Source organism: Cygnus olor, chromosome 2, assembly GCF_009769625.2.
Source record: "Cygnus olor isolate bCygOlo1 chromosome 2, bCygOlo1.pri.v2, whole genome shotgun sequence".
NCBI classification, from domain to species: domain Eukaryota; kingdom Metazoa; phylum Chordata; class Aves; order Anseriformes; family Anatidae; genus Cygnus; species Cygnus olor.
This window is the reverse complement of record NC_049170.1, coordinates 102,372,217-102,444,305: the sequence shown is the minus strand read 5'-3', so window position 1 is coordinate 102,444,305 and position 72,089 is coordinate 102,372,217.

The following is a 72,089-nucleotide window of genomic DNA, read 5'->3' as shown; positions in this document are numbered from 1 at the left end:
CTGATTTGAGGTAGCCCTGAACAACCTGCTCTTATTGATCTTTCTCTGAACAGGGCTGGGTGAACTAGATGGTATCCAGAGGTACATTCCAACTTGAACTGTTGTGTAATTTTGTAATTTTATTAAGTTAAGGTTGCATATCTTAACATAAATGACTGCCCTTTTGCAACGCTGTAACAAGATAATCAATTTTTAATTGTTATCTCCACTGGTGCATAATATCCAATGGATATTGTAAGGCAGTTCTTATTTTCAGATGAAAGTTGCAATTTCATGTGCAATTCAATATCATGAGATTTTTAGCAGTACAAAATGAAGTAAAAAAATTATCACAGTAAATACTTATGAAAAACTGTACAAAATGATTTCTATGCAAATCTAATACGAAGAATTTTTCTGTAATCACAAGCTATAAGAACAGGAACATAAATGTGTAATGGCAACATCTGATTTGAGACTCCATGCTGTCTTCCTCTTGCTGCCCAAGGCCTTATGACTGAATGTTTAAGATGTTTTTCATTATATGAACCTTTTGGGTATGCCTAAGGGCAATTGCAAAAGCTATGCCATTAGTGTGTGCTGTATCTAGACTTTTTTCATTGACATTACATTCTAGGACTTTATAGTGTGGAAAACAGGAAGACTTTCCACCTAAAATAAGAGAGCTGAGTTATCAACACTTCCTCTGACATTTAGAAATAGAACACGAGTTAAAGTCCTTCCTTCATATTGAAGGATTTTTACCGATTCAATTATTCCTCCAAGTATTCTCTACCTTCTTTACTTTTATAGATACCAACATTACTTGATGAAGAAAGAGAAAATTGATTTCTAATATATATATTTTTATCTTTTTCATGAATAAAAATCACTGCACCAAAAAGTTACCTGGCTAGACAAACAGTTATTTCTTCCTATTCTACAAATTAGCAGTCAAGAGAATTCGAATTTAGGTGCTACACTTTCAGTATCTGATTCAGATAATTATTGGTGTTAAATTGGCTATTAAATTTCATTTTTTCTCCTAAATATATATAGTTATATATAATACATATATAAATAATTATATATATAATATATAATTAATATATACTCACAAAAATTAACTTAAAAGTGACAAGTCTTGTACACTTTAGCAAGAACTGCAACCAACTACATACAAATGTTATAGAGTGTTATTTAACTCATGCATACATGATCAGTAATTGACACTCAGACTTCACAGTAGATGACTTCACAGCTACATAACAGAAAAGAAAATTTAAAATTTAAAATCAAAATTGAAAACAATTGAAAAGAAAAAATCTGAATGTGAATAGAAATAAACATCACTGAACACATCAATATGCAAGAAAAAAATCTTAGGTCTCCTTGAAATTAAGATTGCTATTAATTTTAGAGGTATTTCACATTTACTCCAACTTCCTTTCGGTGTGAAAAAATGCACTTTCGGTGATATAGCAAAATGAAGTAATAACATATCTTACCTAAACTCTACACAAGCCACTGGCTGGCAGCATCAAGTATTACAAGATGACAGGAAGGAATTTTAAACCTGACACAATCATATCAACAGGGGGGCATAAACCAGAGCAAAGCTTAATAACCTGGTGCTTTCTGCATTGATGACAGAAAAAATAAGTCTGTAAGCCTGGTGGTTTTAGGAAGGTTTATTTCCCAGCCTTTTTTTTTAAGAAATACAGCCTTCTCTTAAGCCACAAAGTAGCACAAGATGTGATGAAGTAAATCTGTACTATATTTTAAACCAGCTAAGTGAGTATTGCAAAAAAAGCCCTGCTCCATGATTGTTAACAAGAGCAGCCAAACAAAAATAAAAGCAAACAGCAAACAGGAAAAATAGCCTTATTTATTAGTTAAATGTACATGAAAGACACCAAGTAGAGCAATCCTCTGAGGATAATTGCCCTCTTTCTACATGGAGCATTTGGTAAGACAAGTCCAAAAAGTGGACCACCTGATAAAATTCATTGGAAATTGTCCTTCTAAATAAAAAAAGCCTAAAGCCCTGGAAGGATTTTGGGGAGAAAAATATCCAGGAAAACAGATTAGTAGTTAGTGATCCCTTTCCTGAAGGTTTTAATTGCTATAAAGGATTTTTTATTTTTTATTATTTTAATAGCACTTCAAAACAAAACATTCAAAAGCAAAAAACAACCAACCAATCAACAAACACAAAAAGGTTATGTCCCACTGTCAGGACTAGCCCTTAAAAAATCACTTGGCCAGTCACAGAGCACTAAATGGAATTCCGGGTTTTCAAATAATGCAGAATTAAGTTTGCATTGTTTTCTTTAATAAGACATAAAATTGTAAACTCTAAACCATGCTTGCTAATTGTCAGTCACATTAAAATGTCAATTAAAAACATGACAGAACTAAAAAAACACCATATCCAAATGAGAATCATAAAAATAGCTGTCCCCTGTGAAATATCACCTTCAAAACTAGTGCTATTTATAACTACTTGATTTTACTTCAAAGAATAGGGACTTGAGTCTTTGCAATCAGTGCTGCTTGCGGTATTACTGTAAAATTACATCCATACCCAATGAGAACTATCATAATCAGTTCCCATTGCGAATCACTTGGAATCTGCCTGTTCCAATTAAATAAGACCATTCTGAAAGACACATTCTCCCCAGAGCATTACAGAAATTTATAATGAACCATCTGAACTAGCCTCAGTATGTAGGTGGCCTTCTCTCTGCCTGTACAATTTTTAAGCATGTCTATGATTTGCTCAATCAACTCATTCACTTTGGGGCTGATAGCTGTAACAAATACCATTTTAATTGTAGCAGTTGTGCAGGAATCATGATTTATCATTATGAACTGGAATATTAGGGCCTGACTTCTTGCATAGGTGCAAATACCATAACTAAAAACAAAAGAAGAATGTGGAAACTACAAACAGTTTCGGATCAGTAATAATCATAACTTAATGATGACTCAATGAGATCGAAAAATATTACTCTCTTTTTTTTTTTTTTTTTTGGTCTCATATAGTTTTATAGAGTAAAGAAGAAACAAAATATATCCATTCATAGCTGTAGATCAAAGTAGCGCTGATGTTAACATCCAAATCCTATTTTCTGGTAGGAAATAGAAGCATGGAGTTTTCAGAACAAGAGCCCTAAACATTTCCATTTTACCTTCAAAAATTCATCTGACCAGACAATGCAATAGAAATTCATTCCTTCCCTATTTATGCTGTGATTGCAACCACCTCTGCAAAATGCCTTATTTTTAAAAGTTATTTGAATACACCATTTTCAGGCATTCTCTTACTTTCATTACAGAAACATTACATTGGAGCATTCCTAGGTCAGTGATAAGAATTGTAGTTCCCCATCCCACACCACCATTTTATTAGTAACCATTCAAATGGGAACAATAGATATATATTGCTACTTCAGCCTTTGTGAGCTTGTTTCTATTTTTACACAAAATTTATTCTTTAGTACTAGAATGAAAAGACATATACAAAAAGAAGCATATAACCAAGCATAATTGTTCTGGAAATTAAATGCATGAAAGTCAGGAAATTAAATTCCCAATGTTCAAGTTCAGTATTAACCCAATTCACTTGTGACCATCAATGGAAAAATGATTTCTAGAGGACATCAATTGTACTTTGCTATTTGTCAAATTATAAGCAGAACTGATAAGGTAGTTTGACACTTCCTGTTAGAAAAAGCTATTTTAGATTGCCACTAACATCAAACTTGAAATACAACAGCTTGAATCTCCACCTTAGTATTATTTATTTTTCTTTTTAATAGTGCTCAGTAGATCTAGTTTATGAAAAAGAAGAGTGAGAGGTGACTACACTGCAGCTTCTAACTGCCTTCATGAGGAGAAAATGCCAACTAGTAGAGAGTTCTTCAGCCTAGCAGATAAGCCATAGTAAGAACCAATGTCTGGAAGATAAAACTAGGTGAACTCAAATAGGAAATAACCATACATTTCTTTTAAACTGAGAGATTTATCTATAGGAAAAAAAAAAAAAAAAAAAAAACACCCACTACTAAGGAAGTATTATGAACTCCATTTTTTAAAGAGAAGTTTCTTCAAAGCAAGACTGATACCTTTCTGGAATGTGCTTTTTTTGCATGATATTGGACTAAATACCAGGGAAAATGTGTGTTACTTGATGACCTGTGTTATACAAAAATGTCGTCTACAAGTGCTGAGATGCAAAGACTGAAGAGAATTCAACAGCACCTATAAGAAGGCCTAAGTAGAATAATGCAGCACCTAAAATCCATGAGATTCAAATCTTGATTATATATCAGATTAAGAAAATTGTAACAAAAACTGTCTTACACTTCTTTGTAGAAGAAAAATGAAAAGGATATGGTCATATATGGTCATATAAAGACATTTGTAGGTTGTAACTGTTCTAGAACCTTCTATATATATCATATAAGCAGTTTGGCACATGTACAGGGAGACACTGCCATCTGTGAAGAAAACATTCAGTTCTCATGCTCCTTCTCTAAGTGCCTACTGATGATCTGTTCTTGATATTGCTAGAAGTATCTTAGTTCTGAGACCATACTCAGCCTTCCTTGCTTAGTATTAACTACTGAGAACATTGTGAAATGATGATTTCTAAGCTTTATGCATGAATTATTACTATTATATTTTGTTAATGTCTTTTTTTTTTTTTTTTTTCTCCATAATAAAATTACTGTGATTTTGCTCTCTCTGGCTGCATATTCTCAGTTATTTCCCGGAGATGTGACTGGCATCTGTAAGCCCAGTTTTTAATACTAAAACATTTGTTTCTGATATCAAGAACCAATATAAACCAACTGTTCTACCTTATAGGTGGACGTGATATTTTAATATCTCATGAAACTTATTTTTATTCTGCCTTTCATCCACTTAATGCAACCAAACAGCATAGTAATGGAAATTATTTTCAGGGGCAATGGAAGTTGCCATACATGGGTTCACTGTCCTCACTGCTCACTGTATTAACTACCTGCTGGAAGTGTCTAAATGTTTGCTTAAAAAGCTTTTCAGATGATACCCTGAATGTCGTATGTGTGATAATTATAAGTTACAGCAGACAAACCCTAAGATGGGATATACCTGGTGAGCTGCTAATAACTACAAGTCGAACTTACGTAACAGTTACTCCACAGACAGTTCAGCTGTTAGCAATACTATTACAACATTATTGCATTTGCATCATAATAGATTATCAAGCCTCTGAATACATTCTGTCAGAAATTGTTGAGGGGTTATAATGAGAAATAGAGAGAAAACAGGCATGAAAGCTCTCAGGAGTAGGGACAGAAGTAACAGCACAAGAGGTAAGAGAATGAGTAAAAATGCATTCATACCACCATCATATTTTTAGGGTCATTTCACTGTCCCTAAAAAATTTATTTCAGGATAAATCTGAGATTTTTAGTCCTCCCTTGGTATTAGAGAATGAGATAGAGCTTATTTTTCTTATTATACTGTGGTGCCTTTTTCTCTCTTGGTAGCAGGACACTTATATTTCACAGCACTTTTAAAACAGAAGGTTTTTGTGACTTTTTCCATTTTTCATTTTCTAGTTTATGTTGCTTTCTGGCAGAATTAAGATGCTTCCAGAACTCATGCTTTCCCTATAAACAGATACTTAATCCAATGAATATATATATATATTCCTTGTAATGTGAATGAAATCTTACTGCATAAAACACATTCACTGATTATTTTGATTGAGCAGTACTTTCTTTAAAAAACAGATATGATATGCACCCCCATAGATTAAAATTTGTATATCTACATATATGCTTTAACTTCACATATCTTTAAAATACACAAAGAAAAAAAAATGATTTTCCAAAGTAACTTTCACTTTTAAGTCTTTATTTCTTGCATGAATACACTGGTTGATATTCTACCATTATTTCATGATAGTTGGTGTAGTGCCTAGAGTTTAATTTTAAATCTCAGTTCATCAATAATAGTGCAATGAGCATCTTTTCCTTGTTATATAAGCATTCTTTGAAGATCAGATAAATGTTCATAAAATATATATTTACAGCAATGTTTACGTCAAGAAGTGTTCAAATTATAGATTTTTTTGTTAATGCCTGAAATTATGATTCCAAATAAGGCTTCTCTGTGCAGTATAGATATATCAGTACAACTGATGATAGATTGGAAATCTCAGGTATAGACTATGAAAAAGCATGAAACTACACAGTGATAAAATTATCAGTCTTCCCAAACCATATACTACTGGTTATAGCTCACCATGGTATATGGAGCGCGATCAAAAGAATCATTGATAATATATGGAAAGTATTCTGATGCTAGAGACATCACTTTCAAGATTAAAATTACTACAATAATTTCTTGTATCCTGATAGCAATCTTTGTTTTCTCTGTAGAGACAAACATTTTTTAACACAGACGTTGGAAAGATAGTGGGGACCTATATTTTTTTTGTAATAAAGTTGTCCTTGTTTTATAACTATGAAATAACATAATTACATTCAATAATACTGCATTTTTACTGAACTTGTTAAATGTCATGCAACGTCATATAATTAGTAATAATGCAATTAATCAACAAATAAAAGCTACATAATTTTCTGTAGAATACCTATGAACAAGTATTTATTTTTAGGGAGTTTTTTTTCTCACCAGTCCCAACTATATTATCATCCTCACTTAAACTTTCCTGCAAACAGCTTTGTTCAGATTTGGAAGTTGGAATCCAAGCTACTCACCAACTTCTTGTAGTGGTTTGCAACCATCTTCACATTTGCCTCATTCCTGGTTGACTATCTTTCAAAATTTTCTGCTGAGGAGCCAGGGACAGACTTGCCTGAGGCTATGCTGCCTGCTACCAGAATTACAGCACTGTGGAGACAATGGCCAAGGCTATTTCTGTATGTGGTCAGTGCCAAGTTTTTCTTGACAACTTTGTTCCATACTGACAATGAAAATTACTGATGCTTTTATTTCCAAACACTTTTTCTTTCTTTTTGCACCTCAAACTGATGATGCTAGAGTTTTTCACAACATGCTTCCCTTTCTTGTCTGCTGGAACCAGACTGTCAACAAGTTGACCCTCTATCTTTTAGCTGATAATCTCTATGTCAGGATAGTTTGCTTTTGGATAGTGCTGTTATGTTGGATTTGTATTTGCCTTAGAGAAACTTCCCATTTTCAGCTCTGCCATATAAGAGGTTTGGGGGCTAAATTGCCACAGAAGTGGCAGACCGTTTTAAATAGAAAAGCTAAGGTAAATAATATTTTAAAAGTTTTGAAGTGTCTTTCATTTGAAGTCCTGAGGAAGAGCAAAAGCATTAAGTAATTATATGCTTAAAGACACTCTAAAATGTATTATTGTAGAATTTCAAGTTGACCAGTGCCATTGTGTTAATTGTGTTCCTAAATGTGCCTTGGCTACTTTCATCAGATAGTATTATGATATAGATTCTACTATAAATGTTTAATAGCCATAGCAGGATCCCAAAGTCAAGATCCTTATTCTTTGACAAAGATATATGTGAGTGGGAATTCTAACACACAAGTCACAACTGGTACCACAAAGGTGACCAACAGGGGAAAACTTTTTTATGAAACCCTATATAGCTTTTGTATATAACAGTATCTTTATTATTTTACAGAAAAGAAAAAGAAATAAAATCTCTCAAAGAAACAAAAAAATATTTGACTCTAGATAAGGAAACTTCACAATTTACACAATATTGATAAAACTAATATCTAAAAATCAACTGTGTCCCCGTGTAATATTGACACTTGTCTCTTTTATCAACAATGAGGAAGAAGTTCATTATCTAATACAATATGTATTACAGCACCAGAAGACATGAAACAAGGCAAATTTCATAACACTAATGAAAGATCTGAAGAGAAAAGAAAAATGTAAATTTTGTTGTGTTTGGATGACGTAGTCCTTACTTTTTGTCTTAACTCTTCCATTACTACCATTAACAGATAAAGAGAGATGGTATGATTTATCATTTTTAAAATGTTGAGTATTTATTCTTTTCTTCATCAATAACCCAACAGGAAAAAATGATGTTTGCAAATTCTTTTCAATTTAACGTAACAAATTCAGACAAACAAAAATGTAACTAGCAGATTCTGAATATATGATCAGAAAGATATGATATGAGAAAGACTGTATTAGTTTGGCTTAAATTTAATTAATTTCTTGCTTATTTTTTCTCTAAAAAAAATCTTAAACTTTAAGTGGATGATAAAATAATAGGATAGTAGAAAGCCTTAAATAACTACATCTAGTTGCTTAGGATAAAAAACAAAGAGCTTTGCCTTTAAAAATTAGCATTATTTATATTCATCTGGCCATTCCATGTAAAACTGAAAAGCCAATTACTTTTCACACCTCAAAAATGAACTTCATTAAACAGAGAAATTCCCTCATCAGAAATGAACTTTTCACTTAGATCGTATCTGTCTGCAATACACTATTTGCTGCTTCTATACAAAATATAAGGAGAAATGATTTTGAAATCACCTGAAGAGAAAAAGGGTTGGAGCACCACATCCTAATTCTGGCTCCTGGGGTATTTTTGGTAAGTGTGTTGTATGTAGGCAACATCTAATCAGTAATACTCACAGCAGGCTATGCTTTTATTTTCCATTTGTTTCCTGTTCTATAGCTCATGTAGCCATTCAGTAGGATGTTGATCCTGAAAGTTGTTAAAACTTTCATAAAAATGCTGTGAATGGATGAAGAGTACAAACATTTGATCAGATGGCTACCAAAGTCAAAGTAAACACAAACCTACTGTTTCAGTAGAATTAGAAGTAATAACACTTTTTGGATAAATATAATCTCTCTTGCCAAGAGATAGCTAAACATTTTCATTCTGGTTGATAGAAACATATACTGGAGTCTCCTGCAATACTTTAGTTAAGATTAGGGAATCTTTTTTCTCCTTCATATTAGAAAGTTTATTCTTTCACAATTGAAAAGCAAGCAAACAAACAACAACAGCAACAACAAAGAAACAGAACAAGAAAGGCTTTCTTTCTCAGTTATGAATCACAGTGTGTACAGTTTTAAATATCCTTGACTCCTACATTTCATTAAACTTTCTACTAATGTAGAAGGGTCTACATCTTTTTTATAGATTTCTGTTGTGAATATCAAGCATGTCAAAGACATATTTCTTCAGTAAAAGATAAAGTCCGTAGTCATCATTCCCCTCAACCCCTGTACAAGGTTTCTAAATCAAGAATTTTTATTTAATCCTAGCATCATGTTGTATTTGATTTCAGCAGACATCAGCTTATAATGATTGTCAATGTCACGTTGACCTTCCCTGTCTCCTACTTTCCTGTGGCTCTACCATGGGAGAAAGAAATCCTTTATTATTAATAGATCATTTTGAAATCCTCTGCACATCTATCTTGGAATCACACAAAGTCAATATTCAATGATATATGCTGCCCTATCTGTCATTTTTAATCACAAACTGTACACTCCCTGTAAAAGTTATTGTAATAGTGAATGAATCACACCACTTTGATATTAATGCAGCTTACAATGCATGTTAAATAGGCAGGACTTTCCCCTGAATTTTAATGATTTGTGTATTTTAATAGGCTGTCATTCTGACATTTTTCTCACTTTAAGGTAGTAGATGGGAATTATTGCTGGACATATGCAGACTTTTAATTTATAGGAGATTAAAATAATCAGAAGCAGACCTATGGATAAAAAATTCAAATTGCCATTTTCATAAACTGTACAACGATGTTGCAATCTAAAAAATGATTCCTTGTAATAGAAGTTATAGTTAATGTAACATTACTAACAGGAACTTGAAGGAAAAAGCAGACTTGATGGTTTCCTTTAATAAACCATTATTTTTATTTTATTTTATTTTATTTTATTTTATTTTATTTTATTTTATTTTATTATTTAATTTATTTATTATTTATTTATTTATTTATTTATTTATCTTTTCAGTTAGAAAATAATTTCAACTTGCTTAGAGATTATAACAGACATTTATTTCTCTATCTGCATATCTTAAATAAAGGGGGCTTAAATTTTTTAATGGAAAAAGCTAAATCAATTGAATATTTTTAAAAAGTTTTCTGTTTCATCATGAAATTGTTTAATGAGAATAGGCCAGAAAGAATCTAGGAAAAAATCTCCAAGTTTTTGAAAACTAAGGATACGTCTAAAGATGAGCATGGATAGGGGAGAAGCAGCCCAATTTTCCTTTCTTAAAAATCCCATTAGTAAAAATAATACTAATGATTTTTTTTTCCAAAAGCAATTTTTTTTTTGTTATTATTATTTATTTATTTATTTATTCATCAAGGTCTTTTACAATCAGAGTTGGAGCATAATACTATGTTCCTCCCCTCCCTTCTGGATTTATGAGTTTCTGTTCTGGCCTTTATAATCATGAAAAAGATGAAATCACATAATAAGCTCATCACTCATCATAAAAGATATTTGTATTTGTATACATTTTTGAAGTATTTCTAGACGTACACTTAAGTGCTTTGAGAAGTGAGGACTAACCAAATTTGTTTTAGGATCACAAAAATGTATCCCAAGTAAATGTTCAGAAACATGGGTTTCCTGCTTCTGATGTTGAGTATGGGTCTTTCCAGTTCATGTGCTAGTTTTCTTCTGCCTTCTAATTATACTTAACAAGTGAGAGTAAAAGCTATATTGTAAGTACGCAAATAAGAGTTTTTGTATTATATATCTTACATTAAATAGATTAAACCAGAATGTTTTCAGTTGCAATTTTAGATTATTCTTGTAGGTTTGGGGTCATGAAGCTCTTTTGGTCTGTGAACGTTTATAATCTCAGTATTTTTATGTGGTTTAATTATATAAATTCTTTATAAATAAAACTAAGAGGAGGATGTTAACAATATGCCATTTCATGTTAACATTAAACCACTGTCCTTGCTAGCTGCAGGGTTAGTGAGAAAAAGCTAATAAATATTTGTGAGACAATGACAATCACTTCACAGAGTTCACTGAACAAAACAAAGTCCATAGAAGGCTGAAAGTATGAGATATTCTGAATTAGGAAAGAAAGGAGAATGCTATAAAAAAGTATATACAGAAGCATAGACAAATATGCATTTCAACAATACAAAATGCTCAAATACAAATGTGCTTTAATAAATGAAAACACACACACACACACACAAAATTACTTTATTTTGAATTAGATACACAGTTGATCTTCTGTAAGTTTGTAATTCTATTTGTTCCTTACTTAATTTGTTGAATGTCAGAAAGTATAAAATGAATTTCAGTCTGAATCACTAATAAGGGCAGAAATCCTTGTTCCATCTGAATTGCATTTTAGGTGGTTCTAAATAGTGAGCAAGTTTATCTTGCTTGTCTCCAGGACCGTAGTCCCTGAGTACATGGTCGCACTGAAAATGTACACAACTGGGGCTTACTTTTGGAGCAGTCTAGTTAGCAGTGGTGGTTTTCCTCAGGTGGGCGGCCAAACTCCACCACAACTGCTCTCTCACTCCCCCTCCTCAAAGAGGAACGGGGAGAAAATACGATGAAAAGGGCTCAAGGGTTGAGATAAGGATGAGGAGATCACGCAGTAATTATTGTGATGGGCAAAACAGACTCAGCATAGGGAGGTAGTAAGATTTATTGCCTATTACTAACAAGCTAGAGAAGTGAGAAACAAAGGAAAGAAACCAAAAGCACCTTCCCCCCCATCCACCCTCTTCCACCTCCTCCACCCGAGCAGTGCAGGGGAACGGGGGAATGGGGGTTGTGGTCAGTCTATAGCGCTTTTTCTCTGCTGCTCCTTCTTGGTCACTCTCGTCCCCTGTGCCGTGGGGTCCCTCCCACGGGATGCAGTCCTTGCTGAACTGATCTGGCGTGGGCTTCCCATAGGCAGCAGCTCTTCAAGAACTGCTCCAGATATGGGTCCGTACCACGGGGTCCATCCCTCAGGAGCAAACTGCTCCAACCTGGATCCCCCACAGGCAGCAGCTCCTGCCAGGTCACCCGCTCCTGCATGGTCTCCTCTCCATGAGCTACAGGTCCGGCCTGGAATCTACTCCAGCAGGGGTCTTCGACAGGCCGCAGTCTCCGTCAGTGCAGGTCCACCTCCTCCACTGTGGTCTCCTCCACAGGCTGCAGCATGGAAACCTGCTCCACCGTGGTACTCCATGGACTGCAGGGAGACCATGGCCCTCACCACAGGCTGCGGGGGACTTCTGCTACAGCGCCAGGAGCTCCTCTCCCCCTCCTTCTTCACTGACCTGGGTGCCTGCAAGGCTGTTCCTCACTCCTCTCACTCACACAGCTGCTGTGTGGCGCAGGGTTTTTTGTTTTTTTTTTTTTTTTTTCCCCATCTTAAATATGCTCTCACAGAGGTGCAAAACAACATCACTTATTGGCTCAGCTCTGGTCAGCAGTGGGGCCCTTACCAAACATGGGGCAGCTTCTAGATCCTTCTCACAGAAGCCACCCCTATGGCCCTCTGCTACCAAAACCTTGCCACATAAACCCACTACATTAGCTCTCTCTAATAACTGTACAGAGTACATATGATCCAGTCTCCCACTGTATGAACCCCTTCAAAAAGCCATCAGGGAGCTGCAATGCACCAAGCTTGGCTTCCTCTGAAGAGTTCTCTGACATCACCCATGTGCATGAACATGCAGGCACACCACAAGCATCACCTGACCTAATGAAACAGGAACTGGGTTCTTTAGATTTTTTACCTGAGAATGGTTCTCTACCTGCTGTTTAATTTATGTTTAGAGTGAAGACTGGAAACTGAAAACAATTGGTCTGTAACTGTTTGCTGGAAAGTCCATTGTTAAGTGGGACTTGTAACTTACTGTCCACAGTTCTGAGGATGTGATCTTCACATTGCCTAATGACAGGATTAGAGGTACAGTTTGAAATACATAAAGACTGATATGAAGAAAGCTAAAGACAGAAAATGCCAGGTTATGACTGAACAGAGCAGAACACCCCATTAAGGAGCCATTTAATTTTAACTGCAAATAATCTTCATGCTTGTTGGCTGTAAACATAGTTACCCCATTAAGAGTGAGGAGAGGATTAAAGATGAAAATTTAGATTGAGGATTACCAGGGTTTTGTTGCAAGTTCAGGGTTGTATGAGCAAGAGAGGATTGGTTCCAGATTAAGAAACCTAAATAAAACTTTCTGCAAATAAGCATTCATGCTATTTGTGCTGTCATTACATTAAAAGAAAGCTAGTCAAAGGAATGTTCAGATGTACAGCTTTCCAGGCTCTATTATTTAAATTGCCACTAACTATATTAACAACATTCTATATCTGTATTTCAAGCTGAGTCCTAGTCCTGCCAATATTTGTGTCCAATGGTTTGTATTTTTTCCCCAGTTACAGAGAAAGGGATCAATAGGGATTGAGTGTTACATGACAGTTATGGGGATGCTGGGGAATAAGAGTAGAGGGAACAAAAATGATTGTTGAAGTGTCTTTCATAATTAGTAAGGGAGATATTAGAATAGCTATTTGATTTTTTATAGTCTTTTTCATTTCATATATCATAGAATCATTAAGGTTGGAAAAGACCTCTAAGATCATCTAGTCCAACCATCCACTTACCACCAACATTGCCTACAAAACCTTATCCCTAAGTACCACATCTACCCTTTCCTTAAACACCTCCAGGGACGGTGACTCCTCCACTTCCCTGGGCAACCTGTTCCAATGAACAGGTATACATACCCTCTTCCAATGAACAGGATATATAATCATATCCTGTGATTAAGCTTAAAATTAGACATAGGAAAATGATAGGTTATTATACCAGAATATAGCTCTTATTATTTCATACTGAGATATAAAAAAACTAAAGGAAGGCAGCTAGCATTTTCTTGGATCCAATATTTTATAATCTATTTTTTAACAACAAGGAATCCTTTTGCTGCAGCTAGCTTTTGGGTGAAGAGCATTCTGTGAGCACATAGAAAGGGAGCCCTATCACATGGATAATGTGGCTGGCTGTAGCATATATTCTCCTTAGTAAAAAAGGTGACAAAGACCTTAAGGAATTCACACTTCATAAAATTTTTTGGGGGGGAATTAAAAGCCATTTAACACACTAGTTTGTATGTAGAAAATAAAAGTATTCCAATAATAATAACAATAATAATAATAATAATAATAATAATAATAATAATAATAAACCCACATAATTTCAGAATTAAATCCAATTTACAAATTGTAGTATTCGTTGAGAAATTTAGCTCAAAGTTTGAGAAAGCATTAATGGGCACAAAAAAAATGCATTATATCTGGACACTATAACCCATACAGATTATTATTCTAGGGATTTTTATTACAATATATATATTTATTTATTACTTTATTAAAAAGCCTTGTTAAAGCTCAGTTGGTTTCCTATAAAATTCATATGTAGTTCTTCAAATATATGTACTTCAATGTGTCTTAAGAGTATAAAGAAACCCTTATACCACTCAATCTGCAGGCAATGATTCATATTATACTTCAGTAATTAGTCACATTAATTACATTTTCTGGAGAGGAAAGGAGATAGGATATCAACGCTTTTCCTGTAGAATACAAACAAAACATACAAATTCTTTTAAGCTAGTAATCAACAGAACCATCAACATGTGCTTATTAGTTATATACTTATTAATATTCTCTCCCATTCGTGGTATTTTACTACTTGTTTAAGATTCATGTCAAGGTATTTTAGAACAGTAAGAAATGGCTATTACCAGGGACAAGGTGGTATCTCATAGGATTTTATTGTAATTATTCTTACTGCAATATTGCAACATATTTTTTCAATTGAATTACTGTTTATAAAGTAGGCATTTTTTAGGATCTGATATCCATCAGAAAATTTCACACTAAATTCAGTATACTTGCCTCAGTTTCAAAGCTTGTCTTTATTTTTTTTTATTTTAAATTTTTTTTTCCAGTTTACCCTTATCTAATCACCTGTATACCTAACCAGCTCTGGCTAATATTTGCCAGTTAGAATCTTATTTCTCAAAAGGATCAGCTTATTACGTTTGAAAAACAATTTTGGCAGCTTATTGTAAGTGAACTTGCAGTTTCTTGTGAGAGTCCCAATCCTCTGCTGAAAAAAAATGTCCTTAAGAAGAAGAAAATGTTTCTAATCATAGCTACACATTGAAATCACTGAAATATCCAAATTCAAAAGTGAAATGCAGGTTCTTCAATTGATAAATAAATAAATAAATAAATAAAAATAAGAAACCATTTATTTAAAGACGATTTTTACAGGAGAAGGATTTTTTTTTTTTCTTTAAAATAGCCGTCTGTTTTAAACGTTGGATTTCAATGCAATTTCTACATTTTCTCCAGTTTGTGAAAGCTTCGATAATGTCAAATCCCCAAACAGGTAACAGCTCCTTAGAACTAAAATGAAAACCTTTAGCCATGCCTTCTTCTTAGACTCAAAAGAGTCTGCACTTACATATTATCTTTTCTAAGGCATTTCTATAGAGTTTGAATTCATCCCAATTTCTGAAGCTTCCAGTCATAACAACCTACTCAATTAATTAATTAATTAATTATTTTTAAGGGGTTGGGGGGGCAAATCAAGTCTTCTTTATGAAGCTTTAGGCATTATCATAAAGAAGTCTTCCAATAGTCTTTCTCAATTTCATGTGTTTAATTGCAAACCAATCTTTTAATCCTATCTGAAAGTAATTGGGAGAAGATTCAGAATTCCTCTCTTAAAACAAAACAAAACAAAACAAAAACAAACAAAGAAAAAAAACCAAAGACATAGTATTTTTATTTTACAAATCATATACTTATGAGAACAATAATAGGAACCATCATGGTGAAAAGTTGGTAAAGAACTCTATTTTGAGACAGAAGTGTTAGAAGAAATGTCCACTCTACAAGTTTTATTTGAACTAGAAATATTACAACATCATTATTTCAGCTTCAACTGAGAAAATTTTCTTTACATCTACTAAACCAAACATTTCCTTTTATTTTTATTTTACACAAAATATGCTAGTCACGATATTGGAAATGTAAAACAACCCACAAAAACACAAAACAACATCAAAAAGCAGTTTTACTGAATTTTTTAGTGATTATATACTGTCATTCATTCATCCTTTCATTATCAGTATTTTTTCTCTTTTAAAACTAAGCAGTTCCAAGAGGCAGTGAAAAATTAACAAAAAATAATTAAAGAAAAAATTACATTCATCTGTGAAAAAATAGAGAACAAATATGATTGTTAGGTTATGAAAATTGTTTTCACCATTTTGACAAGTTATTATTTTATTCTATATTCATCTTTCTAAGAGCTTCTTAAAATATGCTATATGCCATACTCATTTGATATTTCTTGTTAGGAAGGTGGGGGAAAGGACACATCATTTTTGTCTAATTAAATGCCTCTTTTCGGTGTCTTATTTCAGTGACATTTACAAAAAAATCCAAGGGGAAATTTGGGTGAACATTTTAGAATGCAGACCTATTCTTTACTGTAGGGCATACAGAAATATACACATATGTGCAAATATTGGTAACAGAATTTTTCTCCAATCTGAATATTGTCAGTTCTGAACATCTTTGCATAGAACAATCAAAGTTAAAGTTAAAAACTTTGTAAATTTATACAAAATGGTATTTGATCAGAAGATATTTTGAAAGTGTGATTCACAGTAGATTGCTTATTTTTCAAATAGGAATTAGGAAATATACTCCAGGAGTATAATTATCTTGGAGTAATTCTGAAACTATAGGAGACAAAATAACACATTAAGCATTACAAGAATCAGAAATCATGAGTTATACTAAACTAAAATTCTAAACTAATAAACTAAAATACTAATTTTTAGTTTAATTATACTAAACTAAGATATAAAACTCTAACTAAAACTGTACTAAAATACAGAGACCTTAACTATCTTCAAATTTTGAGCATTATATTACTCAGTCTCCTTTGCCTAAATTGGAATATCTATTATGAAAACTATATGTTCTTGTAAATTCTTCATGAAGACTGTCACTTGTAGGCATGTTTTACAGTTTCTATGTGTATTTCAATATGCAAATATGCATAAAAATACAAGATATTATACATAAAATTATACATAAAATACACAAAATATTCAATATTCAATATACATATAATTATTTCAGAACATTTATTACAGGACTCTGGATATGCAGCATCTTGATTTAACAAATACACATCTAGAAGTCCAGAATAACAAATCCAAAAAGATCAGTTTCCTAAATCTTTCCAATATATTATGGTTGATTGAACTATACACAGAAGAATGTAATGGAATGTAATGCAATGCAATTGTTAAACAATAAAGCACTTCTATAACTTACAACAAACTCTAGTAAAAACAGTATGCATAGCACCAAAAAGAAAGATTTGGGATGATCTGCATTTAAAAGAAGAGCAATATATATATATTTTTGTTTGTTTGTTTGTTTGTTTGGGGGGGCAGGGCTATTAAGAAAAGGACTTATTTAATAATTCTGTTTACAGCTATAGCACTATGAAATGTAGAACATTATATTTAGGCACATTTAAAGAGAAAAATACGGACTGCAAGTGGGATTCCTAACTGGTGTGGTTGTGTGAGTAGTTTTACATGTATGTGTCATTCATTCAACAAATGTTTTTAAGGGCTTGTCATCACTGATTAAATCATTTCAACATTACAAAGACAAATTTAAATTGGTTCATGTTGTGTGTAAGAATCATCAACAATTCCAGTTAAAATCACTGATAAAAATATGTGACAAACCTACTTATACATTTAAAAAAAAAAAAAGAAAAAACTTTTTTTGGGGTGGAAGTAAGAAAATTTTAAGTTTCATTTATTGTTAGTGTGATCTAAGTCAGTTAACTACAATTGTTTTCAAGGTTCAGGACTGGAATGAATATATATACATAAAAGCAAATGGAGGCCAGATACACATTGTATTATAGAAAGAAGGAGTTTAGATTAAAATGAGGAGCTTATAACATGTTACATAACAGATTTGGAAATATCATACAAAACATTTAAAAGATTAAAATAATCAGTCAACTAGTCAGCAGTCAACTTTATTTTGGACAATTGATGGCAAGAATCTCAAGATCCAAATGACACTGCCATCATTAATACATGGAGACATTTTCATTTTCATAACTGAATAGAGGGAGACTTTGGCAATAAAGTGCTATTTTATTCTTCTCACTTTCTAAAGTTAATCAAACTTCTTAAATTCCTCAAAAATCTCCTGTTTTAACAGGAAAAAAAAAAAAAAAAAGAAAAAAGATTTGTAGTTTTAATACAAACATTTATATATTATATATATTATACATATTATATAATATTATATATTATATATACATATATATATATAATATATAATATTATATATTATATATACATTTATATTGCAGGTCTGTCTTTTTACAACAAAATTTTATTATCCATGTAACAGCAACTGAAAAGCTAGTTGGTATCACATGCCTCATTACCTTAACATATGGTAAAACAACTCCAAGGAATCTGAACAAAAGAGCCTTTACAGTGGAAATGTAGCCTCCACACCAGCAACAGGGGAGAAAGGTTAGCTTGCTGTGACAGTCTATGCTCATTGCACTGCAGAACACTTACTCTGTCTTCCACAAAATTTAAGCTAAGCTTTAGCTTAGCCTATATAGTTCTTAAGAAAATTTTGTAGATGGACATATGCACATACACAAATAAATAATTATAGATTGATATTAGGTATGTATTAGGTATGAAACTAGTATTTTCTTATTTTTCTTCAGGATGACAGAAAAAAAAAAAAGAACACTTAAGAAGGGGCAAAACAAAAGAAGAATGTAATTTTTGAATGTCAGCTAGGCAATAAAATAGGACATCAATAAAATAACATCATTTGAAACTACTCAAGTCATTTTGTCTTAGTAATTACTGGGGATAACTCAGAAAAAAACCTTAAATGAGCATTAGTGATATTATTCCTTCATTTTTGTTTTTCTATAGTTATATCTATGATGGTGACAGCAGCACTCATTGGCAGACAGCTTTCTTCTTTTATTATTGGGCAGAAAAGGAAGGTGGAAGAAAAGTAGAGAAAAGGAACACAAGTTCCAAATTCTTTAAAGCAAATTATTAAATATTTCTTGTCTCTAGTAAAATTAAAAGCAAGATATATGAAAGAGATTTTTTTTTTTCACCATTACAAATATCAATAGTTTTCAGAATTGGAACAATGAATGCCCTCCCTTGACAACATGTTTTGATTAAATGTTATATGTGACGTGTGTAAATGTTGTGGTGAGCAGGGGGTCAGCCTCTCCTCACAGATAACTAGTGATAGGATGAGGGAATGACATCAAGTTTTGCCACGGGAGGTTCAGGTGTGAAATTAGGAGAAATTTCTTCACAGAAAGAGTGGTTAGGCATTGGAACAAGTTGTCCAGGGAGGTGGTGGAGTCACTGTCCCTGGGGGTGTTTAAGGAAAGGTTGGATGTGGTACTTAGGGATATGGTTTAGTGGGTAATATTGGTTGTAGAGGGTTGGTTGAACTAGATGATCTTGAAGTTCTTTTCCAACCTTAATGATTTGATGTTTTCTGATGGTTTTAGTGCTTTTATTTTTCCCCCCGTTCTGTATCTCAGTGGAAGCCAAACATGAGCATCACAGACCAGGGTGATCTCACCACATTTATAAGCCTAATCCATGTTTCTGCAAACATGCAAACATATATCATGGCACTGTAGTCCCCTTTAGAGGAGGAGATTTTCTAGAGCAGACGTGATATTAAAATGATCAGAAAACATTTATTGGTATTTATGTGAATGTGTTCTCTGTCTTTTCAAAGACCTCATGAAAAGTTAATGCAAAGACTTTCTGAAAGTAAAATAATATTTCTTGAAGAAGAAAGATTGCTTTGAAGCCTTCCTCAGAACCTATTGTAAATCACTCATCAACATTTTACTGTATTTGAAAGTACTAACAATGTGTAATTGTTGAAATTCCTTGATATAATTCAAATAGAAGATCACCAAAGACATGTATCAGTTCGAAATACAGTTTTGAAGTCATGTTCAGTACTTTGAAGAAGAAGATTCAGCTCCACTAATTTTTCGGGGTAAATCACCGACATTGAAAATCAATGTGAATAAAGCAGGGAAGGAAGTGACATTTATCTTGTCTTTGCTAGGCTGATCTTAGCATTCTGCATAGCCTTTATCTATTCTTTATCTGAGGGTTCAAACACGTTGGTATCCTTCCTGATTTTAGCTCAAATAATTATAAACATATTAGTCATTGTTATACTTTAATTTCTATGGTTATTGATTTTTTAATTACACATAGCAAAAGTAAAACAGCCTTTTTCCCTTTTATCTCTACCATATTTGATCATCTGTTTCTGTCCTTTATGAAAAACTGTGTAATTAAACATAAAAAAAAAAAAAAATTACATATGTAAATGCATTTCTCTGGATTGCTGAGGATGAATTTAGCACACGACACTAATTAACCACATTGGTACTGAGAGGAAAGGAAAAAAGCATGCCTTTTTTTTTTTTTTTTTTTTCCAAAAGCAATACAGAAAAAGTAGAGTAACATGTTAGAGGTTCTAAGTTCTGACAGAGGTACAGAAAAATACAAAAGTAAAAGCTACTGGTTTTGACTGTTTCCTTCTTTCTCCAATACATGCTTTCCGTTCCTTAACCTATTAGTTTTGTCTAATCCATATTAATTTCTCCCTGTCTGGATTTCCAAGACTTTGAACAGATACAGCCACAGGCTATACACATCATTCCCACCAGGTTACACACAAGAAATGTAAAAACTTGGTTTCACTAGCAACATAAGATTTCGCATGCAGAATTTGAAAATAAACCCTTGCTCAACGTGCTGGGAGAAGGACAACATGGACCATTGGGGTGCCTTCCACAGAAAGACTTGCTGGACTGACAAGTTCACTCAACTCATAACCATTAAATAATCTCTGAAAATGACTATAAAAACTTGCTAAATAGTAAAACAACACAACACACAAATACAAAAATAAATCACATTCAGTAGTACTGACAACTTCTAGTATTTGTATCCAGATAAACTCAAATTCAACAGGTAATTTATTGACGTAATCTTTGAGGTACACTATCCTCTTGACTCAGTCATTTCCTCCAGCACACCCATGCTTCTAAGGACATGATGAATGCTGCAGGCAAGACTGAGCTACACATTTATCTTGGTATCTGAAAACCTTCCTATGTGTATGTAGAAAAATGTACGCTCAAAGACCATGGTATGAACTGACCTAGCATTCTAGTCCATATATTCAATAAGTAACACAGTTCCATTTCATTGCCTCTTATTAAGCACAAGGTACAGTTTTATCCTTGAAGAAGTCTGAATCCCACTCCCCACCCTCCCACCTCACCCCCCCCACCCCCCCAAAAAAAAATGGAAGAAGAAAATGGATGAAGGTTTCCTTGCTAAGGAAATATTTGACCTATTTCCATCCTCCATGCATCCTCCTTCCAAAGAAAACATTATCAATAGGAAAAGACAAAGCTATAACAAGATGAGCCCACAATTTTGGTTTTGAAAAGCATTATAATAGCTATCAATGCTAACAGAATTGCTACCCATATTTCTTAAAATAAGCTTAAAAATGTTTTAAGCTTATAATTTGTTAATAAAAGCTTAACAAATATATAAATATTCCCTTTTCCTTTGACAGCTCTGGACTGATGGTACAAGGGAATCATAATATAGAAGAGTCAACAGTCAAAAATATACAATATGTTTTCTTAAAGTAAGACAAATGCAATGATGAATTAGATCATTCCTTCACTTGCTGTCATAAGTGATGGGAGGGTACAGATAAACAGTCTCTTTAATATCAGTCCTGACTGGATTAGCTTATTCAGACCTCAAGAGAATGTACTAAGTTTCTCTGTACAGGCAACCAAATAACTGCAGAACATTGCGACTTTCACTCACTACTGAGTTGGGCTGTCTTTGAACATCATATCCCATTTATTCCTCCCTAAGTTATACATCTGCAATGTCAGCACTTTTCCCATCAACTTGTATGAAACTAAAGGCAATGAAATGCACAGTGATTTGTTAAATATGTCCTATAAGCAGAGATTATGATGCCATCATTGTGTGTGCACTCCACATTACTCATGCAGCATGTATATAAATTACATTGTCATCATGAACTTCTTTCATACACTTTGTTTGTCCTTGCTGTCTTAAAATACACACTGGCTATCACTCAAAGCTGAAGGAAATGTCCTACAAGGTCATTCAGTGCAAAACAGATGTTCATATAATTTATGGCTATAAACATAGGCTTGTGCTTTATTAGACTAAATATTAGGTAATAAATTATAGGAAATATTATCTTTCAGGAGGTTAATCAACCTGACTGTATGATGTGTCATTTACTTTACTGTTCAAGGTTTTAGATATTTTATTTAGATATTGTGGTTTTAGTAAGGTGTTCTTTTAACATACACAAAATGAGTGTGGCTACAACATTTTATATACTACAAATGTTACAGTAACTGCAATTATCCATCAGGATATTAACATGAGCAAATTATTTATAATCTTTCTTGTGTAGAACTGGAAAAAAAAAAGAAGTTTTAATTGCCTTTTCCTACCCTAAAATTTATGGAAAGAATTATTCCTGAATAAGTAGTAAAAACATAAAATTGAAAATAGGTTACCTTACCCTTAAGAGTTACCTGAGCCTTACCTCTTAATACTTTATTGCTTTTTTCCTCTTAAAGAAACCCCTCCCTCTCAAAATGGTGTATTATTTAGAAAATTATTTCCAATAATGTTACACAAATGTTTTCAACCAATTTAGAATACACAAAATCCCAACAATTACTGAAACATCATGTGTAGTGTTAACCCAAGGGTGTTACTAAGCTTCCCCATACGAGGCCAATATATGAAGTCAAGTGGAGAAAGGACAGGCTCATAGCTGATGTCCCTTCAGTCACTCTGGTTTAGTGAAAAGACGTGGCATCTGATATGAAGCGGCCACAGGAGCTACTTATGCAGCAGCTTCCAATACGACACAACCCAATGTTGCAGCACAGTTAACAAAGGCTGCGTGTGTGAAGTTCTGCCATTTTTCTCCTGCTATAAAATGACATATGCCAGGAACCTCTGGTTAATCTGTTTTCTTGTAGCACAGCAGGAAGCTGTGCACTATGGATCTAACTGAACTGGAAGAAAAGTACATATGCATACACATACGTGGTTATTTCAAATTCTAAACACTCAGTTGTTAGTACAAATATACAACGCAAAAATATGTCATGGCATAAACCATAGCAGGAAATCCTACACTCACCATTCAAGACTTAATAGGCTCTTTTAAGAGATGAGAATACTGTTTCTTAGTTTGTAAAAGTTAAGCACTTTCTAGTCATCTCTAAATTTAATTTGAATTTAATTTCTTGACTGAGGGGCATTGGCCAGCTTTATCTAGGATATAAGAGATTTTCAAAGCAAAAATCACAATGTAATAGACCTGAAGTGAATGCAGAAAACTTTGACAAACTTCCAAGAAATGCCTTCATCACATTTTTAATTCCTAGTATAACAAAATCATTATTTCAGAAGAGTTTGTTCTGCCTTAGGTTTTGACATGGTCCTATACTGTTTAAATAAGCCCCAAATTTAATTCCTTCACCTATCAGTGAAGGAATTAAAATATAGTGTATAAGAGCATATGAGATGGTTTCCTATGGGCATTTCAAATGTGGCTGTTCTGTCCTTGCAGCCCTACCAAGAAAAATGGTGATATTCAATGTATAAAAGTAGCCAAATGGTTTACTGCTTCTTACCACCTTTTTGAAAAACATGGGACTATGTTTTATAAACCCATAATTCAAAGACCTTACTCAAGGATTAATCTGTTAAGTGTAATCACTATCTGTTCTTGCAGATGTGCTTCCTCTGACAATTTTTATTTGTCAAAAAAAATTGTCAAAAAAAAAAGAAAAAAAAAAAGAGATTTTCTGTGATATTTAAGGACAGTTCTCTTCCACTCTTTTTACAGGTGTACCAATAGTAAACCAAAGCTCTCTTACTTTCTATATATGCAGAAGTGAATTCAAGTAGGGATGTGCATGGTGATGGAAGCGAAATTTTATGACTTTGGACCTGTTAGGTCAGTCCTTCAAAGTCATTCAATATGCACATAGAAACATGATGTTCTTGACAGGTCCTTCTTATAGATTACAAGGTTAAGAAAAGTAGAGATGACAATGCAAAGAGTCTGCTTCAGCTTCTGCTTGTACATTGAGAAGACAAAAGTCCAATCTCATTCACTTTCAGGCTTTTCTGTATACTGTGCATACCTGTCTTCAGTATTAGGAAGAATTTATTTTCACCTCCACCCCACATGTAATGTAACTAGGAGAATCTTCTTAAATATAAAATGTTTACATGATGGATTAAGATGGGGCATATTCAAAAAGATATGAATAAACTAGAAAGAATTAATCTGCCAAGTTTCATTCATTTTCATTGATTCTCTATTTTAATGACAATTTTAGATCATTTGAAGCAATTTAGGGTATACAAAGTGATAAAGTGATTCATAATCATTTTGCAGGCTCCCTTGAGAACTAGAATCTTTATAACATTACCTGGACTACTATCAGTCATACCATTGTAATATATGAAAGTACTGACCTTTTTACCTTTTTTTTTTTTTTTCCATATAAGTGTTATTTTAGATTTTCAATTACTTAATTTACTTTAAAAATCTGGCTTTGGGGTGAATACCCAACATTTTTGAAAGCTCAAGCCCTTTTGTCTATTAGCTTTTCCACTTTCAACTTTGTGGAGAGACAATGACTGTGTTTGAAACATGGTATGTAATGCTAGCTTCACAAAGAGTATAATAGGGACCATAAATTACTGCCTGAATTGTAAATCTTTAAGAGTAAAACCACACTTTTATTTCTTTATTTAATCTTTAAATTAATCTAATTTTTCCATAAATGATAAATTATATTTACAGAAATTTTATGGCAAAATTGGGCTATTTTCAGCTTTACTTTGTATGTGCTCATGGTGAAGAATAATAACTTGGAAAACAAAGTTTTGCTTCAATAGTGAAAACAAAGTTAAAGTGTTTGTTCAAATGTTAGCTTTTGGTCGATATGTAGTTAAGCAGAATCAAAGAATCACAGAATCATTTAGGTTGGAAGAGACTTCCAAGATCACCTAGTCCAACCTATGACCTAACACTAACAAGTCCTCCACTAAACCATAGCAGATGAGATGAGATAGAGCCTGCATATGGTTCTTTCAATAAACATTATGTCTCATCTAGAAAACAAACAAACAAACAAACAAACCAAAACAACTTTAATAGTACTGCAGCTTTCATTTCTGTGACAAATAAATTTTCCAGACTTGAACTCATAAAATCATATTGCTACAGTAAAAGACTTTTTTTAGCTAATCTGGTTCTGCACACAAGATTCCTACAGATAAGTATTTTTAGTAACAGAAACCTTGCAGTTTATAATACCTCTAAGTAGGTATTTTAAATGGGAATAGACATCACTGAGAACTGCTAGTACAGATCAAAAACTTGGTTATGATCCTTGTTTGTTTGTTTGCTTGTTAAAGCCTTTTCTCTCCACATATGAGTGTCATATAAAAACACAGACAAATACAATTCTTTTTATTGAAAAGAAGGGTAGTAAACAAGCCAGTCTCTCTAAGAATCCAGTTACATAACTACATAATTTCAGATATCAATTATTAAAATAGGAATGGATTCCACATTTATTGGTTTATCAGAACAGTGCAGAAACCATATTAAGGGTAAATTCTTACCTATTATTTTAGTAACTACTAAAAAAAGAAATATAGTAGTATGTGTCACATAATAGTAAAAAATATTAATTAATATAACTAATTTATACCAAGAATGTTACATCAGGGCTGTTTCTCTCCCATTTTCTCACTCCTCTCTCCCAGCTGCTGTTGCACAGCAGATTTTTTTTCCCTTTCTTAAATCTGTTCTCACAGAGGTGCAACCAGGGTCACTCACTGGCTTGGCTCCGGTCCTTTTGGAAGCAGCTGGAACTGGCTTTTATCTGACATGGGGCAGCTTTTGGACTCTTCTGACAGAGGCCACACATGCTATCCTTGCTACCAAAACCTTGCCATGTAAGCCCAATATATATAGATGTTATAGCCCACATATATAGATGTTGCAAGAATTAAACAGGTAACAAAAAATGGAATAAAATTTACAGTAACTGAATTAAATTCCATCGATTAATCTTAAAGAGTAGGACAAACTGTCATATTGATTAAATTACTGGTCATTGGAATAAAAAAGTAATCACATCTATTTTCTTCTAATAAGATGAGGTAAAAGTATAAATATGAAAAATATGAAACATTTTTTTTTAAATGTGTAGTATCATTTTCTTACTATGGGTGAAGAACATTTGGTATCAGAACTATAATAGTAGCTATTATCAACTCTGTATTGCTATTTTTCATTTGATTAAAAAATGGTATAACACAAGTTAATATAAAACCCAAGTTGATACAAGATGTACATATACATATATTTAATAGATTTAAGTGCATTTTGTATTCAGTTGTGACTAAGCAATATCAAATTTACCTTTCTAAACTATCATGCTTCTGGTTTGCTCTACTTCTTGGCAAGTCAAAAATTCGTTATTTTACTTTTAACGCAGAGCTACAAAATTAAATCATCAACCCAACATGTTCAAAAGCATCGAAGCTCAATATGTTAATTCCTAGATACTACTAAACATTGAAAAATAAGAGGCATTTATGTAAATTGTCTTTGATGACAATGTAAGAAATTAACATTGAGTTGAAAAATGCTTACGTAACTGATTAATTATGCCTTAGTTGAACCTATATGTGGTCAAGGACTAAGACCTGAAGGAAGGTATTATATTTTTCTCTGTCTGTTGTTCCATAGAACAGCAGTGATTAAACTATGTGAACTGACTGAAATATCTGCATTACGTATTATCTATCTAAAAGAAGCTGAACACACAGTTTCTAAAGCATTATTTCAATTTTTAATTATTGCTCCTTCTGGGCAAAGAGCATAAAACACAGTAAGTAAACACAGTAGAATATTATGTAATGTTCTGAATGTACTATAAATTCCAGCTATTGCTGGGAAAATTTCCTTTATTCTATATGAAGTGATCTAAAATACTTGTTAAAAAATGTAATCATACATCCAGGCATTTAATTTTTCTTCTTTTTGTCATAAGCAGAGTGGTCCAGTATAATTTATACACAAGAATATTGAGGGGATGAGATCTTGCATTATAATATGTTAGTAGGGCATAGTTTCTCGTTGGCATAGTTGCTGCATTGGACTGTCTGGTGATATAGATTTTAAAATTTTGAATTTATAATTAAGTTGAATGTTAATATGCAGGTCAAACAGGTCAGTTATGTTCCTGTTTTGGTTTTAAATTTTTAGCCCTACTGAGAACAGATTTTATTCACAAGGAGTTTTATGGAAAACAGAAACATCACCATTATCTATAGATCTCAAATTGAACATATATCTTTCACTCTCAAAACCTCTAAACCTTCGAATCTGTCAGTGTTCAACACAATCCAAAATGTATTTGACAGATGAGAGAAGTACGAGACAGCTTTTGTTAATTGCACAAAACACCATATTTGGGGATTATGATGATTTCTAAGGACAAAATATTGTTCTTAAATAATAATTAATCATTGCAAATTCATTGTCCTAAGATAAACAGAAAGGGTCATCAAAGATACCCAAAATTAGTCTTGGAAAAAGCAAGAGAATAATTTTACTCTTTCCATCTCCCCCAGAAATAACTCTACTTCCATCCTTTGTACATAGAATTCTTTCATGTTTTCGTCTCAGATTTAATTTTCATTTATTTTCAAAAAGGAGTTGAATAAGAGATTTGGAGCCAAAAGGCATAGTTCAAAATACTTCTTTCACAACACGGACTAACAGGATAAATAGATTAAGACTAATGTATATACTAGATATCTAGAGTAACTGTTTTAATGATCATTTTGGAGGCTTGTATTACCATTCCTAAGGAGAATTCGATAACTGCAGATGTTTACATGTAATTGATACGTATAAAGTGAAGTTTCTACTTAATAAATATAGAGAAGTCTATGAAGCACAATGCAACACAAACTATTTCTAACTAGCTTGGTAGGCCTGTTAGGCACAGAAGTAACATAGCACATTAGCTACACTCATGAAGTTCTGGGACAGAAGTTAAACTTGTTTATCACTAGTCTGGGAATTAATTCAGTGTTCATAACGCATGGATACTGTGAAAGTATTTCCTTAGATTATCAATGAAGAATGATAGATGACCCATTGTAGTTAATATATAGATATATATATAATAAAATATGGATATATTATTTATCAAACTTGAAATTAACATTCAAATAAATCAATTACTAGACACAATTCCTTCTGATCTTCTTGGCACAAAGAAAAGGTGCTGTATTTCTTAAGTAATTTAATGAATAATTTGTTGTCTACAATTGTAGATTGAATAATATGCAAATGACTGATACAAATAAATTACATTAATTATGTTTGGTTAGTGTATTATCTTTATAGAATATTGTTTTCCTTTTCACATAGAGTAGACAATATATTTTTATTGGAAGAAGAATAACTATTAAGCATGCCAAGTTTCTATCAATTCCTAGTTTGAATCTCATTAATAATCATATGATATCAAAAGTTACACTATTATTTCATCAGAAGCACTTGAAAGATGATACTGTAACAAACTCTTTTCATCTACAGACTTTAATCATTTTACATCAGACTTCCAATCAAGGCGTAGCTAACCATCAAATGATCCTTTTGTGACCAAATCCATGGCTTATCAGTACTTCTGTTTCTGCCTCTCTTCACTTTTTGGATCATTAGTGTTTTTCTTCTCCCCAGTGTAACCCAAATTTAAATTGAATTCCAAGCCCTTGGATGTCTGGAGTCTCCCTTGTCTCCAGACATAAGATCTTCCACTATTATTGCTCAATAGTTCTTGTCATTTACAAGGGAAAGGAAAGGAAAGGAAGGAAAGGAAATGGAAGGAAAGGGAAGGAAAGGGAAGGAACGGGAAGGAAAGGAAAGGGAAGGAAAGGGAAGAAAGGGAAGGAAAGGGAGCGAAAGGTAAGGAAAGGAAGGAAAGGAAAGGAAAGGAAAGGAAAGGAAAGGAAAGGAAGGAAAGGAAAGGAAAGAAAGGAAAAGGAAAGGAAAGGAAGAAGGAAAGGAAAGTGTAGGAAAGGAAAAGGAAAGGAAAAGGAAAGGAAAAGGAAAGGAAAGGAAAGGAAAGGAAAGGAAAGGAAAGGATTTTCAGTCCTTGACCTACTCTACATTCCAGTCCAGCTGTCTATGGGCAGAAAAGGTCCACATAAGCTCTCCTTTCCATTTTTTTCCTCCTTTTTATCACATCTCAGAATTTCCCAAGCTGTAGCCAAGGACTACTGTCAAGGAAGTCAATACCTTTTCTGTTTAGTCCATGTCAGACTTTCTTATTCATTTACTTATAGGAGGACCTTATTCTAACTTCCTTTTGCTGTTACAGACACAGGTCTATATAACTCACAGCATAGAACCATAAATTACTACATCAAGAATTCATGAAAATTATCTCAAGAATTTGTTTAGGATAGCAGGACATAAGCTTTGCATCAATTTTGCCACCAGAACTAGTTAATGAAATAGTCACAAAAAATGTGGGGAAGAAGTACTTCTAAAAATAGAATAATATGCTACTTTGCAGATATGGATGTAACGAACACAGTAGCTTCTACGTAAATGCTGAACTATGCAACTATATTTTACCGAGACAAACAAAAAAGATATTCTACAATAATATTACTATGTTGCATGCAGTATATAACATATTCATTTTATGTACAAAATATGAATATTCTACATAAAGTATGTATCTTAATTAATGTTGATATCTAAATATCACTGTCAAATTACTGGGAGTCTGTTATTAATAAGGCTGTTATTCATAAAAATCGGTAATGAAAATACAAGGAAAGAAAATCTAGCCTTTGTTATGGTTCCATTATTCAAAGAATATTTTAAAGTATGTTATTACAATAACATTCTTAAGCATTTGGTTCAGAATACTGCATTTCAACCTGTTACTGTGCATAATATTTATTTATTTATTTTTTGTGCACATTTTAACAAGCCATGTTGTAAACTAATCACCACTAAAGCAGATGGAAGTGGTTTTGCCCTGTGAATATTAAGATTCCAAACAATATCTTCAGCCTTGTTTAAACTCCCTTTTGGTGACATGTCTATTTCTCCCAATCTGTTTGCCCTAACCTCTTATGACAGCCTGGATGTCAGCCCTGTAAATGTACAACCTGTTCCTCACTGCTGGTGTGGGAACTGATTGGCAAGTTATATCACATGGGAGAAACCTGGCACCGATGTCCTGCTCGGGAGTAAGCCCAAAACAGCTGACCCAGGCCTGGTAGCTAAAAATTGTTGAATTGCTGGGCTAAGGAAAAATAATAATCATAGAAACAGTTACTACTAACTCTGTGAACTAGTTATTCTGATCTGTTTATTAATATCATAATGAGTATCATTATGAATTTTTACTGAGATTGTTGGGCTTAAAAGAAACTCCTAATTCTTTATAGCTGTGGCAAAGTGCTCTCTTTAAGACAATATAGTGATATTTTAATACATTAATGCTGGTAAACATGTAATACATTTTGTAATAGTTCTTTAAGATTTCTGACATCAAATAATATTTCTAGATAGCGATACTACCAAGACACAATGCCTCTAACTACCCTTCATAAAGGAGAAAATTGTTTGCATCATTTCACTGATGATATTAAATCTGATTTGTTTATCAAATATGTAGAAGACCTTCAGCATTTGGCAGCTAAATGTAAGGATTAACATTCTAGAATGGTTGCTGGAATGGCTCAAAAAACAACAAAAAACTCAGGTAATTAAACATCTAAGCAAAAAAGCTTGCTTGGCAGAAATCCAGTGCCTATATATTAATTCAAATAGCCATTATAGCAACTTCCTTTATTGCTGTTCTCATGAGATCCAACAATAAAAGTAACAAAGTTGTGCCAACTGTTCTGTACTGGGATAATGTGTTACAGACAGAAAAATAAGGCATGAAATATCATCATTCCTGCCATAGGAATATATATCCCCTATATATAAAAATAAAATTTGTTTGTGCTTTATTTTTAAACCATAACAGTATTCTGTGCCACTATTAACTTTTTCAGTCTATGATTGACAGAGCAATTCCCTAGTTATAGTAAAGCATGCCAAACAGAAAAAATCAACAAACAAAACAGAAGCATCACTAGGAATATGTACTCTTGGAGAAGGACCAAAGGGAGTGAATAAAGTTTAGTTTTGACCCTTTTTGAGACACAAAGATATGTTAAATAACTTACAATACCACCCTTCCAAATATTTACAAAGTTATTACTAAACTGAATTTTTAATAAACTTAGGAAAAAGGAAAAGAATACTAAAAAGTGTCCATCTAATTAGTTGACCCTATCCCTGTTTTGAAGGAAATGCTTGAAGATGATCTCTATTCTCAACTTTTGAAACCTTATGGCACTGCAAAAAGAAACATGACTACGCATCTAGAATATCTGTCTTCACACCTCCTCCCTTCTTTTTTGTCTCTAAGGAACTGGAATCAGGGAAAGAGTATCCATGGATTTTAAGAAATGTATGTGCTTTCACATAAGAACAATAAAAGAAAAAAAAGTCTGATTTTTTTCTTTTTCTTTCCTAAATGTTTATAAATAGTAAATGACTTAGGAGTACTAGTACTATGGCATAACTGTACTTATTAGACTTCATAAGTAAGTCCAATAAGATATATTATAAATGTATTTCTTATAAAGGTTTTTATAAAATCAGGAACTGAGCAGATCTATTTCACTGTCTTCAACTGGGTTTCTCTTTGGAAGTTTCCTGTATTACTCTTAATATAACACATATTTTAAAAGACAATAGCTTAAAGTTGATTTAGAAATTGTTAGATTTCCAAAGCTTATCAACCACAATTAGTCTCCACGTCTTTTGCATGTCTTGGCACCTGTTTAATACACAAATTCTATATTAGTTTGGGAGTATTATACAGTAACAATCCTGAAGTGCTCTGGTTGGATTTAATCAGTGTGTTTATTGCAGGAAATTTTTATTTGCTAGTGTACCTTGTTTATAAATATTTCACTATAAAAAAAAAAACAAAGAAATCTCTTGCAAAATGTTCTTTGAAAGTAAGGCAGTGTGATTTAGGAGTTAGGGAGCTGGCTAAACAACATATTGTTCATATGATACTCTAAAGCACACAAAATGTGCCCCTGTGTAGGGGAAAACGGATCCTAGCCGAGGAGCTGGCAGGGCTCATTGAGAGGGCTTTAAACTAGGAAAGAAGGGGGATGGGGCTGAAATTAGGCTTGTTGGAGCTGTACCAGGGGGAACAATGGCAAGGCCAGGGGAGAAGGCAATGGCCCAAATGAAGTGCATCTACACTAATGCACGCAGCATGGGTAACAAACAAGAGGAGCTGGAAGCCATCGTGCAGCAGGCAAGCTATGACTTGGTTGCCGTCACGGAAACGTGGTGGGACCACTCTCATGACTGGAGTGCTGCAATGTCTGGCTATAGGCTCTTCAGAAGGGACAGGCAGCACAGAAGGGGTGGTGGTGTGGCTCTCTATATTAGAGAGTGTTTTGATGTTGAGGAACTTGAGGCTGGGAATGATAAGGTTGAGTCTCTGTGGGTTAGGATCAGAGGGAAGGCCAACAAGGCAAGCATCCTGGTGGGGGTCTGTTATAGACCGCCGAACCAGGATGAGGAGATAGATGAGGAGTTCTACAGGCAGCTGGCAGAAGCCGCGAAATCATCAGCGCTTGTTCTCGTGAGGGACTTCAACTTCCCAGACATATCCTGGAAGCACAACACAGCCCAGAGAAAGCAGTCTAGGAGGTTTCTGGAGAGCGTGGAAGATAGCTTCCTGACGCAGCTGGTTAGAGAGCCTACCAGGGGAGATGCCCCGCTAGACCTTCTGTTCACAAACAGAGAAGGACTGGTGGGAGATGTGGTGGTCGAGAGCTGTCTTGGGCAGAGTGACCACGAAATGGTAGAATTCTCTATTCTTGGCGAAGTCAGGAAGGGGACCAGTAAAACCGCTGTCTTGGACTTCCGGAGGGCTGACTTTGAGCTGTTCAGGACACTGGTTGGCAGAGTCCCTTGGGAGGAGGTTCTGAAGGGCAGAGGAGTCCAGGAAGGCTGGGCACTCTTCAAGAAGGAAATCTTAATGGCTCAGGAGCGGTCTGTCCCCACGTGCCCAAAGACGAGCCGGCGCGGAACTAGACCGGCCTGTCTGAACAGAGAGTTGTGGCTCGAGCTTAGGAGAAAAAGGAGGGTTTATAATCTTTGGAAAAGAGGGCAGGCTACTCAAGAGGACTATAAGGATGTTGCGAGGCTGTGCAGGGACAAAATTAGAAAGGCCAAAGCTCATCTGGAGCTCAATCTGGCTACTGCCGTTAAAGATAACAAAAGAAGTTTTTACAAATACATCAACACAAAAAAGAGGACTAAGGAGAATCTCCATCCTTTACTGGATGTGGGGGGAAACTTAGTTACAAAAGATGAGGGAAAGGCTGAGGTACTCAATGCCTTCTTTGCCTCAGTCTTTAGCGGCAAGACCAGTTGTTCTCTGGATACCCGGTACCCTGAGCTGGTGGAAGGGGATGGGGAACAGGATGTGGCCCTCACTATCCATGAAGAAATGGCTGGCGACCTGCTACAGCACTTGGATGTACGCAAGTCGATGGGGCCGGATGGGATCCACCCGAGGGTACTGAGAGAACTGGCGGAGGAGCTGGCCAAACCGCTTTCCATCATTTATCGGCAGTCCTGGCTATCAGGGGAGGTCCCGGTCGACTGGCGGCTAGCAAATGTGACGCCCATCTACAAGAAGGGCCGGAGGGTAGACCCGGGGAACTATAGGCCTGTTAGTTTGACATCAGTGCCAGGGAAGCTCATGGAGCAGATTATCTTGAGTGTCATTACGCGGCACTTGAAGGGCAACCAGGCGATCAGGCCCAGTCAGCATGGGTTTATGAAAGGTAGGTCCTGCTTGACTAACCTGATCTCCTTCTATGACCAAGTGACGTGCTTGGTGGATGAGGGGAAGGCTGTGGAAGGGATCTACCTTGACTTCAGTACGGCTTTTGACACCGTTTCCCACAACATTCTCCTCAAAAAACTGGTTGCTCGTGGCTTGGACTGGCGTATGCTTCGTTGGGTTAAAAACTGGCTGGATGGCCAGGCCCAAAGAGTTGTGGTGAATGGAGCCAAATCCAGTTGGAGGCCAGTTACTAGTGGAGTCCCCCAGAGCTCAGTGCTGGGGCCAGTCCTCTTTAATATCTTTATCGATGATCTGGATGAAAAATAAGGAAATGCTTAGAAAGCCTATTATCTTGCTTCCCTTTTGGGAATGTATCTTAGCTATCATTTCCCCCAGAGAGAAGAACCACTGAGTGAAGAAACAAATTCTCTTAGCCTTTGTCCATTTATCTTGATACCAAAAAGAAAACAGATTACTGAAATTCTGCAACGGTGGGTTTTCATTACAAAATGGAGTCCTTAGTTTATCATCAGAGACAGCTCAGAAAACAAGAAATAGTTCAGGGCTAGGCATCTGGTGAGAACAGAAGGGCAGATGGGGCAAAGATCATCATCAGAAAATTTGGCAAAGATATTTAATTTTGTATGTATTTATTTTAAATGCCCAAACTCAGAACTGTGTAGAAGTGAGCATCTGGGAAGAGACAGATGGGGGTTGGGGAAAAGGTACAGCTGCCAAAACCTTAGGAAACAACAGAGTAACTTCTGGAGAGACTGCTTGAAAGAGAAAGTGAGGAAAAAAGAGAGATGAAAATATAAATTCAGTAAGTTATATGGAAATAGAGAATACAAATGGGAGGTTTAAGTTCTGCATTGATGAAAATGAGAACTGCATCCCTCCTGCTATTTAGACTGTGAAAGAATCACATTAAAAACTGCCCTCTGTGTGAGGTGATAAAATATTAGATTTCTACTCTCTGCTTAAATCAAAGTGAGCTCTTAACTGGCTAAGAGAGTGTCCTAACCACTAGGACAAAATTCCCTTGCACGAACACTATTAAAGTTTCCAAAAGCAAGCAGTGTCAAAAGCACAGAACGAGAGAATACAATAAACTATATATTATGATGCGGTTGTTAGAGAAATCTTCTCAAAGTGACGTATTTGCATTCAGTTAAAGGATTACAAAACTTGGTTCCCAACATCCTTTGATAATGCGTTAAATAGAACTGTTAATTGAAATGGAATATGGCCATTCTGCAAACTGGCAAATCTAAGCACGCTTATGAGGCTTCAGTTGATTTATTCCAAATTTTTATCTGTATCTTTTGTTTCAGTTTTAAGTACCAGGAATGGAGGGGAAAACAAACAAACAAACAAACAAAAACCTTAAGTTTAAAAAAAAAATAAATGAAAAGATTCACTGGTAAAAATAATAATAATAATTTTCTGAACATGATCTGACAGACAAGAAAGTCTTAAAGAAGGCATAAGGCTATAATAGTTGCAAGCTTTGTTTCTAATGTTATCAAATAAACTATGCTGGCTGTGTTTGGATACCTGGGGTCAAAGTAATCAAGAGATACTTTTGCAATATCCATAATAAAACTACCCTGGAAATCCCAGTAGAAGAGAACGGAGCTTCTGTCCAGGACAGAGCACCTCAAGGAAACAAAACAAAAATTTGACATAAATGAGCAGGAGTTTTCATGTCAATATTTCTGTGATAAGTAAGTATAGATGCAATCACTCTTCTGTGTTACACACATAATCCCTACCCTGTGTAAATTTATCAGCACCATGCTTGAATGGAAGAAGCAGCTATTAGTATCCTGTACTAGGATTGACAAGGTTTCAGTCACTACAGTTATGGGAGCCCTATGGATTGTAAAGTCAGGTTTGTGTTAAGCCAAAAACTAGTCAGTTTATGCATAGAATCATCTACCTCTGATTTGCACTCCCAAAACTGCTAGAATAACAGGAATTATGTGCCTCATCCACAATAACTTTTTTAATGGTGCACTTCAAGAAAACTTTTTCTCTTACAGGAGAAGCATAACTGCAGGCATCAGTATGAATATGAAGCTTACATAGCCACAAGAAATTATTTAGCCATTCCATGGTGCAGCACAATTGTAGACAAGCACTGAAAATGTATTTAGAAACAGAAATGGAGAAAATTAAACTGAAAACCAGTCACAAACATAAGACGTCAGAACAGATTGGGACACTTGCATTAAAAAATATTATAACTTTAGCTTTCAGATTATTTGAGAGCTAAAAATAAGCACAAACAACATAAAAACATTTAATTTTGAATGACTGATGTCAGAAACTGACATCATCCGTATCCTTACACCTCTACTCATACTTTCAGTTAATTTTTATGGAGGAATTGATTTTCCTATTGCGCTATAATTACTGAAGGTAAGCCAATTATTTACTATCTTTCAATACCATTCACCAGTTTGTTAGGATAGGTTAATAGTTTATATTACCTCCTAGTCTTTATATATATATATATATATATATATATATTAGCTAGGTGATTTAAAGGTCATCGTTTAGTGAACTAAAATAATTATCTAAAACTTGAGCTTATTAGAAAACCTTTTCTCTCTTCTTGTAATTCTATCTCAGCTGAGGCAAATGCAAACAAATCTAATTTTAAATGACTGTTTAACACATTTTTCATGGAGGAGAAATTGTGAAAAGTTTTAGTGCTGAAATATTATAAATACAATTTAAATATAATTCTGTTTTAGTCTAAGCATTTTGATGTTTTATTAATCAAATGTTTTTGTTTGTTTTTGTTTGCTTGTTTTGTTTGTTTTCCCTGAGATGAAAACACCTTTTAATGACATCCAAACTACTAAATTGCCTAACAATCTGTGTATTCTGAGAAGCATTCTGGTAATCATGTAAGATGTATGGAAGAAGTAGAATGATGAATTCAATTCTTAGAATAAATATATGTATGTACAACATAACTTAATGTAGCCCTATATTGACATGCTGGAATTAAGCATTTCAAGGCATTTCAACAGATCATTTTGCTTATGGAAACCAACTGGTTGAATGAGTAGGAAATGAATATTCCATATTGATTCTCTCAATTCAAGTTTTTTATAAAAATCAAAGATTTTCAGAATTTCTAGTGAAAATATAAAAGCATAAACATTACCTTTTGTTTTGTTTTGTTTTTCAGAACAGTTTTCAATGGAAAATTCTTCAACATTTACACTGAAAAGATTTTATATGTGCTTTTTTGGAGAATAATTTTGCAGAATCTTGCACTGGTGCTGTTTGGGTTTTGGAGTTCTAAGATTAAATTTTCTCCTCAGAGATCCAAATTGAGAATGTCCCTGTCTTTCTCTAATGTTGTTCAGATTGATTATGCATGAACAACCAACACCTTTGAAACTACAGTTAACATGCTAAAGATAGCTCAGCTAAGTCCAATTTCTGCAACTGCAAGGTAAACATTTTTAAATGTAAACCTTTTTTTTTTTTTTTTTTCCTAGAGAGAAGAGTAGAGTAGAGTAGAGTAGAGTAGAGTAGAGTAGAGTAGAGTAGAGTAGAGTAGAGTAGAATAGAATAGAATAGAATAGAATAGAATAGAATAGAATAGAATAGAATAGAATAGGTGTGTTGGTGTGCTCCCCCCAGTGCTACCCCCTTCTTGCCTTCGATCTGTCCATTGCTTTGTTAAAACAATGGCTGTTGTACCTGAAGCCTTGCTCAGGCAAATAGTGAGCAGTTCACTGGCTACACCTGAGGCCTTTCTCATACAGATAGAAACCCTATTATCAGCCCAAATGGGTGCTGGAGAAACTGACAGACGGACAACTTGCTCAAAAGCTGAGGGCCAATAGAGCATGTGCCAAAATAATCCCCAAACAATATGACTATTAGTCCATCATCTTACCCCATAAATAGTGAGCAGGCCAAGAGCCCTTTGAGCTCTTCTTCAGGGCAGCTGGCTGCATGACAGGATCTCCCCTTGAGTCAGGACACCTCTCAAGGTCACGTCTGTTGCAGCGATCCCTTACTCCTCATGTAAGATTCCTTTCAATGACAGATCCTCAGTAAGTTAATCATCGCTTGCTAAACTTTGTAAGCTTTTCTAAGATTATATCTTAGACTGATTTTGCACATATATTCCTTAGACATAAACTGTTGACCAAGTGTCGGACTAGGACTGGATTCAGCCACACCTAGGCCCCTTACCTCTCCAGTTCAAGGAGTTTAAAAAGCAAGGGGGTCCACTGTAAACCTCATGACTCAACACGAGGGCCTCCCTGACACGTCTGACCTACTTATGCAGTAAGTAATCTAGTGTACCTTGCCATCTTAAATCTTTCTAAGTCGCTATCTTGTTTCCAATTAAGCTTTGTTAGATCATTACATTATATCAATAAATATATTGCTGCTTCTCCCTTATGAGTAAAGTATATAATTTCGTCCACAACAAATAGTTCTGTTGGAAGGAGCCTATAAAGATCAACAAGTCCAACTATCTGACCACTTCAATGTTAAGTAAATGTTAAAGCATGTTATTGAGGTGTCCTGGTTTCGGGTAGGACAGAGTTAATTTTCCTCCTAGTAGCTGGCAGGGTGCTATGTTTTGGATTAGAATGAGAAGAGCGCTGATAACATGCTGATGTTTTAATTGCTGTAGAGCAGTGCTTACACCAAGCCAAGGACTTTTCAGCTTCTCGCTCTGTCCTGCTAGCGAGCAGGCTAGGGATGCAGCAGGAGCTGGGAGGGGACAGACCCAGGACAGCTGACCCAAACTGGCCAAAGGGGTATTCCATATCATCTGACGTCATGCTGAACAATATATAGGGGTGGCTAGCCGGGGTGGAGGGTGGGGGGCGGCTGCTCGGGGATAGGCTGGGCATCGGTCAACGGGTGGTGAGCAATTGCATTGTGCATCACTTATTTCATACACGTTATTACTATTAATACTATTATTATTATTATTATTATTATTATTATTGTTATTCTTTTCCCTGTCTTAATAAACTGTCTTTATCTCAACTCACAGACTTCACTTTCCCGTTTCTCTCCCCCATCCCGGAGAGGGAGTGGGGAGGGTGAGCAAACGGCTGTGTGGTGTTTGGCTGCCAGCCGGGCTAAACCACAACAGTCCATTTGGCGCCCAACGTGGGGCACGAAGGGTTGAGATATCGACAGATTTGACTAGAGTGTGTTAAACTAAAATTGGTATAAGTATTCGACCTGCTTAATAGTTGCTAGTCACAATGTTGATTGCCTTAATCTCAAGTCTGCTGTGCCTGTTTCCCAAATTGAGTTTTATAGCAAGTTACTTTCTGTATGTGCTCCCTGTCGTGCTGTTTATCCTTCCCGGGCCCTGGTTTAAGATTGTTATGGTACTGTGCGGTGTAACAATGGCTTATGAAATGATGAGATTTCTGGTCATGACTCTAACCTGGTATTTGTACTCAGCACTGTCATCGACTCTATACTTCGGAAACCATATCTCAGAAACTATTAGCAATTACACCTATTGCCTTTTTTCATCAGGGAGTCAATCTGTGGAGGGGACAGGGGAAGATATTTTTTCCTACCTGTTCACTCTCCTTTCCTCCTTCACCACCCTCTTATCCCCCGAGCTAGTTACGGTAGCTCTCCAAGATGTTGAATATCCTTGGGATACTCAGACCAGCATGTTCTTGTTGTTATGTCTCCTGAATGCGCTTCAGGTTTTGTTTAAGGTTAAACAACTACTTAGGAATCTCATCTGGAGATCTGTCTTGAGGCGGGATAGTTGCGAGTGGCAGGAAGTGTGGGAGGATATGGGCAGGTTTCTAGAGCAGTGGGCACCTCCAGTGTTTTGGACATTCACCCCTGAACAACTGCAAAATCCTAAAAAACTGGTAGAATGCTTGAAAAAAAGGTGTCATGACTCTGGCAGTTCCAAAGTGACACAAATCACTGTGGCGTGCTGGGGTCTGGCTTGTGCCTATCGAACTGCAATTGATGCTACTATCAACCTAGTGACAGACCCTGCGGCCGTTCCAGTCCTGGCTCCTGCAGCCATTCAAGCTCCAGCTCCCGCAGCCGTTCCAGCTCCCGCAGCTGTTCCAGCTCCAGCTCCTGCAGCCGTTCCAGTCCTGGCTCCTGCAGCCATTCCAGCTCCAGCTCCCACAGCCGTTCCAGCTCCCGCAGCTGTTCCAGCTCCAGCTCCCGCAGCCGTTCCAGCTCCAGCTCCCGCAGCTGTTCCAGCTCCAGCTCCTGCAGCTGTTCCAGCCCCTGCAGCTGCTCCAGCTCCTGCAGCCACTCCCACTCCTGTGGCTGGGTCAGAGAAACGAACTGTAGCAGTGCAAGTTGCCCCTGCAGAGGGTATTCCAACCCTTGTGGCAGACCCTGTAGCTGGGTCTGAGAAGCGAGCTGTAGCAGTGCAAGTTGCCCCTGCAGAGGGTATTCCAACCCCTGTGGCAGACCCTGTAGCTGGGTCAGAGAAGCGAGCTGTAGCAGTGCAAGTTGCCCCTGTAGAAAAGGTGAAAAAATGGTATAGAAACTCAGGTCGTTTAGAACGCAGAAAGTCTTCTGCTAAGTCTGGGTGTGGAGAAGACGGGGCTGGGCCATCAAGTGTGCAGGAGGATGAAGATGAGGATGAGGATGTCGAAAAATCAACAGTAACTACCCGAACCCTATACCAGCGTGAGCTACGAGATGTGCGAAAAGATTTTGGTCGCTGTATAGGTGAGCAGTTTGTCACCTGGCTGCTCCGGTGCTGGGACACTGGAGCCAATGGTGTGTAATTAGAGGGCAGGGAAGCCAGGCGGTTGGGATCCCTTGCTAGAGATGCAAGCATTGACAAAGCAATTGGAGATGGAGCACGATCTCACAGCCTCTGGAGGCGTTTCCTGTTAGCTGTGAAGGAAAGGTATCCCTTCAAGGAAGAACTTGCATGTCTACCAGTCAAGTGGACCACCATGGAGAAGGGAATTCAGTACCTGAGGGAATTAGCCGTACGGGAAGTAATTTATAAGGACCTAGACGACGCACAAATATCCACAGATCCAGATGAAGTCCAGTGTACTCGACCCATGTGGCGGAAGTTTGTACGGAATGCACCATCATCATGGGCCAGCACATTGACAATAATAACCTGGAAAGACGGTGAAGACCCCACAGTGGGTGACGTGGCTAAACAACTCCGGGAGTACGAAGGAAATCTCTCCTCTTCCCTACAGGCTTGCGTCTCGGCTGTGGAGAAACTCTCTGAAGAGTTCCACCAACTTAAAGAGAATTTATCTTCCCCCCCGACCTGAACAAACCAGTGGCCACCAACTAAAAGAGAATACTTTGGAGAAACTCTCTGAAGAGTTCCACCAACTTAAAGAGAATTTGTTTTCGCCCCCACCTGAACGAACCAGTGGCCACCAACTAAAAGAGAATACTTTGGAGAAACTTTTTGAAGAGGTCCACCAACTTAAAGAGAGTGTATTTTCTTCCCCACCTGTACAAACCAGTGTCTCGGCTATTAGGGGTAAACGTGCATCCGTGCAAAGAAGACAATATGGTGGGTACACACCCCGCACCACCCTGTGGTTTTACCTACGTGACCATGGAGAGGACATGAGAAAATGGGATGGAAAATCTACTGCAACCCTAGAGGCACGGGTACGTGAGTTGCAAAAGAAAACAATCGGGAGAAAGGGGTTCTCTGAAAAGTTTGCTGCTCCAACTTCTAGCAGGCAGTCTTTTAAACACAGAAACGAAGATTCTGACCAGGACTAGAGGGGCCCTGCCTCCAGCCAGGGGGAGGAAAGGGACAAGCGAGTTTATTGGACTGTGTGGATTCGATGGCCTGGCAAGTCAGACGCACAGAAGTATAAGGCTTTAGTAGACACCGGTGCACAATGTACTCTAATGCCATCAAGCTGTAAAGGGCCAGAGCCCATCTGTATTTATGGCGTGACAGGGGGATCCCAGCAGTTAACTGTATTGGAGGCTGAAGTGAGTCTAACCGGAAATGAGTGGCAAAAGCACCGTATTGTGACTGGCCCGGATGCTCCGTGCATCCTTGGCATAGACTATCTTAGAAGAGGATATTTCAAGGACCCAAAAGGGTTCCGCTGGGCTTTTGGCATAGCTGCCTTAGAGACAGAGGACATTAAACAGTTGTCTACCTTGCCCGGTCTCTCAGAGGACCCTTCTGTTGTGGGGTTGCTGAGGACACACTTGCTGAAGAACAGCAAGTGCCAATCGCTACCACAACTGTGCGCCAGCGGCAATATCGCACCAACCGAGACTCCCTGATTCCCATCCACGAGCTAATTCGTCAACTGGAGAGCCAAGGAGTGATCAGCAAGACTCATTCACCTTTTAGTAGTCCCATATGGCCAGTGTGAAAGTCCAATGGTGAGTGGAGACTAACAGTGGACTATCGTGGCCTGAACGAAGTCACGCCACCACTGAGTGCTGCAGTGCCGGACATGCTAGAACTCCAGTACGAACTGGAATCAAAGGCATCCAAGTGGTATGCCACAATTGATATCTCTAATGCATTTTTCTCCATCCCTCTAGCAGCAGAGTGCAGGCCACAGTTTGCTTTCACTTGGAGGGTAGTCCAATATACTTGGAATCGGCTGCCCCAGGGGTGGAAACATAGCCCTACCATTTGCCATGGACTGATCCAGTCTGCGCTGGAGCAGGGGGAGGCTCCTGAACACCTGCAGTACATCGATGACATCATTGTGTGGGGTGACACTGCAGAGGAAGTTTTCGAGAAAGGGAAGAAAATAGTCCAAATCCTTCTGAAGGCCGGTTTTGCCATAAAACAAAGTAAAGTTAAAGGACCTGCACGAGAGATCCAGTTTTTAGGAATAAAATGGCAAGATGGACGTCGTCAAATCCCAATGGAAGTGATCAACAAAATAACAGCTATGTCTCCACCAACTAGCAAAAAGGAAACACAAACTTTCCTAGGTGTCGTGGGGTTTTGGAGAATGCATATTCCAAATTACAGTCTGATTGTAAACCCGCTCTACCAAGTAACCCGTAAGAAGAATGCTTTTGAATGGGGCCCTGAGCAACGACAAGCCTTTGAACAAATTAAACAGGAAATAGTTCATGCAGTAGCCCTTGGGCCAGTCCGAACAGGACCAGATGTAAAGAATGTGCTCTACACCGCAGCCGGGGAGAATGGTCCCACCTGGAGCCTCTGGCAGAAAGAACCTGGGGAAACTCGAGGTCGACCCCTGGGGTTTTGGAGTCGGGGATACAGCGGATCTGGGGCCCGCTATACTCCAACCGAAAAGGAGATATTGGCAGCATATGAGGGAGTTCGATCTGCTTCGGAAGTGGTCGGTACTGAAGCGCAGCTCCTCCTGGCACCCCGACTGCCGGTACTGGGTTGGATGTTCAAAGGAAGGGTCCCCTCTACACATCATGCAACTGATGCTACATGGAGCAAGTGGGTTGCACTGATTACTCAGCGGGCTCGAATAGGAAACCCCAGTCACCCAGGAATCTTGGAAATGATTATGGACTGGCCAGAAGGCAAGTACTTTGGGATATCATCAGAGGAGGAGGTGGTCCGTGCTGAAGAAGCCCCACTGTACAACAAGCTGCCAGAAAATGAGAAGAAATATGCCCTGTTCACTGATGGGTCCTGTCGTATTGTGGGAAAGCATCGGAGATGGAAAGCTGCTGTATGGAGTCCTACATGACGAGTTGCAGAAGCTGCTGAGGGAGAAGGTGAATCGAGTCAGTTTGCAGAAGTGAAAGCCATTCAGCTGGCCTTAGATATTGCTGAACGAGAAAAGTGGCCAGTTCTCTATCTCTATACTGATTCATGGATGGTAGCAAATGCCCTGTGGGGGTGGTTACAGCAATGGAAGCAGAACAACTGGGAACGCCGGGGCAAACCCATCTGGGCTGCGGCATTGTGGCAAGATATTGCTGCCCGGGTACAGAAACTGGTTGTAAAGGTACGCCATGTAGATGAAGAATCGGGCTACTGAAGAACATCAAAACAACCAGCAGGTGGATCAGGCTGCTAAGATTGAAGTGGCTCAGGTGGACCTGGACTGGCAACATAAAGGTGAATTATTTATAGCCCGATGGGCCCATGACACCTCAGGCCATCAAGGCAGAGATGCAACATACAGATGAGCTCGTGACCGAGGGATGGACCTGACCATGGACACTATAGCACAGGTTATTCATGACTGTGAAACATGTGCTGCAATTAAACAAGCCAAACGGTCAAAGCCTCTTTGGTATGGAGGACGATGGCTGAAATACAAATATGGAGAGGCCTGGCAGATTGATTACATCACGCTCCCTCAAACCCGCAACGGCAAGTGCCACATACTTACAATGGTGGAAGCAACCACCGGATGGCTGGAAACATATCCTGTGCCCCATGCCACCGCCCGGAACACTATCCTGGGCCTTGAAAAGCAAGTCCTATGGTGACATGGCACCCCAGAAAGAATTGAGTCAGACAATGGGACTCATTTCCGAAACAACCTTATAGACACTTGGGCCAAAGAACATGGTATTGAGTGGGTGTATCACATTCCCTATCATGCACCAGCCTCCGGGAAAGTTGAACGATACAATGGACTGTTAAAGACTACACTGAAAGCAATGGGTGCTGGGACATTCAAAAATTGGGAAACACATTTGGCAAAGGCCACCTGGTTAGTCAATACTAGAGGATCTGCCAACCGAGCTGGACCTGCCCAATCAAACCTGTTACGCACTGTAGAAGGGGATAAAGTTCCTGTAGTGCACGTAAGAAACATGCTGGGTAAGACAGTCTGGGCTACTCCTGCCTCAGGAAAAGGCAAGCCCATTCGTGGGATTGCTTTTGCTCAGGGACCTGGATGCACTTGGTGGGTAATGCAAAAGAATGGGGAGGTCCGGTGTGTACCTCGAGGGGACCTAATATTGGGTGAGAATAGCCCATGAGTTGACTTGTAGTATGTTAATTATCATATAACACTGTATGTCATCACTACCATGGTTGCTATATATCATAGATGAAAATGGTGATTAATTAGAAGGTATTGGAAAGAGTGTAACCTGAGCATGACATAAATGGTATGGAATAAGGGGTGGATATCTGTCCTGGTTTCAGTTAGGACAGAGTTAATTTTCCTCCTAGTAGCTGGCAGGGTGCTATGTTTTGGATTAGAATGAGAAGAGCGCTGATAACATGCTGATGTTTTAATTGTTGTAGAGCAGTGCTTACACCAAGCCAAGGACTTTTCAGCTTCTCGCTCTGTCCTGCTAGCGAGCAGGCTAGGGATGCAGCAGGAGCTGGGAGGGGACAGACCCAGGACAGCTGACCCAAACTGGCCAAAGGGGTATTCCATACCATCTGACGTCATGCTGAACAATATATAGGGGTGGCTAGCCGGGGTGGAGGGTGGGGGGCGGCTGCTCGGGGATAGGCTGGGCATCGGTCAACGGGTGGTGAGCAATTGCATTGTGCATCACTTATTTCATACACGTTATTACTATTAATATTATTATTATTATTATTATTATTATTATTATTATTAATAATAATAATAATTATTATTATTCTTTTCCCTGTCTTAATAAACTGTCTTTATCTCAACTCACAGACTTCACTTTCCCATTTCTCTCCCCCATCCCGGAGAGGGAGGGGGGAGGGTGAGCGAACGGCTGTGTGGTGTTTGGCTGCCAGCCGGGCTAAACCACAACATGAGGGTATTATCTAGTGTCAATGCCTGATTGTACAGATAAGGAATTCCCATCTCTGGACCTAAAAATAAATTACTGTCTGAAAACAAACAAACAAACAAAAATAATCACCAACCAATACATTTCTGTGGAAATATCTGCTACACAAATACAGCCGCAAATATATGTGTTGAAAGGAAACTGAACCAGAAATATCTATTTCTATATATATTCACCTCAGGGTCGTATTTATGAAATAAAATCTGTTTGTAAGTGAAAGTTTGTATGTTTTCCAGAGAGAAGTAAGTCTTTCAGTTAGTAGAAGGAGACTGAAATTTAGATAAACTTTTCTAGTCTAGTTGGACAAAAATTGTGAAAATGCAGTCCAGTTATCTGGTTTGGTCTTACTATCCTAGCATATGGACAAAAAAAAATCAGTAGGTGTCTAAAAGTCTGCTACAGGATACAGCTAATGGGACAGAGGAAGAAAATAAGTTTCTGCATTGTGGAAATGCTGTTGCTGCTGAGCTAATTGTAATCATGTAACATGAGGTATACTGGAAGAGATATTCTATCTAAACAAACAAACAAACAAAAAATTAGATTTCTGCTTGTAAGGCAGGAAAAAAAAATGTAAGGGAATATTTTAAAGCCTGTTGCCCTACCATATATTTGGACTGAATTTCAGGCACTGTTCAAGTTGCATAACAGAGTGTAAAAAAAGTCTCTAGAAATCTTTACCACTTCCCCCTTTATTCATTAGGGTGTTTAATGCAAATCAATATCATGCTTTCTATAATTCATTCAGTAGAATGAAGAGTCTTCATTTAATAGAGATGTACATTATGAAGTAATTTACAAATTCTATAACCACTGAGGATGGCAAGGGTGTTCAATGACTGCCTAAGAGTGGTTACATGTTGTGGGCAGCACACCCCCTTCCACTCTTATAACACTATGCCTCCTACCTCTATGCTACCCATGTTATAGTCTCTGAGAAATGTCTTTTCCTGTGCTTCAATGCTGAATCAAAAATTATTGTATCTGCTGTTGTAAGTTTTGCAGAGCTCCATACTTGATCTGGGAATTACAGATGGACATAAATTTTAAAATCACTGCGTACCTCAGATGATCTAACAGGAGCAAAGCAGTGGATAACGCATATGGAAAACATGCTGAAGGAGTTCATATGAGAGGGTGCAGGCAACAGGATAATTTCAGACATCAAAGACTATATACTAAACATAACACATTGCCAGCTTCCCACAAATATAAGACCACATGTAGAGCTGCAGAGACAGGAAAACAATTGCATACTGAGAAGCACCCTGTGAAATGGTTTGTACACTGTGAAATAAGCCCTTTTTTTTTTTTTTCATTTGCCAAGGGGAATTTTTTTTTTTTTTTTGCTAGAACATTTTCACATTGATCAATAAATATTTTTTTTAAAACTACAAGAACTGATTTTTTCCTCCTTCACAGTTGAACAAATAATTTAACAGCTCAGACACTTCTCTACAGAAATAATTTTCCCACTCCCAATTATCGCAGGAGCTTTGAATACAGTACATTCTGTGGCTGCTAGTACAAAGTCAGTATAGAACCCCAGCAGCTGCTGAGCCGTGATGCATACATCTATCAAAAATTCAGAAAATATGATACAAATAGTTCATGGAAATAAAAGATTTTTGTGAGATGTACTTAAAAAATTGTGAATTTTTAATGGCAATTGATGCATTTCTTCATTCAGTTAGTTGCCAATATCAATGTTTCACAACAGTAACAATTGATGACAGCTATCAGAATTTGTTTTTACATTTATGTTTTTCCACTTCATTTTCTATTTGAATAATGTAGATATTCTTCTTGATAATGTTTCATTTCTTCATCAAATTATAGTTTCTTTCTCTTTCTCTCCATCTCTCTTTTTTCTCTCATATAAATTTTGTCAATTATCCCAACTATTGTCACTTGTAAAAAACAGATGTTGAAAGTAATTTAGAGTAACGGGATTTTTCTATGTTCTGAATATAGACAGTTCTTTAGTTGATGATTGATCAAATTCATAGGATGAATCACGCGAAAAAGAAGACAAATATTTTAAATATATTTTATTTTATTTCATTTCATTTTATTTTAATGTCTTGAAAAATTCTGTTCAATATGAAACACAATAGCTTTCTCTGTCTTCCATATGCTATTAACTTTTATGTGGTCAATGTGTAATTCTACAGATTTCCACTGGAGATTTGGAGAAAGGTCAATATGACAGCAACTCTGTGACAATTTTCATGACAAAACTAAAACTGAACTCCTGAGGTTTTATCACAAATAATAATTTAAAAATATAAAATAAAATAAAAGGTTTTTTTGTGCATATTCATCCCGAGGTATTAGACTCAAGAACAAGTCACAGAAATTTCTCCTCTAGTGAAATGTGAAATCACCACACCAAAAAGCCATTTATGCACAATAGCTTGTCTTAGACCACCCAAAGTGCCAGATTGTAGGAGATGCTGTTTCTGTGAGTAGCTAGCCGACCAAAATATTTAATTAAATCAGGGAATCTTGTATTATTTAAAAGATTGCTCTTTCTTTTTTGTCTATAGCATTTGTTGTCATTTTTCCCCATGATGAACTTCACTGACAACTAGTTGGAGGCAAATATTAAGTTCACAGAATTTTATACTGCCATGGTTTTGTCTGGGAACACATTGATGACAGCAGTGGCCATGCACATGGGCTGGCAAGATAAATGGCCAGGGCATCGTCACTATTCCTGTGTTGTTGAACTGGACAGGCTGGGACAATGACCTCAGTGGATGAGTCTACATGAGAGCATGTACACCACAAAGCATCTCAGACCATGGAAGAGTTCATGCCATAACAGGTACACCTTGCAGTGTGTGTTTGTGACTAAGGCCGTGCAAGAATACCTCAAGGTGTCTGTGGCCACAGATAAGACCACAACAGTGCAGGTGTTTGAAGGAACCTCTGAAGGGACCGTGGATCATGGATAAGGCCATGCCAGAGCAGGTACACTTCTAAGGGTCTGTGGCCAATGGACAATCCCAGGCTGGAGCAAGGGCACGGGGAGGAATTCATTGCAACGCTAAACTTTATGGCCTGGTCCAAAGGGATCAAGGGTGGAGATTGTGATGGACATACCTTTCAACTGTTGTAACCCATGATTTAGTTGCATGTTACAGTAAGTTCATTAGCAGGAACCACTCAGAACAGTGGGGGAATGAGTCTCACAAGCAGCAGTGCAAATGCAGCTGTGACCTGACCTGAGCTGGCTTTGGTCTCCAGTAACTCCACACAACAAACCAGCACTCCTGTCCTGAGCAACTACCATAACAGATAGAATCTAAAAGAACTCAGTGGACATTTTAAGGACATTTCACAGGGGTGGTCTGTAGTCTAAGGGAATAATTTCTGTGTATTAATCAAAAGGTGGTGATTAATGAGGATGTATTGGAAAATGTCAACTTAAGCATAATATAAGTGGTATAGAATAAGGGGTGGATATTGTCATGGTTTTGGTTGGGACACAGTTAGTTTAATAACGTAGAGGCTCACACCACAGTGCATTTTTTATTTTTTATTTTTTATTTATTTTTTTGATGAAAATAGTTGTGATAACAGAACGATATTGCAGAGCAGTGCTTACACAGAGACAAGGACTTTTCTTCATGTGCTGCCCTGCCAGCAAGAAGTCTGGGGGTGCACAAGGAGCTGGGAGGGGACACAGCCTGGACAGCTGGCCCAGACTAACAAAACTGACATCTCTTTAGCTTTCCCATACATATGATAGCTGTGCAATTTGAGCAGCAATAACAGCTGGAGTTAAAGAAGGAAGAAGGGAGAGACATTCAGAGTGCTGGCATCTGCCTAAGAAACCATTATTTATGATGAGCCCTGCTTTCCTGGGAGTAGCTGAACACCTGCCTGCCAATGAGAGGTCACAAATTAATTCCTTGTTTTGCTTTGCTTGTGTGCATGGCTTTTGCTTTACCTGGTAAACTGACTTTATCTCAACCCATGAGTTCTCGAACTTTTACCTTTCTGATTCTCTCCCTCACCCCACCAGGGGAGAGTGAGGGAGGGCTGTGTGGTGCTGAGCTGCCTGCTGGGTTAAACCACAAGATATGCTTAGAAAAAAGATACAATGTAGCACGGACACACAGATAGAAGACAAAATTAATAAAATGGGAGAGAACAGGGACAGGAAAGGATTTCTATGATCTCTTCTAAAGATTCCCAAGTACTGGAAAGATCAGCTTTCTGGCATTTTCTTGTCATCATTTTGTAACAATAAGAGAAACTGTGAATGAAAACTAAAATAATCTTAACTGAAAAGATTACAGAATAAATAAAAATCATATGTTCATGTACCATGGACTTTTTCTAGAAATTTCACAGATATTGGAAGAAACAAGTAACAGGGATGAACTATAAATGCTTGTCTGTAAAAAGTTATAGATATACAATATATTAATAGGCATTGATTCCTTCAGGAAAAAAAAAAAAAAAAAAAAAAAAAAAAAGGATCTTGAAGTTTTAACCTTTAAGGTTTTATATTCAGGGCTGTATTTTTTACCAGTAGCTCAAAAGAGTGTAAAATGATTTTAAAAGATAAAAACTCATATACTCTATGGCTAGGCTTAAATATAAACAGACTTAAAATTTACAGTGACTCATATCCTTCCATTTCCTTGTATTTGGAAAGTAGAAGCAGCATCTAGTTTACAAATAATAGAAAATTTCAAAACAAGACTTGTTGGATCATGTGGCTTACGCTTGAAAGAACAAGATCAGCTGGAAATGTTTAGATGTTTATTCATCCTACCTGTGAACAACTTAAAAAAAGAAAAAAAAAAAAAAAAGGAATGAAGGATATTTACATGAATTCTAGTAATTCTACTACAAAGTTATATACAACACTTGATTTTATAATATTGTCTGAGCTGCCTTATTCTAGCAATTTTTCAAAATACATGGCTCTGCGAATATGATTTATTTTAAATACAACACTTGAAAAGATATATATATATATTTTGTAAGAGCAGCAGCAGAAGAAAAGGTTAGCAATGAAATACGTATTAACACTAACACAAACTTTCTCCTAACATATTCTATTAGCAATTTTTTGATGTCCTATTGAAAGAACATTTGACCTAGACTTGAACTCAAATCTATCAAAAGTGATGATATATTGCAATAATCTTGAAGCATGCTGTGTAGAAACTCAAAAAGAGAAGGAAAAAGCTGGCCCTATTTTTTGACTTGCTGTGAAGACAGAACTAAGAAAGGATTTTTCTGCTAAAGCTTAGGGAGAGAAAAAGAATGTTTGAAAGCTAAAAAAATAAATGCAGCAAATCTGAACTCTTACCTCATCTGACCTCTAGTCTTGGGAGAAAAAGAGCCAGAAAAGACTCTGTGAAGGTTCAACATTTATATCCTAAGGCAAGTTTCTCTTAAATTATTTATCAGTTACAACAGAAATACAATTTTGATTTCAAATGAAATTTGGTGAACTGCTTTAGGTATGTGATGATGTTCATCACATGTAACTAAGTTGCATTTTAGAACTCAAATTTCACCCAGAGTGTCCCGTCTCATTTCAGTTTTGAAGAAAGTCATGGTAAAAAGAGTATCGAACTGTCAAAAAATAAAGAGATATCTTATAAATATCCGTCTAGAAATGGTAACTGCTTCATTTTCTCTTATCTATCCAGCCCTTTAGTAAGTAGACAATAAGGCTGAAGGAAAGGGAAAGGGAAAGGGGCATGAAATGGGCTAGAAAAGGGAAGATCTAATGGAGAAGGAAAAAAGCAAACAAACAAACATGAAAATGAAATTAAAACAAAACAAACAAACAAAAAAATAGAAATTAAAAAAGTAATAAAAGAAACAAAAATAGACAAAAACAAATGTATCCAGAATGCTTTGTAGAAAAATTAAAAGGGAGAAGAAGGACAGAAAAAAAATCAGAATCAGAAAAAACAGGAAGAAGGGGCCTAGAAAATTGTCAGTTCCATGAATTTATCAAAATTATTACATTCTTACTATGAGCGACTGAGAGGCTTTAAGAAATTACCATGGAGTTTTCTATTTCAAGATTTTATACACAGCTTCCAAATAGTTTTAGCAACAGAAAGTCTAAACCTGTGCACGGAAAGTAGTTCAGAACTGTCATTTTGATGACCACTGTAGACTTCAGGAAACTATTTTGTGCTCAGTGTGCTCATAGTGAGCTCTATGACACACAAGTGTTAACCACTAAATTGCTAATATTGACACACCCAGTGACTCTTTTAATACAAAGATAATGGAGATTGTAGAGGAAGGTTGATGAAAGAGTGCACTAAAATTTAGGGGATCTGTTTCAGGGAGAACTTTAGGAATGGCTTCATGCAAAAGGTTTAACCACATGTCACTAATTTGTCCCTTATCTCCAACCAGGCATGACATTTTCCTTCCTTTAGCACTTTAACGCCTATAGTGCCTATTATCATATGCCCATGTGCATTAAGTAATATGCATAAAGTGCTCACTTATCTCCAAATTTCTTCAGTGTCAATATAGAAATAAATATTCTTATTTTAAAGTAATTTGGCATTATTAAATATATACATACATATACAAATTCTTACACTGACATCAGAGCATCATAAAATCAATTATATGATCATCAAAACACTCAGCAAAGGCATTCCCTATGAAGATAGCAAGGATATATCCAGGGGAAAATTTTAATTAGAAGTTTAACCATGCAAACAGGCAGCAGGACACATTCATTCAGGATGGACAAATAATGTTTGAAACAAACAAACAAAATCACGTTTCAGCCCCCAACCTATCACTCATCCTGGCTTTTACTAATGTGATCTATGATGGAAACAATTTGATTTGTTTTTCATAATACACAATGTATTTTGGCTACATATGTAGTCAAGTAGATGGTCAGGTAGGACTTTCTGGACAAAGTGATTCACCTCCTCTGAGAACAGAACATTTTCGCATGTAGAAAACTTTGTTCAATGCAGATGGGGTTAAGTGGTTTGACAGAGGAATGACTAGAAAGGAATAAGGGTCAGGCATTCAGACTGACCAGTTTCCAAGGCACTAGACCACAGCATGAGGAAGACCCAAAGTTTGAAATTCTATAGGAACTGGAAAGGCTCAAAAAAGTTAGCTCCAAAAGTTAGCACCCACTATAACTTTAGCAGGTAATGCAAGAATAGGATGATAGCAGGGACCTTGGGAGTACAGGAACCTGAGGCACAAATGATATAAACACAAATGACAGATAGAGAAAATCTGCTCAACCTTCAAAGCTGGCTAAAACTGGTTTCATGTGAAACTAGTTGTATGGTAAAAATGTAAGCAAAAAAAAAGCAAGAAAGTGCCTCTATCAAATGTGAAGAAATGAAGACAACCAAGTGGAATTTCTCTTACTGTTGATTATACTATGCTCCACCAACACTACCACATATCTACAGAAAGTTCTGTCACAAATTCATCAGACAGTGCACTGGTTCTGATTTGTCATTGACTGTATTTTGCTAACAAAATTCAGCAATCATATGTAATGTATTATCTAATTGTAATTTAATGTAATTATTGATGAGATATTAAAGAGAACTGACCCCAGAACTAAGCCTTGGGGAACATCACTAGTGACCAGCTGCCAACTGGATTTAACTCCATATATAACTCTTCGGTCCCTGCCACCCATCCAGTTCTTTACCTATCAAAGCGTATACCTGCTCAAGCCATAAGCAACCAGTTTCTCCAGAAGAATGCTTTGGAAACTGTGTCAAAACCTTTACTAAAGCCTAGGCAAACAACATCCACAGCTTTTCCCTTATCCTCAAAGCAGGTCACCTTGTCATAGAAGGAGATCAGGTTAGTCAAACAGGACCTGCCTTTCATAAACCCATGCTGACTGGGCCTGATCACCTGGTTGTCTTGTAGGTGTCGTGTGATGGCACTCGAGATGATCTGCTCCATAACCTTCCCCAGCACCAAAGTCAGACTGTAGTTCTCTGGGACCTCCTTCTAGCCCTTTCTCTAGATGAGTGTTACAGTCAGCTGGGACCTCCCTGGTGAGCCAGGACTGCTAATAAATGATGGAAAGTGTATTGGTGAGCACTTCCACCAGTTCCCTCAGTGCCCTTGGTTGTATCCCATCTGGCACCTAGACTTGATTGAATCTAAATGGTGTCGCAGGTCCTGAGCCATTTCCTCTTGGGTTATGGAGGCTTCATTCTGCTCCCCTTTCCCTTTCTTCCAGCTCAGGAGGCTGGGTACCCAGAGAATATCTGGTCTTGCTACTAAATCCTTAGCCTTTTCCTCATCCTTTGTCACTATGTTTCCCCCCACATCCAGTAAAGGACAAAGATTCTCCTTAGTCCTCCTCTTGTTATTTATTGAAGTATTTTTTATTGTTTTTAATGGCAGTAGTCAGATTAAGCTCCAGATGGGCTTTGGCCCTTTTAAATTTCTCACTACATAACCTCACAACATCTTTGTAGTCGTTTTGAGTGATCTGCCCCTTCTTCCAAAGCCCTTCAGGACTTCCAAGGCATCCCAAAGGACTCCACCAACCAGCCTCCTAAACAGGACAAAGTCTGACCTCCAGAAGTCCAAGGTGGCAGTTCTGCTAACTCCCCTCTTTACTTTTCCAAGAATCAAAAACTCTATTACTTTATGGTTGCTATATCCAAGATGGCCTCCAACCTTCACATGATCCACAAGTCCTTCTGTGTTCACAAGCAAAAGGTCCAGCAGTGCACCTTCCCTGCTTGGCTCACTCACCAGCTGTGTCTGGAATTTATATTCCACACACTCCAGGAACCTCCTCAACTGTTTCATCTCTGCTGTGTTGTATTTCCATCAGACATTTTACCAGATGTCTGAATTGAAGACCCCAGGAGAACAAGGGAACAAGGGCTAGTGATTGTGAGACTTCTACCAGCTGCTTATAGAATATTTCATAACATACCAAACATACATTATAATATTAAAAAAAAAAAAAAAAAAAAGGACAACAAATTTAAAAGCTAAGAGAAAACAGTATTTCCATTTCATTTCATCTTGAGGGAAATAACTGAATATGCTTCAAGAAAAAGTGTTTTCTTTTTCCTCTTTTATCTTTTCTTTAATATTAATTAAAAAAAAAAAAAAATCAGATGAAAATCTGAATGGTTGCTATGGTCCATAAGGTTCATCATGCAAATTAACCTAAGAAGACTGAAGTCCCTGAACTTATATTATCCAGCTTGAAGATGTATTACTGGTATTTTTGTGTATAAGAAATCATGAAAAACAAAAATGCACCCTCTTTTCCAAGCTCTTAGGACTCACTCTATTTCTCAGCAAGAATTTGACTGAAACAGCAAAATTTCTCCCTTTTTCTTCACTATTATAAATAAACAGGAGGGGATCTAGATTTATTCTCTCTCTAATCTCACTGTTTAAAAGTGCAAGAAGGATATTTAAGGTTCCAGTTTCCTGAGGATATCTTTTAAAATATATCAGCATTATTTGAAATTTGCTATTGCATTTGTCTAGCACTGTATTATCCAGAAAAAAATAAGTGCAAGAATAATTCTACGTTCTTGCAGGGAAGACATACATTAGATTATGAAATTGAAAACTTCATTCTACATTCTAAAATTCTACACTTAGTACAAGCTATCACTGAAAAAAAAAAAAAAAAAAAAAAAGAGAAAAAAAAAAGAAAAAAAAGAAATCAGACCAAAAAAAGTTTGCCAAAGTCCACAAATAAAAATACATTTAAAACAAAAATAAACAACAACAACAAAAAAAACATTCTTATGTTCAGTTCAACATGTGAACTTGTGGTCTACAGAATAGCTCACCTCTAGGAGTCTTTGCCATCTTTTTAGAAAGGAGCACATCATTAAGAGATCAGAGAATAACTTTCATAACTTTTATTATAGCCTGTAGGATTTTATAAGGTTTATGTGGCAAGGTTTACATAGTAGGGGGACTGTAGGTGTGGCCTCTGTGAGAAAAGTCCAGAAACTGCCCCAATTTAGGTAAGAGACAGTTCCAGCCAGTTCCAAAAGGCACCCACTGCTGGCCAGAGCCGAACCAGTGAGTGATGCTTGTTGTGCCTCTGTGAGAGCAGATTTAAGAAAGGAAACAAACAAACAAAAGCCCTCTGTGCAACAGCAGCTGGGAGAGAGAAGTGAGAAAATGTGAGACACCAAGGTCAGTGAAGAAAGAGAGGGAGAAGGTGCTCCAGGAGCCACATCAAAAGTTCCTCTGCAGCCTCTGGAGAGGCCCCTGGTGGAGCAGGCTGCCCCCTGCAGCCCATGGGGTACCACAGCAGAGCAGATTTCCACGCTGCAGCCAGTGGACAGCTGCCACAGGAGCAGACTCCAGGTTGGAGTTGCAGCCCATGGAAATGCACTCATGAAAGAAGGGCTGTCTGTGGAAAGCCCACGCAGGATCAGTTCGGGAAGAACAGCATCCTGTGGGAGGGACCCCCCATGCTGGAACAGGGGAGGAGAATGACCATGAAGGAGAGGCAGAAATGAAATGTTACGGACTGATGGCAACCCCCATTCCCATGCCCCCTGCCACTTGGGGGGAGGAGGCAGAAGAGCATTTACTGGGGAGAAAAGTGGTTTTAGAATGCTTTTTGTTCTCAGTACTGTAGTCTTTTAGCAGTAGGCAATATATTAAGTGTTCTCCCTTTGAGTCTGTTTTGACTGTGATAGTAACCGGGGAGTGATCTCCTTGTCCTTATCTCAGCCCATAAGCTTTTTTCATCATATTTTCTCCCCACCCTCTTTTAGAGGTGGGGGAATAAGAGAGTGGTGTGGTGGTGCTTAGCTGCCCATTGGTGTGAAATCACCACAAGGGCTTCCCTTTAACCAAAGACAGAACAAAACCCACTGTGTCATGACGGGGACATTGTCTTTGCTCTGTTCCTGAATCTAGTTTGTTTATTTTTTGTTAAAAAGGGTAAGGGAAGCTTTATCAGCAAAAGTGACAACAATTGAAAAATAGGAAAAATAAAAGTTTTCTAACTTATTTTTTCCACTCTAAAATACTGCAGGTTATTGCATCTTCGATATACACAATAAAGGCGAGAAACAGAATTAAAAAGATGAAAATCAGGTTAGAGCGAGCCAATCCGAATACATTATATGTGACTATGATGTAACATTTCACAAAAAGTTAACTTCTGCAGCACAGAAGTTACAATTCTTTCTTTATCCTGCCCTGATATTGGGCTCATTTACTTTTCAGACTGCTTCTTGAAGAATAACATGCAGCCAGCATAGCCACCTGGCAATGTACAAAAAATATTTTAAAATGAAAGTTATGGTTAGTTATGTAAGTGAATTATGGATGCCAAGACCCTTAAACGTTGTTTATTTCAAAATATCTCTGTCTCATCACTGAGGAGCAACATTTATTACTTTTAGTCTATTTTTTTTTCCTTTTTCTCAATTGCAGAAATATTGCAAGGATGGAACTCAGACACATAAATAGCTTATCTGATTTGATCACGTGATAGTATAGGAAAAACTTGTTATATATAAGAGCATACATACCCGGAGAAATATGAATGTATTTTTTGTCATTTTTTACTCAGTTATTCCTGAGCACATGCAGTTCCCTCCAGGAACTTGTTGTTTTCAGTATTTGTAGATGTTAGACCTGAGGAACTCCTGCTTAATAGTTATGATTGATTAAGGATCTATCAGTAATTTAACACTTTAAAATAACAAAGACAAGTGTGTTAAATCAGTAGCAAACGACCAGGTTTCTGAATGCCAGCCCCTAAGGAAGCCTCTTCATTACCATGCTGTTTTTAATCTAAACAGATTTTATTTTGCAAATGAAAACTAAGGAAAACAATACACAAGGGTAAATTCACTTTATCTTCACACCACTTAAAAAAAAAATAAAAATCTCATGTCCAGAGAACTAGATGATACAGTGACTCAATAGTCTGATTTTTATTCCCCCTACCGCTCCCCCTTTGGGACAATGCAGGATGATAATTTGGTATTTCAGAAATGAAAATTAATTTGGTTGTCTGAAACTTACCCCTTTGGATGTTTGCCCATGTAACAAACCCCTTGCTTGCTTTATTACAACTATCTATCCTAACTTGAAATAAAATTAATTCAACAGTGACAGGAGTGTTGGAGGTCAGGTTATTTCAGTGTAGAACATATTGATAAGAAATTTTAGCACTTATATTGGGCTACATATCATATTTTGATCAATACATGGTTTTCAATACACCTCATTATGTGCACCTCTGGAGGAAAGTTTTGTGGAGGGAAGTGATGATTTGTCAAAACGGAATTTTTGCAGGGATTGATCAGTTTCAGTTAAACGTGTTTAGAAGTCTTACAGGTGCTGAAAAAAATAGGTATGAGAATATGAAGTATACTTGAATGCACACAACAGACACTGCTGAAAGTTTGGTGTCTAGGATAATGACCTAATTCTTGGGGATGTAGAATCAAGTCTATTTTTTTATTCAAACTTTCTTTACAGAAATATCTTATGACTTCAGGTAAGCAGCATCCCTATGTCATAGGTAAGAAATTAAGACATAAGGCATTTTTAAAGATCATATAGGAAATCTACATGACAGAGATAAAAAGACTGATTCTCCTAAGTTTTCTGACATTTCACAAGTGCAGCATCTCTTTTGTATACTAAATATAGTATTGTAACTATTTTGTAGTATTCCCTCACCACAAATGTTAAGCCATCCTGGCACATAGATATGCTTTCTTCTTTCTGCATTTGTTCATATGAAGACCATGATATGCTAGCCTCCAGCAGATTCTTATTAAAAAAAAAAAAAAAAACTCATTATTTAAGTACATGTTCAGTCTTCCAGTGAAAATCATTTGCAGCAAAACCTCTTTCATGCTTCTGGATATCCACTTATATAAACAGAGTCGGGTTCCAGTTCCATTGGGACAGACAGGATTTTTACCTAGCATTGTTCTGCTTTTCTCCCCTATGGATTTATTTCAGTTAGTTGTTGTTTCTGTCACTTCAGCTACTCCAGGCTCTAGTATAAATTCCGTCTTTTTTCCTATGATGTTCACACTACATTGACCTGAAAGTATCACTAGATTATTCATGGTCTTTTTTTTTTTTTTTTTTCTCCTCTTCTTCAATGTTTTCAGCAAGGAAAACAATTTCCTGTCCAACCACACCTTCAGTGCTATTGATAATCGATTAAACAAGTAAACATAATTCCTAAAACTGGGGTGTTTAAAAGTCTTCTAGTACAGCTTGTCAGTGCTCTAATGCTGATTCTTGAAAGCAATTTGAGAAAGCACCAAGAGTAAAGTTCTTTCAGTTTAGCAGTCTCAGCATGAAAGAAACAAGTTTGAAAGCAAGTAACAATAAATGAAATACATTTTTATGTAATGCATTGTATAATTAACCTGTGGAATTAACTTTTATAATATTCTAGTAAAGTGCTTCAAAATACCTTAGATATTGTGTGTACAGAAATTTCACATTCAGATGCATTTGCATTATGATAAGTCATCATAAAGTGGGAAAGAATATTATTAATTCTCAAACAGAAAGGCATACATTTACCCTGAATTAGAGTTAGGAAGAAGTATCTTACTTTAAGCATAATAATGTTTAAATATACTTAGATTATACTGTAAGTTTACTTTCAAGTACACTGGTTTCTATTTTGCATAAGAAAGCCTGTAGAGCAAGAGACAGAGAGAGAAAGAAATAGTTTCTTGTAAAGATGAATTCCTATACGTCATGAAAATATAAATAAATGAAAAATATATAAAAATATAATCTGTCGCATTTGTTAAGCAATTCCTATTCCATTCAAATCATACAGTTAACTATCACTTATTTCAAAGAATCATTGAGTAGTTTGGGATAGAAGGGCCCTTAAAAATCATCTAATTCCAACCCCCCAGCCTTGAACATTTCCAGGGATGGGGGCATCCACAACTGCTCCGGGCAACCTGCTCCAGGGTCTCACCACACTTAGTAAATATTTTTTTCCTAGTAACTAATCTAAATCTACCCTCTTTTAGTTCAAAGCCATTACTCCTTGTCCTATCACTACGCTCCATAACAAAAAGCCCCTCTCCTGCTGTCTTGTAGGCCCCTTTAGGTACTAGAAGGCCTCTATAAGGTATCCATGGAGCTTTCTCTTCTCCAGGCTGAAGAACCCCAACTCTCTTAGGCTGTCCTCATAGGAGAGGTGCTCCAGCCCTTCTCTGTGGTCCTCCTCTGGACTTGTTCTACTACTTCCATATCCTTCTTGTGCTGGGGGCCCCAGAGCTGAATGCAATACTTCAGGTGTGGTCTCATGAGAGCAGAGTGGGGGGGGATAATCACCTCCCTCAACCTGCTGTCCACACTTCTTTTGATGCGGCCTAGGATACAATTGGCTTTCTGGGCTGCAAGCACACATATCTGACCCATGCTAAGCTTCTCTTCAACCAAACCCCCCAGGTCCTCACCTTCCTCCTCATCTCATAGCTGCTTTCAATCCATTCTCCACCCAGCCTGTATTTTACTTGGGATTGCCCTGGCCCAGGTGCAGGACCTTGCACTTGGCCTTGCTGATCTTCATGAGATTCACATGGGCTCAGCTTTCAAGCCAGTCCTGGTCCCTCTGGATGGCATTTCTTCCCTCTAGCATGTCGACCATACCACACAGCTTGGATTATATGGGGAACACCCACATCAAAGCCTCTCTACAACATCCTATGTATTTAGTTCATGTTAACACAGCAAATCACTTTGGGGCCAAATTTGGTGTGAAATGATGAACCTCTAAACTTTCTTATATAATTTACAAATAAACATTAAAAAGATGCACACAGACATACACACACATACACACAGAGGATGACTTCCAGAGATCCTCCAGAATAGTTTTAACTTCTATGACTGCTAGATTACTTGCAAGTAACTCTCTTTGTGAAACCCATTGACATCAGAATAACACTTTTATAAAAAATAATGCCATAATGTATGTTTTCATTTTACAGATGGAAAATTAAATGTCTGATCTGTTATGCCAGACACATTAAAAATCTTATGATAGCAGCAAGTATAGAAGACAGAAGTCTTAGTTTCTTGTCTTAATTCTTTATTTTAATAGTAATATATCTTTTCAGGATAACCCTCCCATCAAATTTAAAACAAACAAACAAAAAAATAACCACATCACAGAAGGGGATTTTTATTCTGCTTTTAAACTCTTGTCAATTCATGTTTGGAAGATAATATAGAAAAGTTTCAAATCACATTTGCAGCCAAATGAAATTGTGAAAAGGCTATCCTATTACTTGAAGGTAATGAGTCAGAGTGATTCACTGCAGCCTCTTGGTAATTTCTATACGAACCAATCAAATGAAAGGGCACAAAAGCCATTCACAATGAAGATGATCCTTAGCTCTAACTAATGTAAAATCTGATGTCTTTAAAATGAGCAAGACTGAGAAAGAAGGAAATATAAAAGGGAAAGTCTCTGCTTCTCTTCCCTGCAAATTCCCACAACACAAATAATAAAACTTTAAAATAAACGTTAGGATAAAACTGACAAATTGTTGGATCTTATATATGGATCTTACATAATTTAAAGAAAGTATGTAACCAAAACAAGAGATTGCTTAACAATTCTGTTGCACTTAAACTTAGAATGAAAGCAGATCCCGTGAGTCAGCAAACAGCCTACATAGTCCATTCAGAATGACTAAAAGCAATAGCATTGATGTAGCATCACCGTTAGCATGAACAAGAAAATAAATACATCCATTATAGTGAACAAAACTAAGTATAGGTGATATTTATGTGTAACATTGTTAATAAAGAATTAATACATTACGTGTTTTTTTGTTGATGTTGTTTTGTTTTGTTTTATCTGAACAGACTACATTTGCTGAAGGCATCTGACCCAAGGATACCTTTTAAATACTCAAAGAACTACAGATGTATCAGTTATTATACAAACATACTCCCACACAAATACATATATTTTTACTTTAGTGCCTGAAATTAGAACCATCATGTGTAGAATAGTATGTGCTATTCCTGTCCAATGTGTAGAATTTTTGTCAGTCTAACCAACAGAGGAAAACCTTATTGCTCTAAAATAAAGGTGCTAATATTTTAGGTGAATTGATAAACATCTATATATGTTGAAAAAAATGTTAGTATTAAAAATATGGTCTTATCTAAAAGAAAGCACATAAAAAAGAAACACTTTTTTCTCAACTGTCAAACAGTAGACAGAGTCATCGTGTCCAATTATCTAAACCAAGCCCATTAATTCAGACACATAGTGCTATTCTTTTTGGTCACCAGGAGAAAAAAAAAGGCCTCACATGCAGTGCTTGTTGAGGACCTTATGGAGGGCTAGGTACTGATCTCCACCTAAAGGTTTTATAATGAAAAATAGATATTTCAGAGTAGATGCTGCAGACAGTGAGCATGGCATGTGTTTTGCTGCTTAGCACTCCTATCCTGCACACTCCCTAGTGAAAACTTGCCTTGCCTTGTCTTGCCTTGCCTTCTCTCTCCCCCCTCCTTTTCTCTTCCTCTCACATTCCCTCTCTCTCTTTCTCCCTTTGTCCCTCTTATACATTTTTATATGGATAGCCTTATGATACACAGTCACTGTGCTGGGAAGAAGTAGGGAAGCTTTGTGCAGTCCTTCCTGCAAATTTTCTTCTGTTTTCCAAAACGTTGCTCACATAAACCTAATATGTCTGCAAATTAAAATATTAACTCATACCAGTTTCAGCCATGCTCCTCCTTTCACTTAATATTATTAATAAAACATCATTTAATATATCTGGATTACTTATGGGGGCATGCAGTGTGTCAAGAACCACTTGATTTAAATGTTTCTTTTGAATTATTGTATGTGCCTTTTTCCCATAAAGAGTTCATTATTTAGGATTTGAATGGTTCTCTGTATTAAATTGTTAGGGCAAAACATCATCCTTGGCAAAGGAAGAACCATTGTATCTGAAGCATGCATGATTGCAAGGTTCCCTTTTTAATAAAAGTATTTTTCATTAGAAATAATTTGAACAATTGTTATCCTCTTTAGATATGATCTTCTTTGATGCCAGAAGATCATCATCAAATGGAAAATGTAAAATTTGTAAGCTGGAGATAGCTTTTGTGTGCAGGCACAATAGTAGAGGTACAGGTCTATTTTTGTCTGTCTCTACATCTAATTTAAATGGAAAGCCCTTTAACAGTCTAGAACCATTTTGTATAAACATTCTTCAGAGAGGTCTCACTTTTTTTCTTTTTATTCTTTTTCTTTTCATCTTTATCTATCTTTATCTTTATCTTCTTCTCCTCCCTTTCTTCTTCTCCTCCTTCTCCTCTTTCTCCTCCTCCTCCTCCTTCTTCTTTTTCTTTCTTAATTTATTTTTTCCTCCATTTGCCTGTTTGTTTTTCACACAACTTATTCATATCCTGATCTTCCCATAATTTTCTAAAATTATTTTTTAATTCTCTTTCTTCAATATGCCAACCTAAAAAAAATTCTAAAAAAGTAAACTGAGGGAAAAAACTATTGGTGAAGTTTCATATTCAGGAGCACTGAATTATGCCATTATGATTTTCCTCTATGAGTTTTGTTTCATTTTCACCTCCTAGAAAAGCCAGCTGATATCAAAGAATCTCAGTCGCAACCTGACCTGAGCCTGAAGCCTTCTAATGGAATCTTTATATAAGCTTGCTGTAACATTTTTAACTTTTTCCTCAAAGTAATTTGGCCTGCGTCAACCTGGTTTTATTATACTATGGCTTCTTTCTTTGTTTTGTTTCTGATTGTCTTGTTTCATTTTTGTTTGTTTGTTTTGTTTTTATTTGAATCATTTATTTAATCAATATATGTTGTTATCCTGTTCATTGTATTGATATTTCAGACCTTCTGAAAAAAACAAACCCTTCTGTATACATTTCCAACCTGAATTCTACATATTGTGTGGCTTACCTTGGTGGGCAACACTTTATGTTTTTCAGACTTCCAGGTAAAATATTACTGATTTTTCTTAAATAAAAATGATTACAGCCGCTTGTCTTAGACTTCATACAAGTCCCTCAAACCTTCTCAGGTCTGAGAACAATCTTAACTGGCATTTTGGCAACCTCCTGGTTTTCTTCCCTTTCTTTTTCACAGACTGCTGTCTCACTGTTAGTGTCATCTTCCCATGGGTCTAGTTAATTTACTCTTGTTACTTAGCACTTCACTTTCTGATTTACAGTTTTGCCTAAACATCTTTGGATAAGTCTCTTCTTTTTCTTTAGTAAATTATTTTTCCTCCATTTCCTTGTTCTTTTCTTGTGACTTACCACATTCTTCTACGCATCACCCTTTCTTGCTGAGGAGTTTGCTCTCTAGCTTCTCTTTCTCAGTAAATGTAAGAATAGAGATTTGACAAATAACTCATCTTCTTGTCAGGTGTTAGAAACCTTTTCTGACTTCCATCATCTCTTCCTGGTACATTTTTAGTCCTCACATCTATTTTTCCATGAATTCTATCTGTCAATATTTAATTCATAACTCCTGTCAGGTAGCCACTCAAGAACAATGTACATCCAGCAGTTTCAGCATCCTGTAATCCATTTTGTCTCCTCCTTTTCTTTTTTTTTTTTTTTTTTTTTTTTTGGGGGGGGGAGGACTTTCACAGATTCTCAGAATCTTCCTCAGATTCTGTGAACATCTCTTTCTAGTTCTCGCATTTAAAATGAAAAACAATACTCCAGAAACCTACACCTCCTAGAAAATATTTCTCATTTTCTTCTCTCTATGCCATCTGACCTTTCAGGTCCAAAGTATAGAAACAAAGCTCTTTTCTTCAGCAAATGACAATCTGTCTGTCTGTGGACTGAAGTACTGTGTTTGAGTTCCACAAAAAAAAAAAAATATCTGGACAAATTCTGCTCAAAGAATTTTAATAGGCCTGTTAATGGAGGAAGTGTACACAGAAGATACAGGTCTATTTGATATTCAAACTTTACTCCTTATAATCTGAAGACAGAAATTTAAATTAAGAATAGCAGTATCATTTGTAGGCATCCACTTCAACCTGTTGGTGTGCTTGCAAGATAAACAGATAGTAACGGATAAATGAACATTATAGTTACTTAATAAACAGGGGAACAATAATGTTCCCAACTCTTTAAGAATACCAAGATCCATTCCTATAAGTAGGCATCTTAGGACATTTATTTTACCTGATGTTATACAAGAAAACCAATCATTTTTTTGTCTGATTCAGCTAATTATATCTTCCCTTAGTAAATAAAGAAACGAGTAACAAGCTTTTCCTAATTTCATTAGATTTTGAAGTTAAAGTGATTTTCATAGATAAAGTTCACATTGCAACTGCAGAATTGATTTTTGACTGAGCCTGCTCAGATATGAAGCTCTAACTTGACAAAATATAGATGAAGAAGTTCACAATTAACCATGCTTTGGACTATTTCAGTGGTGAACCAAAAACATTAGCTGTCCTCTAATGTGCTGAAGTGAGAAATTAAAAAGGCCCCAACATAAGTGGATTAGACAACTCTTGAGGAAAGTCATTCTGATGGGCTTTAAATTACTTTAAATCATCATTTATAAATCTTCAGTACATGCTTTACTTTAGGCACATGAATCAGCCCACTGACAACTTGGATTTAAACAACTGGAAATGTACATGCTGAATACATGTTCATTACAGATATTAAAAGTGTCTGAATGCAAGAGATTACTGGAGGAAAAAAATACTCATATTATATGGTTTTGTCTTCAAGAAAGCTTCATTATCTTCAAATTTTAATGAGGACATCAAAGGAAATCCCAAAGTAGCCTGTAGTTTGAAGAACTTCAATAGCTGTTGCAAGACTATTAGCTGTAAAAGTAATTTAAAAAAAAAAAAGGGGGGGGGGGGGCGGGGAATGCAAACAGTTTCATGACCAGCTGCTTAGAAACAAATTGTTCTTAAATTTTTAGGCACAGCTTTTTAAACTTCTTATTTCTTGGTCTTTTAAGCAGAAAGAGCACATCTCTAATCCAAATGGAATATAACATATTTATCTTGGGATATAGTCTAATATATGAAAACATAAATATTTATTAACACATTAATGCAAGGGTTGTGAGCTTTCTGGCATCACGCCATAATAAGCTGTGCATCTGCATACACAGAGGACAACACATTTGCACGTGTATGCTAAACCTCCCCCTATTCTTTCTCCTTCATTGTTCTCTATGACAACCAATTACATTATGAATTACTAAGCCTGCTCCGCACTTTGTTGAGTACTAAATGGATAGTTAGTCAAAACTGAAAAACTGTGACACTGCAGGGTGGGTGTCAGTTAGACCATTTTTAAATTGCCCTTCAGTTTGCTGGATTAGCTCTAATTGATGCCCCAATATCTCGTGAAATAATTTAAAATGTATTTTGACTCCCCAAAGCATTACTTGTGATTATTAAAGTAACATTCACTGTCAAATTGGCAGATTAATTAGTTAGAAAAAGACTGAGATCTCTTTCCTGTGAGGGAGTGTATGCTATGGACACAGATCTTCCAATATAATAACCAGTTTAAAGATTTTTAATGCATGTTAAATAGACAAAACCTACTAAATACGTTCTGCCTCCCTTTCTGATTAAAAAACAAAGGAACAATCATAAAGACCAAAGACACTCACTGTAGTGGTTGACCTTAACTGGCCATCAGATGTCCACCATGTTGCTCTCTCAATCCTCTACTCAGCAGGACAAGGGGAGAAAATACAATGCAAAAAATTCACGAACTGAGAAAAAGACAGTGAGATAACTTACCAAGTACTGTCATGGACAACACAGACTTGGTTTGGATAATATTTATTTAATTTATTGCCATTTAATAACAGGGAGGAGCACTGAGAACTAAAAGTACATTAAAACCACCTCCTGCTCATTCCGCTCATTCCACTTCTTTCCTGGTTCAACTTCATTCTCGATTCTTCTACCTTCTCCAGCAGCTCAACTGTGAACAGGGATGGAGAATAAGGTCTATGGTCAGTCTGTAACACTCTGCTGCTCCTTCTTCCTCACTCTCTTCCCCTGCTCCAGCATCGGTTCCACCCCACGGGACGTTGTCCTTCTCAAACCATTTCAGCATGGGTTCTTCCCACAGGCAGCAGCTCTTCAAGAACTGCTCCCACATGGGTCCATACCACGGGGTCCATCCTTCAGGAGCAAACTGCTCCAGCACAGGTCCCCCACGGGCGGCAGCTCCCCCCAGACCCCCTGCTCCTGCGTGGGCTCCTCTCCAAGGGCTGCAGCTCTGGCCTGGGGCCTGCTCCTGCGGGGGCTCTCCATGGGCCGCAGCCTCCTCCAGGCCACATCCACCTGCTCCACCAGGGGCTCCTCCACGGGCTGCGGCATGGAGATCTGCTCCGTGTGGGACCCATGGGCTGCAGGGGGACAGCCTGCTCCACCAGGGGCCTCTCCACAGGCTGCAGGGGAACTGCTGCTGCGTGCCTGGAGCACCTCCTGCCCTCCTTCTGCACTGACCTTGGGGTCTGCAGGGTTGTTTCTCTCATTTTCTTTCTTCCCTCTCCCAGCTGCCATTGCATAATGTTTTTCCCCTTTCTTAAATATGCTAAGAGGTGCAACCAGTTTTGCTCATTGTCTTGGCTCTTGCCAGCAGCACATCCCTTTTGGAGACAGCTGGAACCATCTCTTATCTGACATGGTCTCTCCTGGTCTCTTCCTAAGAGTCTGCAGCTTTCTGCCACCAAACCCTTGCCAAGTAAACCCCAATACAAGCCCTAACGTACTTCAAGAATGAAAGGAAGAATCAGCCTCCACTACCTGGAAAGACTGACAGAAAATCACATGAGCAAAAGGGGTTGGGCTTATATTTATTTTATGTAGCTTATCTTTCATTTTTTAAAACCTCTGCAGTGAAAGGAGATTCTGAGTAAGTGCTAGGGACTAATTATGTCTAATTACATTACTTTTTGTTAATTTATTTTTTTTAATCACTACTTATGGATGCATAGAATGTAACCTCAGAGAGAAATGTGTTGGACTCCAGTAGAGAAATAGGTTTGAATATTATTTGAATATACGTAAAACGTATAGTGATACTGATTGCTCAGATGAGTAATATTCAGGCTATGCTTTGTATTTTATTTTCTTGAAGCCATAGGGGGGAAAAAAAAAAAAAAAAAAAGAGACGAGAACAAAGTGCTTTTTACTCTGTCACAAATGACCAGGGAAAATGTAGTCAATGCGATACAAAAGACTAAACCAATTAAAGAGGTCATTTTGGTTTGACCAGGAAAAAAAGTCAGACATGTGACTGAAATCCTCCCAAGCAAAAACCTGGCAATATCTTTAGTAACAACATATGAAAAGTATTTCAAAGTACAATCTGTACACATAATCTATGTAAAATGCTGATCCATTTAAATCAAGGTGAATTCCAACAGGATTTCACAATCAGCATTTTCTCAGAAATTTTCTTCTTGCCTTGGAAGCATATTCCTTTCACAGCCTTTTATCATGGTATTCATGCTCTTGTTCAGACAGTGTATATATAGACATGCATAGTTATACTGTCTGATTTTAATTTATTTGCATTGAGAAATGTTTGCTTTTACTATCTGTCTTTTTTCAGTGTCTCATCTGACACTGCTTTTGTTATGACAGGTAAAACACAGTACAAGATTCTGCAGTCTGTTAAGGACAATTTACCAGTAAGCTGCTTTTACCATACAAAAAATAAAAATAAAAAATAGACTCCATAAATATTTCTCACTGGAGTGAGATGTGTTGCTGACACCAGGAACATTACACTGCCTAATGCGTGGCCTAAGTGCAACTATTCCTTACTAATTATTTGTTTCTCTTAATTGCATGAGATTTCAGATTTATTTATTTATTTAATAGTAGAGTTTTAATACTGGAAGCGAATTGTGTAAGGATGAGATCATACAGGAAACTTGATCTGAAAACTGGTAAGCTATTGGTATTGCAGAGCCACAAATGTTTATATGAAGTCATTTCTGTCTTTTTTTTTTCATAAACATCTGGCAGCAAGCTGAACTATATTTGACACTCATCAAAAAGGAAAAGTCCTATTTTACGAATAAACAGCAAGATATGTTTACCCAATCACAAGACCTAACTTCCAGATTAACAAAATAGTGCTCCTCAGTTAAAACATGCTAGTTGAAACAGCTATGTCAGTAAGCTAACATGTTGAATATGCATATATGTTATATATGTTCTCTTTGCAATGAATAAAAACATGAGTCATTTACATCAACTCTGTTACTGAAAAGTCTTTACTTTTGCCTGTGCTTTTTTAAAGCACATTTATGCATACTTAGGATATTTTTAAAAGTTAAGAAAAAATGAGCAATCTTTCCAGTTAAAAATATATTTTCCAAAAATATTATTGCTAATTGACTGTGATTTTATTTCCATTAGCTTTGGCATGCTTAAAATATTGAAGGGAAATTTATTCCAATGTTAAAAGAGACTGATAAAAACAACAAAATTAAAAAAAAAAAAAACACCATCACCACCACCAAAAATAAACAAACAAAAAACACTGTTATATAGCACAGCAGAAAACATTGTGCTTCTTAGAACAAAATACCCAGTGCTATCACATTTTCTCTTCAGACTTTTTAATATTAGTAATAATTTAATATTATTGTAAGCAGACAGTATTTCAGTTTAATAGCCTTCCCTCATGAGAAAAATAGGAAAACATAGGAGTTATGGAATATAGAAATTGTTTTGTATACTGACAGTTCAGTGGCTGTGCTGTTTTGAAACTTTTTTTTTTTTTAAGATGAAGTAGCTTCTCTTTTTCTAATCATAGTGTAGCAACACAATAAAATAAAAAACTTCTCAAAAAAAATCATTAGATGCATTGGCAAACTGGCCCTGCATTTTGTCTGAGGTCTTGTTATCCAGCATATAATAATAATTAGCATTACAGTGCTTTTTATGCTGTAGTGGCATTTTTAATGCAATTAAACAAAAAAAAAAAAAAAAAAAAAACAGTATGTTAGTAGTTGCAGGGGCAGAAAAGTTCTGGATGAACATGGTACTCTTTGTCAAGGGGGGTGATGACAGCTTCTCCTCCACAAGAAGAACCAGCAGCTTTCAAGTCATGTAGCTACCCTTAAGACAGTCGATAGCAGAGAACCTTGTAAGAGGTAAATTAGGAGGTAAATTAGGACTTTAGCAAAGTGGACAAGACTTTTGTTAAGGAGTATCTGGAAGACTAAAATGTGACAGCTGACCAGTTTTGTCTGGTCCCTCACTCCACATCAGGTATTAGAAAGCCTAACCATTTCTAAGAGAGCTATGATGTGTAATATCAAAACTCCAAGCAGTCATAACATCACGTTACTAGATGCTGTTACACTCTATTTTTCTGTCTGCAATGCATGCTGCTGTGAACTCCATGCTATTGCTGTAGGGCCCTGTGGTTTCCTGGGCTAAAATACAGCTAGCAGAGTAGAGCAGAAATGAGGTCCCTGCCCTAACTACACACTGTCCCACTAAAATACTGTTGTGCTCTGAAACAATTTTTTTTTTTCTTTTTACTAGCATAACATTTTTATATCACATATAAACGTGATATAAGAAGCATTAATATTATAAGGGATTCAAATTATAATTCCCACCAGTAAGCTTTCTGAAACCTCCAAATTTCTTAGTAACCAAGAGGAACTCCCCTTTAAGTAGCTATTATAATAACTGCTAGAGTGTATCCTCCATTTGTAGAATACCAAAAACTGGGATGCTCATCTGGCCTTTTCAAATGACACAAGGATTTGTTTGCTGTTCTCTACTAGTCCACACAGCATTACATATGCAGAAAGATGCTTGCCAACTTCTCTTTCTGTCCTCAAGCTCCACCCAGTTTCCTAAATAATCTCTTATTGAGGTTTTTTTTTTTTTTTTTTGAGATTAATTGTTTGTTTTTTTTCCTGGCTATAAGTCTTATAATTTTTCTGAATTACCCAGTTCCTAAAGATGGACCCTTCATGATCAAGGTCCATTCCAAAACTTCTTGGTGGAACTTCCCAGAAAACACCATCTTCTTCCAAGCAGGTAGAGAAGGACAGAAGTATATGCTTCCCAATCTATATGCTCACTACAGAGGGTAACAGCACCTAAAAGACTTAAGCATTATGATCAACCTAAAAACCTTCCCAAATCAAGGATGAAAGGCTAGAAAATACAAGAGGGAAAAATAAACTTATTTCATTTTCAACAGTCATTTCGTTGATATGTGGAACACTAACACCACATTACTATTAGGAACTAGACCAGGAAATAAAGTATTTCCAACCTTTTATCTAAGAGAAGGAAGTCTCTCTCAGTCTACCAGAAATAATGAATATAGCCATTACTGAGAAATCTGAGATCTAATCTTTTCTCCCTTTGCCCTACTGTTGCCTGCTTTCTGTACCCTGGTCTCTCTGGTTAAGTACTCCGTGTTTAAACTCACAATAGTGATGTTCTCTGTGTTCCAGGTATTGAAGCCTCCATTAAGTCAGACAGCTACAAATGTGTTTTACACTAATAAATCACAAAAAGCTTTCCAGTCAATCCCAATGAACAACTAGTCAAGAGTTTTCTGGCAAATACTTGGTGCTTGGTTATGCATACAGCACCACCACTCCAAGCACATTCCTAGTATCTACAAGTATACACTTTTCTCTTTCCCAGCCTGTCAGAGAGAGGGAGCTTGATTAGCTCATTGGGAGGGAGGGTTAGGTGTTAGAATGCTAGTGTACGTTTGTGGGCATTACTTACTGAAGGAGGACTGTCACACTGAAAAATCAGGTTTATTTTTTTCATTGAGAAAAAAGGTTGTTAGCCATTCAGTCTTTACAGCATGAATTTCACAGTTTAGTTTCTGCTGTAGCCAGAGATTCATCCTTCCAGGATAGTCTAAGCAATATCCAGATTGGTAAAAGAGGAACAAAATAATATTTTTCATTACAATTTACCTTTACATGCTTATCAAAGTAAAAACAAA